Source organism: Psittacula echo (assembly GCF_963264785.1).
Source record: "Psittacula echo genome assembly, chromosome: 3".
NCBI classification, from domain to species: Eukaryota; Metazoa; Chordata; class Aves; order Psittaciformes; family Psittacidae; genus Psittacula; species Psittacula echo.
In genome coordinates, this window is record NC_137736.1 from 48,469,251 (window position 1) to 48,541,339 (window position 72,089).

The window sequence follows — 72,089 nt, forward strand, 5'->3', positions numbered from 1 at the left end:
CTTTTCTATCTCTTCTGAAGAGCTTGTAGCCATCCAATATGATGTTCCAGCTATTAGACTCGTCCCACCACGTTTCTGTGATGGCGACTACATCATAGCTATATTGTTGCATCACGGCTTCAAGCTCTTCTTGTTTATTCCTCATACTACATGCATTAGTATACATGCACCTCAGCTGGTCCACCGATTTCACCATCGATCCAGGCTGATTACCCTTGGACCTGCTTCCAGTCAGCCCAGCTGTATCCCCTTCCCCCTTCAAACCTAGTTTAAAGCCCTTTCAATGAGTTCTGCCAATTCATGAGCAAAAATTCTTCTACCCTTAACAGAGAGATGCAACTCATCTGTGTCCAGTAGGCCAGGTGCCGTAAAGGTTGTCCCATGGTCAAAGAACCCAATGTTCTGCCGACGACACCAACCCTTGAGCCACTTGTTAATAATATGGGCTCCCCTGTTCCTTTCATTAAATTTTTCTACCACCAAAGGGATCGAGGAAAAGATCACTTGGGCTCCTGCCCTATCAACCACTTGACTCAGTGCCCTAAAGTCCCTTTTAATTGCCTTAATACTCCTCCTTTCAATCTCGTCACTGCCAGCCTGGAGTATCAGCAGTGGATAATAATCAGAGGGCCTAATCAACCCAGAAAGTGTCTCGGTGATCTCCTGTATCCGGGCCCCAGGGAGGTAGCAGACCTCCCTATGGATAGGGTCCTGTTGGCATATGGGACTCTCTGTTCCCCTTAGAAGCGAGTCCCCCACTACGACTACCCTTCTTTTCTTTTTGATGTTAGAAGTGGTAATTCGTCCTACAGGTGACGCATAATTGAGAGGCTCACTGAGTAAATTATTGTTTTCTAAATTGCCTAGCTGGCTCTCTAGATCCTCCTGATCCAGGGTCTCATACCTGTTCTGAACTATTTTAAGGTTATTCTCCAGAATTTTAACAGTAAGGCTGACCAAGGCATGTCCCATTAATCCATGACAAAGGGGATTTATAAGATCAGCAGGCTGTTCAGAAAACCTAAAATTATTACAGATATTAATCGGAAATGCAAAAAGGGAACATCAGCTCTGGGAGTTGTTTTTGTTGATGTAGCTAAAGCCTTCAGCAGGGTGAGTCATTCTCACATCATCACGGCTCTTAAGCAAAAGGGTGTGGACAATCATATTGTTGCCCTGATTTTGAACTTATATGACAATGTTAACACCTACACTGCCCTGAAGAAGGAACAGTTGGGCTCTATGGTGATCTGGACTGATGTAAATGCAATGTCTCCAATATTGTTTAACTTACCTATGGACCCCTTACTTTGTTAAGTTAGAGGAGGAGGGAAGCAGGATCCAGCATTGCACGAAAATTGTAACAGCAGTGGCTTTTGTAGAATACTTGGTTCTGTTGAGTCGCTGCTGGGAAGAAATGCAGGAAAATATCGAAATTTTAGAGGTCTTCAGTCATCCACCAGCCTGGAGACAGAGTAGTAAATTCAGCCTAAGAGGAGGCTGAGAGTGAGATGATAAAGCAGAGTATCCAGCAGACAGTTTTCCTGCATTTTCAAAAACACCAAAGTGGTCTCCTTGAGGCAAAACAGTATCTGCTACCAGAACAAAGCCACAGGAGTCTCTTTCAGTGTCCTTCATCTTCTCTCTCCATTAACTAGATTTATTAGGGTGCTTTAGGGAGCACTGGAGGACTAGGCTTGGAGACTGTAATTACTCTGCTGTCACTGGTTTAACGTCTTTACTCTCTGCTTTACATATCCCAGAGTCCCCCTCTGACCTTGTATGTGCTTTAAATGAAGGAGTGAACGCACTGAGTTACATTTTAGAAAAGAAGAAAATTTTATTTCCTCTTCAGCTGTAGGTCCCTTCACAACAGCTTCACCCGAGATCAGGGCAGGACAGACTCAGGGTCAGCCCAGGATCAGTTACAGTTCTGTGGATAAGCAACACAACAACACAGCCAGCAGAAAGTGTACCATACCCCACCCTCATGAACCAGTCATGGACAGAAAATTTAGCAGTACCTTTGCCAGCTTCACAGTGGCAAAGATTCCTCTCCTTTCCATTAAGGTTTTGTTTTCCTAGGCTTCTTGGTAGACAAATTTTTCAAGGTCATTTGGACATGACAGCAGGAGGAGCTGCTGATATAGGGGGACTGATTTGGACCACTGACAGATATGACATTAAACACAACTAGACATGTTTAATGAAGAACACAGATGTCAGACAACCAGAGCTAACACATTGGGCCAGCGGCAGGAAGGCTTGGTGACCATGCTTTTCCTGTCCTCCTTCAGAAAGATGTTCAGAGCCCATGGCCAGCTGCTGGGAAAGCACTAAGCCCTCTCCAAAGCTCAGATAAATATATAGGGATAAAAACAAATCACAACTGCTGTGGCGTATAGAGAGATTTCTGAGATTAAATGGATCTGTCCTATGGAAGGTTTTGCAGGCTGCTGCCAGTATTCTGGATTTGCCCAGTGGTTGGTAAGCATTGGCTTATGAAACATGTCAAATACCACTTCTTTTGCCGAAGAGAGGGGCTGCTGGGTTGAATACCAGTTACAATTTCTCTTTGTATTTTTTAAGCTTGCATACCAAGAATTACAACTTCTCTAGACAGTACACAAATGGTCTAGCATATAAAAAAAAAAAAAAAAAAAAAAAATCTTCCAAATAGTATTACAAAGCATTTTGTTTCTGACAGGCTGCAGTTTATTCTGAGAATGAGGATCCCGATGGCCTCCTGGTTCCCCATCTCTTCTTTCACAGCAAGATACTTGCTACTCCAGGTGAGAAACCTCTCCATTTCTGACCTCATCAGCAGCTTCTTATCCTGAAATTCAGGTTCCTGCCATCCCAGAGGAGTGCCTGATGATGAAATCAGGTTTGCCAATACTGGTCTCGCCTTTCTGAACACGAGATAAATTCAGTCAACAAGCAAATGTTTTTGTTCTTCTGCACACTAATGTCTTTCATGTCTTTCAGTCCCCAGAATGAAGAGCCTGATTTCCATCTTGGTCTTTCTTGGGATTGGTGTCTCCAAACCACATCTTGTCCAAGCTTCAACCTAACCAGGAATCCAGCCAGCAGTCCAGCTTAGGTCAGCTTGTATTGCCATCCATGACACACATATTTGCACAGGAGGAGTGATGACAGAATCAAATCTAACAAAATTCATACCAGAAATCCTGGCAACGAGAAGTAGCTGCCAAACAGAATTTTGGGAACATGTAGAAAAGGGATGAACAACCCCAGCCCACTGAGGTAACATCCTTCTTGGCAGTCAGCTGCAGTCAGGCAAGTGTTGGAGCTGCCAACAGCTAATTGCAAAACTCTTTGAGAAGACCAGAAATACACACCCAAGTGATGCCCACCCAGGGTACCACAGCACAACTCACACAATCCAGCCGTGTTTCTCAAAGTTGACATGCCTGGCCTGTCTGTAAAAATGGCGGTATTTGTATTTTATTTTCATTTAGAGAGAGCAAGCTTCCAGCACCTGTGGCAAGAGACAACATCTCAGGAGTTCCCGTTGCGGCTAAGCCACACGCTCCACCAGAACAGCTTCTCCGCAGGGCAGGGCAAAGCCTTTGGAGTTTCAGAGAACACAGCTCACTTGATAAACCACTCCGGACTACGTTTTCTTGTACACAAGATTATTTAGGGGTATTCTATCTGACAGCAACCTACCGAGGCGGGCTTCCCACCACAGTAATGACAACGCTCTAGTAGAAGAAAGGACGCCCAGCCGCTCGGGGCCAGACCGGCGCACCTGACCGGGGGCACCGCTCGCCGCCCTCTTACCTCCCCAGCACCGGCGTGCGGGGGGCCCGCCCCATTTCCGTTACGTCCCTTCTCCCGCGACGGCTCCGATTGGCGATCTCGTTTTCCCGCGTGACTCAGCGCCTGGCGGCGATTGGCTGCGTATCTGAGCGGGGCTGGAGGCGGGAGCAGTCGGGTGCGGTTGCCGTGGTGACCGGGCGGCCGTTTCCGGAAATGGGAGGGCGCCGGGGAGTACCCAAGGAGCGCCAGCGGCAGGCAGGTACGTGCGCACAGGCGCCCCCTCACCCTTCCTCCCTCTCCAGTCATTCCGCCCCCCTTTCTCCCCACCTCGAGGCGGCCGCTGGTTGCTGGCGCGATCGCCGTCTTAAAGGGCCCGCGGCGGCCTGCCCTGAGGTGCGTGCTGCCGGCGCGGGAGGGATGGACGGGCCTGGCGGCGATGGTGGGGACGTCGGCAGCGAGGGGGCTGGTGGTCTTTTTGTGCGGCCGGCGGCGAGTGATGTCGACTTGTGGTTTCCCCCGGCAGGAGCGGGCCCGGGATGTCGGCTGGGGTCCCTGAGGGGTGTGCGCACAGTGTTTGTATGGTGTCGGACTTCTTCTACCCCAACATGGGGGGCGTGGAGAGCCATGTGTACCAGCTGTCGCAGTGCCTCATCGAGCGAGGCCACAAGGTCCTGGTGGTCACCCACGCCTATGGCCAGCGGAAGGGCGTCCGCTACCTCACCAACGGGCTGAAAGTCTATTACTTGCCCCTCAAGGTCATGTACAACCAGTCCACCGCAACGACGCTCTTCCATAGCCTACCCTTGCTCAGGTACATATTTGTGCGGGAGAGAGTCACCATTGTCCATGCCCACAGCTCCTTCTCCGCCATGGCCCATGATGCCCTCTTCCATGCCAAGACCATGGGGCTGCGAACGGTGTTCACAGACCATTCCCTCTTTGGGTTTGCGGACGTCAGCTCGGTGCTTACCAACAAACTTCTGACAGTGTCCCTGTGCGATACCAACCACATCATCTGTGTCTCCTACACGAGTAAGGAAAACACAGTGCTGCGAGCAGCTCTGGACCCTCGAATAGTCTCTGTCATCCCCAATGCTGTTGATCCCACCGACTTCACTCCAGAGCTGTCAAGGAGGGATGATGCTACAATAACAGTTGTGGTTGTCAGCAGACTTGTATACAGAAAAGGTAATGGGGAAAAAATGTAAGTTTATTTGGGTTGTATTTTTCTTTAAGGTATGTCAAGAAAGGTCTTGGTTAGGTACCACTTATGCTATGTCTGTGGTATGGATTGAATTTTAAATGGAAATTGAGAGATGGCAGTTGTGTGCTTTTGTGTCTTTCCATTCAAGAAAATGAATGTATGTTTCATTTTGCGCATGTTATGTATATTTCTTTTGTAATATTGGAGATATTCAAAACTGAAATGTGTAAAATTGAAAGTTTGGCTTACACTGGGGGAGTGTGATCTAAGCCCTGATCTATATATTCTGTTAGAAATGTTTTAACTGTTTTTTAATTAAGCAACAACAACTTCAAGTGATTTGTGTAAGAGGTCACAAGTTGTCTTCAGCATTTTGTGTTCAGCAGTGTATCTGTCTTCAAGAGACTTATCTTTTTTCTTCTTTTGCATATATTAGCAGCAGGTTACATCATGATAAGTTCTAAAACCAAATACATTAACAGATTGCCCTAAATTTTCTACTCTTAGGTATAGATTTGCTTAGTGGTATAATTCCTGAGCTCTGTCAGAAATATCCAGAGTTACATTTCTTAGTTGGAGGAGAAGGACCAAAGCGAATCATACTGGAAGAAGTCCGGGAAAGATACCAGCTTCATGACAGGTTTGTTCTGTGCATGTCTGTGACTCTTCAGTGTACTTTAGGGGTGGGGAAGGCAACAGCAACACCCTTTCTGCCTACCTCCTTCCCCTAAAAAAACCCCAAAACCTGAGGCTGAAGAAGATGAAAACTATTGAAGGCAAGGCAGCTAGACCAGATGATGACTGAAGGCTTAAAGTTGGACTGTGATCCTGCAAGTTAACTGATAAAAATAGGCCTTGTATGAACCTTCACTTGAGTCAGATAACAGCTGACTTAGACATAAATTTATCTTAATTTTCTCTGAAAAGGTGCCGTTTGGATCACAGATTACTATATGGCATAACGTGTTAGACAGCTAGTTTGTGTCACTGCTGCTTATGAGGGTGACTGTTAGTAATTTATTTTATTATTTCAATATGAAACTCTTCAGGTAGTGCTTATCTAGTATGTGTTCTTGGGGTACTGCAAACATGTTCCCTGGTGCCACTGTGTTATCAAAATGTTTCTGCAATGCATATGCGTTTGTATATTTCTTTGGGGTTTACTTACTGCTCAAAGACAGTGTTATGTGGCAAAGACAAGGTTCTTAATTTTCCATTTCCTTTTCTCTGTCTTTTGTTACTCTTTCTGTACTTCAGTTGGTGATTCCTCTGATAAAATTGTTTGTTAGTATCTTTCTTAATCCACCTTTTTCTGTTTCATAGTATCCAAAATAATAGGTCCTGATCATTGTATGCTAAATACTTCCCCCCCAAGTCTAAGATTAATCAAGCCTTGCATTGAAATTACAGATAATACATCTAAACAAAGAAAGGGTGACAAATATTAATTATTAACTGGATGAATCTGTGTTCTCTTACAGAACTAGAAAGCTTAGTAGCAATGTTTTGAAGGTGCTTACCAGTAAAACAAACAGAACAGCTTCTCCCTCCAGCTTTGTTTTCAGAAGTTTCTTTTAGTGAGAAAATAAGAAGTAGAATCTTTTATTTCCTCATTGGTGGAAAAATTTAGAGAAAACAGAATGAAGGTGTCTGTGTTCCTTCTTCCACTATGTAAGTGTAAACCATTGGAATATTTTTCAGTATATGTGTAACGCTCTACCCCTTTATATGCAGGGTGCGTCTCCTAGGAGCCTTGGAACACCAGGATGTTAGAAATGTCCTAGTCCAGGGACACATTTTTCTCAACACTTCCCTCACAGAGGCCTTTTGTATGGCAATTGTGGAAGCAGCAAGCTGTGGTTTACAGGTAAAAAAAAAAAAAAAAAAAGAAGAAAAATCTCAACTATCTAGAATGCATGTATCCATTTTAAACAAAGTTCATGATTAAATAATACGTGCCTGTTAACACTTGATTTCCTCTGAGGCTCTGTCTTTACAAAGGTGAGCAAATATAACCCCTGTTTACAGATCACCTGGAAGCTGAGACAGAAGGGTTAACTGAAACTGCTTAAGCTCCCGGAAGAAACGTGCAGAATTGGGAATAACATGTAGATCTGCTAACTCTCAGTTCTCTGAACTAACCAGACTGCCTCTCCAATATGCTATTTTATATGTACTCCTTTATAGAGTTTTGGGGTAGTTGATGTTCATGAAGGTTTACTTTGACCTTATTTTAAGAGAAGCTGTGGAAAAATGGCTTATAAGCATGAGTGACTGGTCAGTCAGGCATATTGAATTGCCACACTAAACCATTGTACTAGAACTATTTTCTTCCTGCACCAAGAACTGACAGTTTTTTTTCTTACATTAACTGAGGTTGTATCTGCCTTACCATGTAGGGTTTCAAGATAAGAGTTGGAGAGAAAGAAGACCGTAAATCCCTTCCTGGCCAATTGACAACTCAGATTGTCAACTCAAAAAACTTAAATTAACAGCCATAAAAAACTTAGATTCTCACATAAAATATGAAGAAACATTTTAAAAAAAAGTCAGGCTGAGAAGAATACCTAATATACACGAAGTATAGGAAATGTGAGGGACCTTTTTTTTACTTCAGTATCCTTTGGCAGTAGTTACTGCCTAGTTGTGGTAGTTATTTCCCTGTCATCTGTTTTACTCTCTAGAGCTGAGAAAGTTGTGCAATTTTCTTATTGTTGCCTGCTGTTTAGAGATGATTGCATAACATGAGTCTTAGTATTTCTTAGTATTAATCTTAGTATTAGAGATGTGATTTCCCTTTAAAAGCAGTATTTCAGGTTAAAATTACTGAACTTTAAAAGTAATTCTTGTAAATGTTGAGTAGCCTAGAAGGCATAAACCAAAGGCAGATGTGTTAAAACTGTCCTCTCCAAATAGAGGTAAGTTTTCACGAGGAGCTACGGAGAGTAAGTCTAAAATCTGGTTACATGGAATTAGTTGTATACTGTGACAAATACGTTTAGGGAAGATGTCTCATAAACCACTCATTAGAATAAGTCTTCTGTTTTATCATGCTATCAAAGAATCATTCTGAACATCGTTAAAGGTAATATACTATGTTGGGTCTTTTCTAAGGCCTAAACCTTATGTAGATTGCATACAGGTAAAATTCTAAAGAATGGTATTGGTCTTTGCCTTCATGGCAACCAATTATTTTTTTTCCCATTCTTAAGTGCTGCATCTAGTTTAATAGTGTCATCACTCAATTTTATTGTTGTTATGCTGCATATGTGCTATTTCTGTTGTTTCTTTCAAAGGTGGTGAGTACAAGAGTTGGCGGGATTCCTGAGGTGCTTCCAGAAGATCTCATTATTCTGTGTGAGCCCTCTGTGAAATCTCTGTGTGATGGATTAGAAAAAGCAATTGCCCAGCTTAGAGCAGGAACGCTACCATCTCCAGAAGCTGTTCATAATAAAGTAAAGACATTTTATACATGGAGGAATATAGCAGAGAGAACTGAGAAAGTATGTATAATCACTTCTATTAAATTCTCTTAAGTACAGTTTTGAAACAGCTGCTGCTTTGAAACATTAGTATGTACGTTCTCTATATAACCTTTCAGTGTAATTTTTCAGTGTTTTTTCTGTCAAACACACATGGTTTTAAAAAGGTTCAGAAAATACTTTTCCCCCCTAGACATATCCCTAGACATGTGCTTTTTTTTTTTTCTATTTGCATTTTTTTCTGTGTCATAACTGCTGATTAATATTCTGAGGAGCAGCCTAAATCTTTAGTTACATTTCTACTCATGCTTTGGTTTTGGTTGGGTTTTTTTTTCCCAGTCTTCACATTAAGAATCTTTTCTGGCATAACTGGAAAGCATGCTGTACAAGATGTATGAAAAGGAAAAGTTCATGGCAAAGTTTTGTCTGCCACGTGTTAACAAGTGGTGTAGAATTATGCAAAGTAGTTTAGTGCCAGTAGGCTGAACATAGCTGAATTTACATAAGATGTGGATGTAATGAAAATAAATTGTCACACTTCTGAAATCATATTTCAGAATTACACAAAATTACACACTTGAGTGTAGAAAGTCCACTATAAGTGAAGAATGTTGAGCGCAGTAATTTTATAGCTGCCTGTGGAGGTCTGTTGCTTTGACTTCAGCCCCTATGTTTTAGGCAAGACTGTAGCTGAATCACATGCCTCTTAATTACATTGTAGTGCTCTCAGATGTCTCTAAGTATCCTTGAAGTGTTGTGTGCAAAATGTTAGTGTAATTACGAAAAGTATGCATGGAACTTAAGTTGTACAAAAGAGAGTTGTTTGTTAGCTTATTGTTGAGTTACCCATAGGATGAAGTAGACAATGTTCTCAAGGAAGAAACTTCAAGTCTCTTTTGAGATGCGTGTAGTGGGTATTTATGAAACATGGGGCTGTATTTTTTAATTTTAGTGGTTGTAGTTAATATGCATATTAAGTCACTAGTAATATGTATTTGCTTTTCACATTCATTGAATTTTAAGCATTTTACTAAGACTTACTAGTGTTTCTTTAAATAAAAATCAGTATCCTGCTATGGTTTGCTTGATTGTTCGAATACAGACATCTGGAAGATCACCATCCATCTTTGAAAGTGTGGTGATTGCATGTTTAGACTCTTTTCCTGTGACTGGTGTGAATGTAAGATTAGAACCCACTCAATTAATTAAAAAAAACCCAACCCCCTCTATACCATATTACAAGAGACAAAGCTTTCCTATTTAATGAAATACTCTTGAGGTCTGTCAAAAAACATTTTCCTTTTTCTCATTAAAAAAGTAATGACATTTCTGAACAGTACTTCAGATCTGCAAAGGTTTTTGGGGTTAGTATTTGTCCCATCTAGTAGTAACGAATAGATAATTTATTTTGCGTGCTGACAACAAAGTACTGCCTGTTTTTCGTGGTAGAATTGACACTGATTTAAGTTCTTGCTTTCTGTCTTTTCTCCATTTAGGTGTATGACAGGGTTGCAGATGAAGTGGTTTTACCAATGGATGAGCGACTTAACAGACTTATGTCTCACTGTGGCCCAGTGACTGGGTATATTTTTGCTCTTTTTGCTGTTTTGAACTTCCTTTTCTTGGCATTTCTGAGGTGGATGACTCCAGATTCCATTATTGATGTTGCAATAGATGCCACAGGACCTAAAAGTGCATGGACTAAACAGTGTTTTTTGGGGAAAAAAAGGAAGCGTTAAAGAAGATCTTCCAAGCTCCTAAAGTGCTGAAATTGAGAGGAAAGAACGCGTCACTCACTAAAGGTTTTAATGCTTGCTGATAGAGACATTACTCTTAAAATTCTTCAGTTTCTTTCTGAAGTCCTTGGAAAGAAACTTGGTTAAATGTACTACCTCAATTTAGGATGATGTTTTAATTTAGTTTTGTATTCATGCAAATTTATGGACATCTCTTTTGCACTTGGAATTGGAAGAACGTGGGGTTTTATATGATTCAAAAGCCTTTGAGACAAAAGTACAAAATTTTTTCAACAACTTGAATATTACAGAAAGTGACTGTACACTTTACTGGTATTTGAGAAAGCAAAACACACAAATTATTAGCTTACAGTAGTTTCTGCTAATTCCTCGGATTAACTGTGATTTCTATTTTGAGACTTATTTAAAAATTTTTAATTAGAAACCCAACAAAACATACCTTTTCTCTCCTAAGATGAAAACGGTACTTGAAATTAGTCATTAAGGCCATTATCGTGGGAATGTTGGAGACTTATTTCTAGTTGTGTCCCAGTGACAGTGTTTTGCCTGCGTACCAATATTATTTTAAAGTTCTTCCCTAGTCAAATTGGATCATCCTGTTGCTAAATCAGAACTCCATAATGAATTTTTTTTATATTTTCAGAGGTGCTAAATTTGTCGTGTTCACTTACATGTGTGAAAATGATGTAAACCTGATGGTGTTTGTGTCTTGGTTTTTTGTTTGTTTGTTTGTTTTCTGTTTTTAGATTACATAGGTATAGGATTTCTATTCTTTAGAGGTAACGCAGCCTTCAGAAACAGCTCAGGCCTGAAAACTCCTCCAGCAGACTATGCCAAAGTGTGAAGTAATGTGTGTACGCACACACACGAGAGAGAAATCTGTGAAGGGCTTAACGAGCACCATCGTGCTTTCTTGCTCTCTCCTTCCCCCCCTCCCACACCTTCTTAGTTTTCTTTTCCTTTATTTTTTTCCTTTTTTTTTTTGGCTTTCTCCTTACATATGACCAAAATGGCATTTCAGTCCATCTCTGGGAGGGGCAGTGTTCAGTGTGTGTGATTTCTCCTAGACCGCATCAGAGACACTGGACAGGTCCTGCAAGTGAAATCTTGGAAAGGTATCTCTTAAATGGAAATAACCAATAGGTATGCTTTACAGGGGAGACGGAAAAAGGGAAAAAAAGAAAATCCAAAAGGTCTGGCTTCTCACATCTGTTAGCACTCTTATGTAGTGTATAGCTAGGACAATAAGGCAGCACAGCACATCAATGTGTGAGAGGAGGCATTTATCTCATTTATGTCAGTGACCTCTAAAACTTCCCTCTGATGCACCGGGTTAATTTCTTATTCAAGCATCACTGAAGACTAAAAATCTCATGATTTTTATGCCTCTGAGTATTATGTGTTGTTTGACACTGTATTAAAATTAAAACTGTGCAATATGAAAGTACTGTTTCCAAACCCTTGAAGGGCAGTATTTAAAACACATCTTCTGTCAATGTCATGGTGTTTGTGTAGATACATAGTTACACTAACATTTTATAATTCCATTGAACATATTTTCATGAAACACAGAAAAGTAATATGAAACTCCATACACAGTCTGTTTTCTTTTGCTAGATTTTTTTAGACTTTGATATGTCACATACAGAATGCATTGTTATTACAGTTTCAATTTTACATACTACCTTAAAGGTGGATGTCAGCTAAAATGGTGCCACACAGACTATGGATAAACGGGTGGAATTAAGGTAATTTACTTTTCAAAGTTACCCTCCCCCCCCCATTCAAATGTATAACAACTTTTTTAAAATACTGATTACCCTTCCAGAAAAATATTATATATATTTATAATAATATTCTGTTGATTGGGTTTTATTTCTTTTTGGTTTTCTGCAATATCTACAAACAAATTTTCAACAGAATTGTGAGACTATTTAAAATACTTCTTTATTCTGTTGTGGAACATTGTGTACTTACAAATAACATAAAACCTTGTATTTACAGTTTTATTTAAAAGTTTATTAACCTTTCCATAAAGAATTAATATTTTTCATTAATATTTGGAAACATACAATTAGAAAGTACAGAAATATACTCTATATTGCTGCTTCCCATCACTGGTGGTTGGACTTCTTGTGAGAAAGATGATTTTTTTTTTTTTTTTTTTTTTTTAATTAAAAAAACCCATTCTGTTCATTGTGACAAGTTGTCACAAAAATTTATAACAGTTTTAACTACGACTATGCTGTTTCTAAAGTAATGCAACTTGTATTACATGTAACTCTTTGCAGGACTGATTAACTGACTAGCCTTGTGCTGAGGAGTAAGGGATGATGTCATTTAGTTTTAAAAAGCATCAGTGGGTGAAATAAAATAATCACAGTAATAAAAGTCCTCAACAGAGATAATGTGTATTTAGAAATGGATAAAATAACCACTTAAAAAATCTAAAATGTTTCAGTTGTGCCTATAGGTAACATGTAATCATTGTGAAATACTAAGGAAATGTTACTAAAGAGAAAGTGATACTGAGTAATGTGTTGCATATAGCACAGACTGGTAAGAAGGAGGAGGGAACACCCAAAACCGGCTTATATGGAAGATCCACTTCTTATGGAGAAGGTTATGTTGGTCTACAATGAAATTTAATCCCGCAGGCACAAGGAGAAATAGTGTTTCCAGTACATTATGTGCAGACACTGTGAATTAAGGTATAGATGGCCTGCTGATAGTTGAAAATTGTAGGTTAAACCAGAACAGGCATCAAGTAAAGTATGACTGTAAGATTCATCTTTAAGATTGTGTTTTAGTGGATGTGGTAGATCTGTAAAGAAGGTAAATACACTGTAATGTACCTATTTTTGTGGTCAGGTTTTTCTGCATCTTTTTAAAATAAAAATGTTTTCCCCTGTTTTGGTATTTATTTCTCTTCACTAGTCTTCGGTTTGTTGTTTTGGGGTTTTTTTACATATATGCTTAGGCTTCTAAATAATTGTAAAAGTTTTGATGCTCCAGTAAAATACAGATATTATGTAAATAGATGCAAGAACAATCAATATCAAAACAAAATGATTTTGCAAACTTTTTAAAATTAAATAATATTTAGATACTTTTAATGTTTGATTTGCTATCATTAAACTAGTCTCATCACATCTTTTATGACAGTAAGTACTAGGTTGACTTCCACAATTTTTCCCAAATGCTAAAACATTGACCTTGTCAGATAAAAGGTGAGTTGTTTTTTTTTGTTAAAGGATCAAAACTGAAGGCAAGATGTGGTTCTGCATCTGTATTTACCATTGTACTACAATTATGCATTTTTCTTGTAAATGTAACAGGTCGGATTGTTCTCAGATTCTGACTTGCGTCAGCACTGGCATAACTCTGGAGACAATATTTGTGCAGGATTCGTTGAACCGTGCATTAGCTGGTTGTCTAGTTCTTAAGTTGGTTGTGGAAGTGGGAGGGACTGATGGCGTGTATCTGGAGGAGTCATCCCTGCTAGTACATGTGTTGAAGGCAGATGGGGAAATACCTGCTGGAATTTGCAGTCTTCCTGCCCAGGCAGCAGCAGGAGAACAGATAACCAAACCTTACACAGTGTGATGGGTGCTGGGTAGGGCAGATGAGTCCTATGTCTGCTTGTCTGGCAGCAACAGTGAGTCGCTATATACATATCTTTTTAAAACGAGTATTGTAAGTGCGCTGACCTAAGGATGCAAATGAGGCAAGGCTTGTATGAGAAGTAGTGTCATTTATTAGATCAAACTGATGAAAAAGAGATAGCTGGGCTCTCTGTATGTCTTTGTTCTGATCTCTTCCCTTTGAGATAAAGGGTTTCTGTGTCCTTTTTTTTCCTCAGTTGTCTTACTTTGAATATATTTGATACTCAAACTCTCAACTGCACACATTAGAAATACACTGCTGAAATTCAAGGATTGTGTAGCATAAGAATAGACCTCTTAATTTCTTTGAGAATAGGATCCTTCTGATCTTTATTTCATTGTCAGATGTGACCAGAAGTGCTTGGCGTTTCTTACTATTGACTAAAGTTAAAGTGAACTGCAGTGCAAACAAGTCATCTTCTAAGCTGCACTGCCTTTTTTTTCTGTGCTTATTCCTTGCATATTTGTAAACCGAGGATATACAGTCATCAGCTTTTCAGTTCTTTGGAGGGTCTAGCTAAACCATTCACCATCTCATGACAATTTTATTGAAGGATTAATGTGTTTTCTGGATATTTTGTTTTGAGAATTTAGTTATTACTCTAGAATGATTTGTTGAGTAGTTTGGACATCTTGCAGAAGTTCTGAGTAAGACATGTTTTTCCTATGGAGAGCTGACCTGTTCAGTCTATCGATGGAGTAGAATAATCCTTCTCATTCAACTGACTGTGACGCAGCCCAAAACAGCAAAGGAGAAAAAATGAGATTCCTGGTTTTGCACTGTCATTGTTCTCTTGTGTTATACTTGTTCTCCTATGTTATGCCTATGTGTTGTGGTTTAAGCCCAGCTGCCAACCTAGAACCATGCAGCTGCTCGCTCACTCCCCCGGCTTCCTCCCCCCTGCCCTGGATGGATAGGGAGGAGAATGGAAAGAATGTAACTCCCACGGGTTGAAATAAGAACAGTCCAGTAACTAAGGCATAACACAAACCACTACTGCTACCACCAATAGTAATAATGATAAGGGAAATAACAAGGGAAGAGGATACAACCGCTCACCACCCGCCGACAGATACCCAGCCCGACCGAGCAGTGATCTAACCTTTCTGGGTAACTGCCCCCAGTTTATATAGTGGGCATGACATGCTGTGATATGGAATACCTCTTTGGTTACTTTGGGTCAGGTGTCCTGTCTCTGCTTCCTCCCGTCTTCCCTTCCTCCCTGGCAGAGCATGAGGCTCACAAAGTGTTTGGTCAGAGAAAACATTACTGAGCAGCAACTAAAAACATCGGTGTTATCAGCACTGTTCCCAGGCTGAAAGTCAAAACCACAGCACTGTACCAGCTACTAAGAAGGAGAAAAATGACTGCTACTGCTGAACCCAGGACACTATGTTACGTTGCTCACTTTCTTTAGTTTCAGGAATACCAGATGTTTCTGACTAATCATTCCTGATCTTGCTACAGCTTACCTGACTACCACCTTCACCAGTATTAATGCTTCCCACCAAGCTGTTCAGCTGTCTTCCCACTGATGATTTTTTTTTTTTTTCAATCCACTGCTGTAATTTTCCTGGTGTTCTTGTACACTAACAGCAGATGAAGTGATTACATGAGCTTTTCTCAAATGATTACATCATTTAACTTAAACTGTTTAGTTATCTTGTTCTGAAGCCAGGAGGGTGATTTTGCTACCACGCAAATAGAGTTTGTCCTTCTGGAAAAGTCACATTCCTGTGACTGCTTCCAAGTGTCAAACTTCCTCATGGTATTTCAGAACACCTGAAGATCTCTTCAGTATTATTGTAATTTCAGCTTCATTTCAGGGTGAGAGAATTTTTGTGGAAATCACCTGGTCTCCTGTTTCTTGTATTTCCTGAGGGTTGTGGAGTTGTACAAATTTACCTAATATCTGGCAGGCTGATTGCAAAAGATCCGTGGATCTCTGTTGAAACCAAAGATCTGTTCACTGGTCTTTAAGAAGGTGCTGTTCCTTCTTGCTTAAGTGTTATTGAGTGTCAGTTTTGCAGATACTACATGAGAAAGATTTCTCCATCATTTAGGCTGGCCTTTTCTTTGTAATGATTTTTTTCCCTCCATTTGTTCTTTTTCTCTGCATGCTGAATTTTACACCTTTTGCTATTCCTCTGGCTTCCAGAGGAGTATTCTCATTATCTTCTTTTTTTCTATGGCTAATTGATCATCCCTTTTTTGGTTCACCTTTGTTTAGTAATGCCTTCTTTTTGTTTCTGATTTTAGCAAACTTAACTGTTTTTCTCTGATTCCTTAGCTGAACTTCTCTTGCCATGTAATCCATGTCTTCAGCTGTGTTGTCCAGTACTAAAGTGACTACAAATAGGTAGTTTCCCCTTTTGGATTCATAGGTATTATAGCTTCTACAGATATATTTTATTACTGTGGAAGGTAAGGTACATGTAATATTTATGGAAGGTATTAAGTTATTGTTAAAAATGTAATATACTGATTTAATTCAGAATTTTAGAAAATATGGTTCACTTGAAAAGTGAAAGAAAAGCCAGCTTGGGTGGGTTTTTTCAGTCAGTCTGCATGTATCTGAAATAGTGTTCTAATGTACCTTGGAGGGCAGCATACTGGAGGCAGCAAGATACTAAGCCAGCATTATTGCTACAAACCAAAACAAATTGCAGCAAAAATGCTCAGTTAAATAATTTGCTCTAAAATGTCCTTACACATATCCACCATTTCCTTGGGATCTCTGAGAGAGTCATCCTGCTCTTTCCCTTGACAGGTGTACAAATTGAAGGGTAAGAGAACCTGGGCAAGGAGGGGCTTCAAAGAAAGTAGATCTCCATCCTGCTGTGCAAATAGCAAAATAGGAATCAAGACAAGTTTAAATGAAAAGGAGATGAGGTGTTCTACATAGATTCAATTAATTACATGCCGAAAAAATACTTTGGTCTCTATGGAAGCCATGTGTCTTCAGAAAGAAAGAAGGGAAGTTAAAGAAAGGCTCCTTACACCTTTGCATCAATGATGGATGGTGTAAAAATATTTCTATTATTTTAAAACAGTAAGATGTTGAGTGCAAGAGACATTAATAGACACCATTCTTTATCCCTGAGTGGTGAAAAACACCAGTATGTTAGCATGTGTTTCTGATTACAGAATTTCAATTTTCTTGCCTCCTAGAATATCTTTGACTTCTTCACCCTGGCTTTGGAAATATGTGGTTCTATTTCAGATTCTTTCATGGCAATGCTTTTCTTTGATATGCTTGCCTTTGTTCTGTATTTGAATACCAGTGAGGCCTGTTGCCAAGATGGGAAAGGCAGAAAAGTAGTCTTTTTGCTGTATCTCAGAACAATTTCTGCAACTTTACCTAGGCAGCCTTTGTAAATGGAGCTGCTGCATCAAGGAATAAATGTAATGTGGAAGTATAGGTTTCCAGATGGTATGAAAAGCATCTATCTAAAAATTTATTCTGATTTATGTAGGTTTGGAGAGGATTTTCTGTTTGTTTACTGTATGGCATGGGATGTTCAAACTATCTTATCCTTGGTATTGTTATTTAGTATCAAATAGCCAATACCAAATAAAACCAGAATGTATTTTTGGTAACTGAGGAACAGCAGGTTCTGGAGGGTTTAAAATAGATGACATATGATACCAAGAATAGCCTGGTGCAGCTTAGCAGACCTGAGAAACTATTCAAAGAGCAAACCAAAATGGAGGCCACTTCTATACTCCATAGTTTCACTAATATTTATTTTGCCATTTTTGCTTTGTTTTGCTTCAAGCTTTTAATTAAGATTTCCTTGGCTTTGCTAACCCATTTCTACATTGTTAAAGGCAACAGAAAAGAGGCTGCCAGGATAGCAGAAGAGATCTATGGAATAGTTCCAGGTAAGGTAAAAATATGGACACTCTAATATTTAAATGTATATTTGCTATAGTTTTTCTAAGTTGAGGATTTAAATTATGGAGCTGCCATGAAATGAGGAATCTATTGCTAAAACCATGGGTGGATGTTTTAACTTGAAGTTCCTTCCATTTCTGGGGTCTTTGTGGTGTCAGTATGTGTTGGCACGATTTAGGTGTGCAAAATATGAGACATCAAGAATTACTCAGCTAGAATGAGGACAACACTCGCTTAAGGCACTATGGTAAGCAAGAAGATTGTTCTCGGAAGTAAGGCATTCTTTAGTGGGTGTTACATATGGTTTTACTAAATACCCAGCTTTAGTGCCAAAAAATATTTAGGAGAAAGTTTTAGCATGTTGATTTTCTGAAAGGAGATACTAGGAGGATATAACTAATGACTTTATGAGCCCAAGACAAGAACCCCTGTTTTGCTAAATCAGATGTTAAAAATGAATACAGCTAAAATTATTCTGAAAATATATGGCATGGGGATATATTGTATTTAGTAAGCTATTGAGTAGGTAATTTATTTTTTTGTTTTCCACGTGATTTTACTCTTTCACATTGCTGTCATGTTAGTGAGTAGACACATATTTGCTTGCCCAGTAATTCCACTAAGTAAAATTACACGGTATTTTAATTTTACTTCCCATGAGGATTCTTACCAGTATTGTGACATCATAGATCTTTATGTGACCTACTTGTTGGGCACTTGCTTTATGATGAATAGTGACACCATGAACAGGCACATGAACGTGAGCAAAACATGGGTGGTGTGAGGTAGCCATCCAAAGCAGAGAGATTAAAATCTGGCCAAGAGAAATACTGCAGCAAAGCATTTTTTACAAAGCCTTTATACACAGACATGCCTGGGTTATTAATATATTTGCTGTTCTCTGGAATATAATTCCAATCATTTATTACTGTCATTTTTTTCCAACTGCCTTCTTGCAATTGCAGTCAGACATGTGGCAAACAGCATTTTTTACCTTCATGCTGGTTCTTATCTGATTGGAGTTTAGCCGACCACAACATGTTTTTATCTGCAAATTGCCATTTGCAAAAAGCCATTAAGGATAATCTTACAAAACATAGATCATGTGATGCGGTTGCTGGACATTACATTGGATTACAGGCAGACCTTCAGAGCCTTTTCTCTTTACAGTGAAGTAGTGCAGCAGCAGCAGAGCTGCTTAATTTATCTGTAGACATTTAGAACGACTCAGTGTTTCCAGCCATGTCACTCACACCTGGGAAGGGAAGATGTGCCGTGTATGGGAACTATATTTGCCACATGTTTCAGGGAGGTAGGTTGCTGTGGCAAGCATGGAAGTATACAGCAGCATGTGTTTTCATGGTGACACATGTGTGTGCATACACATGTGTTGTAAAGGCATGTGATGTGCGCTTGCACATGCTACACGCATAAAAGGTTAAATAAGGCACTGTAGCTCTATTGCCAGACTTACATCTGGATCATCCTGCTATATCAGAGCCCTGGTTTTTGTCACTTGCAGTGTTTTCTGACTTTCTGAACTAAGCTTGCCTATTTCAGACACCAGCATGATGAGGGATGAGGAGGTTTTGGGATGTTTTCAGGAAAGTTTCTCAGTTCCTACCTGTTTCCTATTTCCATCATTTCACTTGGTGTCTCCTACTTGGTCCTTAGGAGCCTGGTCATACCTTTCCATGCCAGCTTCCTGCTTTAGGATCCCAGGAACAGCTTCTTAAATAAATGGAAACAAAAGTAATAACTATAGTTAAAACCGTAACCCCATGAGCTGAAGTGCATCCCAGTTCTCAGGTAACAAAAGGAAATTACCTTGGCCAAGGCTGAGACCTCTGCTGTGTCCTTGGTCTCAAGTCCTCAGGGACATGTCAGTGCCTCTCATTGATTTCTTCCTGCCTCACCTAACACCTGAAATGGAGATAAATCACCCTTTCCATTCTCTCTGGTGTGCAGCATAGCTGAAAATATTAAACAAGACAGGGGTTTCAGATACAGTGCTCATGGGGCTGCTGTACAGCAGAGCATGAACGCAAACACTGGTATTGCTTCTGTCCTGTGGCACTGTAAATACAGGTGGCCTTTGTAGAAGTACTTTCTACATAGTGTACCCTCATATGGTTATAAATTTTAATATAGGACAAGCAAATTTGTTTTCTACTTTTTTTTGCAGGGGTTTAACCTGGGATGACTTACCTTGCCTGCAGGGAGCTAGGCTAGGGAATTTTTTTTCTTGGCAAATGAGTAGATTAAGATAAGAGAAAGGGCAAGCTAGCCTACAAAAAGGAGTCTGAACAGTTCAACAACTCAAAATAATTAAGGAAGAAAAGTAAAGCCTCAGGCAGGATTTATTTTTCCATGTCTTTTCTGAAACCTTCCAGTGAGAGAGAGAATGAAACCTGTTACCTGGTAGGATGGAGGATATTATTTATAAATTGACAGTTCAGGAAATAAAACTACCAGGGACATGCCAGAATTCATTTGATAGACAAGTCACCCCTGTGTCTCCCTGCTATGAGTCTCTTAACAGAGTGCAAGAGATTCTGGAATATGATTTGTGACAAAAGCTTCCTTCAAAAGGTGGAGGCTGATACGGTTTTGAATAGAATGTCACGGCTCTGAAGTCCCTGAGTAAGTCCCAGCAGCACTAAACTCATTGTCTTCTCTGAAGCATGTTTTTAGCTGGTTTTGAAAGTTCTGCCAAGAAGCTTTTTAGGTCCCTTCGTGAGCTCCAGCCCCAGCTTTCTCAGGAGTGCCGTGCCCTCAGCTGCTCTGCTGAAACCAATTCATCAAACAGTTTCACCACTGATGCCATATTAATTTCTGTCCTGATCTGCATTTGCACGTAGCTGTTTTTTTCCCTGTCTTCCTGGGATCTGCTTTTGCTGCTTACCTGAATTAACGTTTATGTATTTGCTTTCAGGCAGCTGGGCCGACCGATCCCCTCTTCACGAGGCTGCTTTCCAAGGACGCCTCCTGTCTTTGAAAACCTTGATTGCACAGGTAAAGAAAAGGTTGGGAAGCAGCATAGTTTCTTTTGAATTGCATCTGTGTGTTGGTGACCTGGTAATAGACTGCAGCAGGGCATAAGAAATACAGTTGTATATATAATATTATCCACATGCATGCCTTTGAGCATGTATTGGTTTACTTAGTTAAGCCCAGCACAAAGACTGTTACAGCTTGTAGCTTGCTGTATCATAAACAGTGATCATTGGTCTCTTTCTCAATGACAAATCACACAAACTGGGCTTGAGAACAGGGACTATATATATCAGCTACTGAAAAAGAAAAAAAATCAATAGAAAGCTATAAAAGTACATCTTGCTTTATCACACAGCAAGCATGGTCTTACTCGAGAGAGACCTGTCAGACTGAAACCTTCTGCAACAAATGAAACCAAGAGTTGATGCAAAAGAGGAGTGGAGGAAAGAATATACTAGAGAGGACAAGAAGCTGGATGTGAAAGCAGCTGCAAAGGGACAGGTTATGGTACTTCCTGCTTTGCCAACCATATTCCTTGCCACCTTTGCTTAAACTCAGTGCCCTCAACTGGCACGAATGAGCAACTGCTCCCCCACCAGTCAGGACGACTGCGGGGAAATTAATTCCCTGAATGTGAGCTTTGTGACTTGGCCACCAGGCTTTTTATATCCAAGGTAAATAATTTTTACCAGTGAAGCCACAGCTCGAATGGACAACGTCCTCAAGGAGTGGAGCCGCTGGTGTGAAAGCCTCCAGTCTAGACATCTATCGAGGCATAGCTGCAGCTAGGAGGTTGCTGTTTACAGCCAATTTTCCCCTCCCATTTCCTGATCACTCTTTCCTTCACCTACTGATATCTGAAGTTTTCATGGAAAAGGAAGTGATGGAACTTGGGGCTAATAAAGAAGAAGGCTTATTCATTCACGGCTTTGCTGGTTTTCTGACCTCTTGTATCTGCATTTATGCTGACCTTACACAACCTTATTAGTGGGGTATCTTTTTATACACTGGATGTCCTAATTATACACTGGAGAAGCACCCAGTGTTGTGGTTATACATCATTTTGTTAATCCACCCTTTTCTGAAGACATTTAATTTTGGAGAGGGGGATTAAGGTCCTTGCTGATTAAAAGAGATTAAGGCAGCAATGTTTGTAGAGACTGAATTCACCACAGAGAGCTGATGCACCACAGCTTGATGTAGGGGCAAAGCTGTTCACAGAGCAGCATAATCATTGCTCATTGCTTCTAATATAGTTACACTACTAACCTAAAATTAAATGCAGAGCTATACTTTAGAGAGTATGTGGGTCACATAGAAGTCTCTGCCATAAGGCTGTAGCTTTCAAGAAAGCCAGTGAGGCTTCTGCTCCCCAGGGGATGCCTGGACATAAGGGGACAATGGAGCACTGGGGTTTTAAAAGAGCTCAAGAACTCACCAATGCCTGTTCCAGCACCAAAAGAAGTTTCATTTTTCACATATATTGAAAACAAGGTTTAACATGACCAATGTTTGGCAAACAGCTATAGCAATATCTATAACTCATTCTCCATTTCATAATGGAAGGGTTTGCTGTTTTGCCCAAGATATCAGTACTTCCTCTTTTGCTTGCAATGACCATGTTTCAATAATTAAATATATATATACATATGAATAATGATTGAGAATAGGTCTCCTTATCAAGTGTCTCTAGGAGATATTCCTTTTGAAAGGATATGCTGATCATGAAGTTTGAGACATCTACGCAATTAGAGAACGGAATGATCTCAACATTTTTTCAAGGTTTTATCTATTCCCCTGGCGCTGATGGCATGGGAAATTTTTAGCAACAGCTTTTACATTAGTAGTGCTTGCATATGACTGAAACCCGATTGTTTTTCTATCCTAGAATATCTATCTTAAAGTGATTACAGTGGTTTCATTTAACGCTCATTGCATCGAGACTCGAACTTTTTTTACAGCATTACGTTGCTCACAAATACTTTTGCCCATTGCGTTTGCTACTGCTCTCCAAACAGTGCGTTGCTGCCATCTTGTGAGCTGTTTCGTTTGTAGCACATCAGGTAGAGACCAATTATGTTACAAAATACAAGACGTCACGCAAAAAAACCAGAGCTGCTTCCAGGCCTGTTCTTACACATGGTTATAAAATCATAATTACTAGGAGATTTAGCTGCATTCTGGAGAAAACGCACGTGACAATTGTGTTCTCCTTTGTGAATATGTTTGGGTTTTGTTTGTGCAAAATAGACCCAAGAACTGTCATCTAGCGAAATACCTGTAAGAAAGCATTTGTAAATCACAGTTTTTCTTCCAACGTAAAATGTTTCCTGGGTGGTCAAATGAGAGGAACTGATTCGTGGGTGGGATTTGTCTCATCTATCTTACAGATTTACCAGGTACTTACTACCTCTGAGTGAAACACACTGGGCACACCATATAGTCAGTGGAAGTATTTTTAGGACAGAATCTGACCTACTAGAAACAGCTGGTTTAGCATGGAATGAATCATATCATAGGGGGGCTTGTTTATCTCCACTGAAGGAGACGACGGCTCCAGCAGAGCTGCTGATACCTGTGCCAGAGCCATACCTATTCAGGGAGGTGAATTCCACCAGCTCTAGCTCCTGGTGCTGGACTTAATAGCAAAGGTAATGCCACCCTTATAAGTTAAAGAAAAGCAATGCCTTTTCTGTGGTTGACTGTGCATTGTCATAGAAGAAGAAAGCATAGAAATAGAAGGCATTTCTATGCCTTCTATTTCTATAGAAATAGAAAGCGTAGCTTGTTCTTGCTTACTTTAACCCAATCACTAGCAGCTGTCTTTGGGCATGAGCACTGAAGCACTGAACAGCATTAATCCAACCCATGCACCGCCCCTGGATATGCACCCAGCAATGTGGCTCTCCCGTGCCATGGTCTGACCTCCCTTTGCAACCAACATGGCCTGAGGGGAGACATGTGGTTTGGGCAGTGCTTTCCCCTCATACCTCTTACACTGCATTGCAGGGTTTCAACGTGAACCTGCTGACAACAGACCGTGTGTCAGCTCTCCATGAGGCCTGCCTTGGCGGCCACGTTGCCTGTGCAAAGGTGCTGTTGGAGAACGGCGCTCAGGTGAGTCCTGGGGATGCTGGCAGGGATGCAGGCACCTGGAGCAAGGATACTCCTTCGATCAGTAGGGATATTGGATGGACTGCCTGGGTAGCAAGGCCAGAATGCAGATGGACAGAAGTATCTTGGGCAGAAACAGCGAAGCATAAAACAGTTCTGTTTCTATGGGTGTTGGATTTGCCTTTCCCCAGTGTCTGCTTGAGTCACCCTATTACTCTGTTTTGTTTTCCCTCTGTACCCAAAGTGTAGTCATAACTGATGGAAAAGGAGCAAGGTGAAAATAATGATCATAATGATCCTCATAATGACCTCACCCATAATGATCACCGGAAATTGCCTCCGTTTTTCTGTGGGACGGTTTAGAAATCTCGCATAAGTAAAAATAGATGTGCTTGAAGCAAAGAAACATTTTATCTGCTAATAAAATAAGATTTCCCCCAGTTTGACCTAAGATAGAATACATGTTAACAGTGGAGACAGAGGAATGGATGAAATACGTAAGAATATATTTCATTCAGCTTGGTTTTCAAGTACAATTTATATGGCAAGAAACTGAGCAACAGAGAAGCAGTCAATCAGGCTATTTGCAGAAGAAAACGTATTAACTTCCTAAGCTGTATACCAAATTTAAATTCTTTAGAAAGATGAAATGAAAATCCCTTTCTGTTCAGTTTTACTTATTTTTGGTATATTAATAATATTGTCTTTTTATAACTCAGAGAATCATCTCTGGACTACCTGTTGGTTTCCTAAGAAATCAGCCTATTCCTGGTATAATATATAGCTGTGACATTTTTGGTTTTTGCTTTCCCTCTGCTCTCTGTTCATAAATAAAGTCAACAGGCTGTTGTCTAACTTCTGGGAAAACATGTGCCATTCTGCTTCTCTCCTTTCTTTCTGTGTTCTTCTTTATTTCCACTTTTTTACCAAACAACTTACTCCATAACAATTATTTTTCCTATTTTACCAGTTAAACCAGTATCCAGTGGAGAGGGAAACCACAGAAGTCAATTTTCTTCATCACTTATTACCTTTCTTACCTGTGGTTATCAGCTTGCCTGAATCACTGGCCTGGTTGTGAAATGGTGCTGATTGATAGACTCTCAAAGTGCCTCCAGCAGCTCCAGTCATATCTGCCCAATAAGACTGGGGAGACATGGGAGGTAGCATGTAATCAGTCTGAAATACAGATACTCCCAAGGCATTAACTATTTCTTTCTTTTTGCTGTTTTGGAAGCTGTGCAGAATAAGGGATAGTTTAGATCGGCAATTAATAGGAGGGGAGGAAGATCACAGTATCACAGTATGCTAGAGATTGGAAGGGACCTCAAAAGATCATCTAGTCCAATCCCCCTGCCAGAGCAGGAACACCTAGATGAGGGTACACAGGAATGTGTCCAGGCGGGTTTTGAATGTCTCCAGAGAAGGAGACTCCACAACCCCCCTGGGCAGCCTGTTCCAGTGTTCTGTCACCCTCACTGAGAAGAAGTTTCTTCTCAAGTTTAAGTGGAACCTCTTGTGTTCCAGTTTGTACCCATTACCCCTTGTCCTATCATTGTTTGCCACTGAGAAGAGCCTGGCTCCATCCTCGTGACACTCCCCCTTTATATATTTATATACACTAATAAGGTCACCCCTCAGTCTCCTCTTCTCCAAACTATAGAGACCCAGCTCCCTCAGCCTTTCCTCATAAGGGAGATGCTCCACTCCCTTAATCATCTTTGTCGCCCTGCGCTGGACTCTCTCCAGCAGGTCCCTGTCCTTCTTGAACTGAGGGGCCCAGAACTGGACACAATATTCCAGATGCGGTCTCACCAGGGCAGAGTAGAGGGGAAGGAGGACCTCTCTCGACCTACTGACCACCCCCCTTCTAATACACCCTAGGATGCCATTGGCCTTCTTGGCCACAAGGGCATAGTGTTGGCTCATGGTCATCCTGCCATCCACTAGGACCCCCAGGTCCCTCTCCCCTACACTACTCTCTAATAGGTCGTTCCCCAACCTATACTGGAACCTGGGGTTGTTCCTGCCCAGATGCAGGACTCTACACTTTCCCTTGTTATATTTCATCAAGTTATTCCCTGCCCAACTCTCCAGCCTGTCCAGGTCCCGCTGGATGGCAGCACAGCCTTCTGGCGTGTCAGCCACTCCTCCCAGCTTAGTGTCATCAGCAAACTTGCTGACAGTACACTCAATTCCCTCATCTAAATCATTGATGAATATATTAAATAATACTGGTCCCAGTACTGACCCTTGAGGCACTCCACTAGATATAGGCCTCCAACTAGACTCTGCCCCATTGACCACAGCTCTCTGGCTTCTCTCCTTCAGCCAGTTCGCAGTCCACCTCACCACCTGATCATCCAGACCACACTTCCTCAGTTTAGCTATGAGGATGCTGTGGGAGACCGTGTCAAATGCTTTGCTGAAGTCAAGGTAGACCACATCCACCGCTCTGCCATCATCCATCCACCGTGTTATTTCCTCATAAAAGGCTAGGAGGTTGGTCAAGCATGACTTCCCCTTGGTAAAGCCATGTTGACTGCCCCTCATCACCCTCTTATCCTTGATATGCCTTAAGATGGCACCAAGGATAAGGTGCTCCATCACTTTCCCAGGGATGGAAGTGAGGCTGACCAGTCTATAGTTACCCGGAAGATCAACAAAGAGTCTGGGATCTGTAGTGATGATGCTGTTGCAGTCACAATTGGAGCCATGCAATTTCAGGAAGAGCAAACCGCATTTTGGGCTCCGAAATCTGAGCAAACAGATGTCCCCTATGCTGTGGTACCTAGTGTCACCCCGTACTGTGCTGGCTTGGCTACCTCTTGGCCCTGTCATAGAATCATAGAATGGTTTGGGTTGGAAAGGACCTTAAGATCATCTAGTTTCAACCCCTCTGCCATGGGCAGGGACACCTTCCACTACACCAGGTTTCTCAAAGCCCCGTCCAACCTGGCCTTGAACACTGCCAGGGATGAGGTAGCCACAACTTCCCTGGGCAACCCGTGCCAGAGCTTCACCACCCTTACAGTAAAGAACTTCTTCCTTATATCCAACCTAAATCTTCCCTGTTTAACTTTGAACCCGTTACCCCTTGTCCTGTCACCACAGTCTAGCCAGGTCTGTTCTCCCCCCCACTGTCTTTCCATGAAGGTGAACAAGCAGAGAACGCACCAAAGAGCAGGGGCTGCCTCCTCTGGTGTACCTGCCTAATCTGCAAGTACAGCTTCCTGCGGGAGAATGCGGCCTTGCGTTGACAAAGACTGAATCACTGGAAGTGGCAAGAGCTGGCTTGTAATTGTGGGAAAAGCACCTTATGAGAAAAGGAGTTAACTCACACAGCATTGCAATCAAGTCAGTAGTTCAAATGAACAAAACCAAAATGTTATCTGGGAAGGTATCAACTGCAGGCGGTCCGCTGCTAAATTACCCGTGAAAAACCAATATGTTTGCAAACAACACTACCTTTCTCTGCTTTAAAGGCAAAATACCTTGGCTGTTAACTTCTGTGAGCCAAGGTATTTCTACTCTGTATTTCCAGTCCCTTTCTGATGCAGCTGTGTGCTTGCACCGGCAGCAAAGTTCTCCAACTTCCCTGGCGGCCCTGGAGCTCTCCAGCCTTTCCTCTCCCATCTCTTTCCTCTTCTCCCTGTTTTGGAAGTCATACAAATTGCTGCATGCAATAATCCATTGCCCTTTTCCAGCGTGCCACAGAATTAAACATATGCAGATTTGCTGCATAAATTGCCTCTGGGGGCTTGCTACATAGTTAAACATAGCAGCCGCACTGCAGTGCACAATGCAAGCCAGGAACTGTGTGGTCCCAGACAATGACAGATGGTGGCTCTTGCCAGGTCTTTACATCAGAGGTAGAGGAAGGAAATTCATTCCCTCTTACATGCACCCATACACACCCATGCATACGAACACAAATGCTTTCAAGCTGCTTTTCTGTTTGGGATTAAGACTATGTCTCCATGAAAATTTCTTCTGCTGGAACAGTGTTTTCAAGTGAAAGTATTAAATGTACAGTAAATGTTTTTGTTTAAAAACAAGGCCATTTTCATCAGAGCATACTCTGGCTTTGGGTTGGTGCAAACAGGACAGACATGAAGCTACTCCAGTTCTCCACCTTAAAAAAAAAATAAAATATTAAAATCTGATTTTTCTGAAGAAATCTGGGAGGAGCATTGACAGCAGACAGTGTTGCTGCCTTATGGCATCAGCTGCCTGGGAAAGAGGGCAGCCCTTGCAGGAGAAAGTTATATATGTTGTGCATCAGCATAAAACTCTGACAGTTGTTAACAAAATCAGTCCTGAAATTAAACAAGACAAGCATCTTTTCCTAGTGTATTTCTGGTGTGCACGAGAAGCATGCTGCAAGGGCGTTCCCCTTAGATTGGATTATCCTGAGCATGTATTGCTGTTCCAGGTCAATGCAGTCACCATTGATGGGATCACTCCTCTATTTAATGCTTGCTGCAGCGGCAGTGCGGCCTGTGTCAACATGCTGCTTGAATTTGGAGCCAAGCCACAGCTCAGGAAACACCTTCCTTCACCCATTCATGAAGCGGTCAAGAGAGGTAATGTTCAGGCTTTGAGTGAAGCTAACCATAACTGAGGAATACATCTTTTGTTGATGTTAAAGAATTTTTAAAACCCCCAACTTGTCCATACTGGTGTGGATGAATAGGCTTGGCTTACTCCCAGCTCTTCTGCCTCAGTGGTTGTATTGGGGTGTATTCTGCTCTGCAGCACTTCAGTCACAGCTTCTCTCTGCAGGTCACAGGGAGTGCATGGAGATCCTTCTGGCCCATGAAGTTGACATTGACCAAGAAGACTTGCAGCATGGGACCCCGCTCTATGTGGCTTGCACATACCAGAGGACAGATTGTGTCAAAAAGCTTTTGGAGCTAGGTATACCTAGAAAAGGGGCCAAGGGACAGCTGTGATGGCGTGAGCCAGCGCTGCTGGTCTCTCCAGGCTGCCTCTCCACTGCAAACAGTGTGGGTTATTCCTGCAAGAGGCGCTTGGGAGCCTCATTTCAGGCTCCCAAATGAGGCTGGGAGTCTCATTTCAGGCTATTGAAAAATTTCACCTGCATTCAAGAAGATTTTATCACTTCCTCAGGAAAGAAAGTCAGAGACCTCCCTGAGACTGTCTGAATGTGAAAATAAAGTAAATACTTCTAGTTTTCTAGAATGATAACATGAAGCACAGGCAATGCTGGCTAAAACTAGTGACCGGAATCAACCCGTGATTATGATAAACTGCCATGCTAAGCACTTCTCAGTGGATGATGAAGACAGCAGTAAAGCTGTTTGAGAGAATAATCATTGCAGGTCCAGGCAAAGTCTACGAGCTAGCATAAATTTTTGCTGTCAGTGTGCATTAGCTGACCTGCTCAAAATGGGGCCCCTCCTAATGCCTGCAGAGACTAGGCAAGCGTGTCACTTGCTGTGCTCACAGAGTTATTAAAATTAGATACCTAAAGGGTTCCTCTCTCCTCAGTAATTGAATTAACGTAATCTATGTTAGATTTTCTGTTATTAACAAATTTACAGAGCATATGGTAGGCTTTGAACATCCATTGGGTTGAGGGTTGAACTACTCAGTACTGTCTATCGCAGACAGAGTTTGGTGGCTCAGGGGACTTTTACACAGCAGGTATTTGACCTGCTAAGTTTTGCACTGCTGCTATTGAAGAAAACGAGGGAGGTCTGTGTTCCATCCATTCCCCTTCAGTTATTGAGGCTACAGGTGGAAACCAGCCCGTTATGTATGTTGAGACAGTCCCTGCTGCATCCCAGATCTAACCACACACTCCTGTTCCCTCAAGGAGCCAATGTTAACATGGGGAAGCGATTAGACACGCCCCTCCATGCAGCAGCAAGGAAATCCAACGTGGAGGTAGTCGTCTTGCTGACAGACTATGGTGCTAACCCAAAATGCAGAAATGCCGAACTCAAATGTGCCCTGGATCTTGCTGTACCCAACAGCAAAGTGGAGCAGGCACTTTTGCTTCAGGAAGGTAACAGTTTCCTTTCTTCTTTTTTTTTTTATTTTTCTTTTTAAGTAGAACAACCTTTGTTTCTTTTACCTAAGTACCTTGTCTTAACTGCTTTTATAAGTGATGCTCTTTATAAGTTCTCTTGTTTTCTCTACCAATTTCAATTCTGCAGCGCGTGACACACAAATGAGTGAGAGATCTCCGTTTTGCTGCTAAATCTGCCACCAAGTGTTAGGGTTTCAGTGGGTAAATGGGTCAGTTTTTCTGTGCTTCTCTTTTTCTGTCTTCTGAAACAAAATTATATGGATTTACCTATGGGAGTCTAAGGATTAAAAGCTACTGTAAGATTTTATTCATAGATAATGTGTCCCTTGGCAAGGGGGTTGGAACTAGATGATCTTAAGGTCCTTTCCAACCCTAACTATTCTATGACTCTGTAATTCTATGATAATATTTTAGAACCACTATCTTGTGTTCAGCCTAACACCATGGCTCAGTGTCCTGCTTCCTGCAGAAAAAGAAACATGAATGTGGGTGCCCTCGGTTGCCAGGAGAAAGCAGAGCTATTTGCCCGGTGGCTATTGAGCTTCATGGCACGGAGCTCTTCCATGAGGTTCAATGGGCTGCAACCCCAGCACAAACCAGCAGTGCTTCTTGCAGCTTATTTTCAGTCTCCCTAAAATTATTTTTCCAGTCCACTGGAAGAAACTTCTGAGCAGAAGTGAATCTAGATCTTCTTGTGCCATTTTCACCTGCACCACATACAGCCAGAACTAGCAATATCCCTGGGATATGGGCCTGCTGAATTATGTCCCCCCTCTCCTCTAGCCTCTGTGTTTCCCAGCTCACTAGTACTCTGTTAGTTGATCTATCTCTCCCTGAGGCTTTATCAACATGGCAGGTGAATGGTGCTCCCCTACGCAGGCAGCTTGCCACCTTCCTGAGCCTGCTCACTCCACACCAAAGAGCAAAGCATGATGTGCATAGAAAGCCTGCTTCCAGCTGCAAAATAGCTCTTGGATGGTAAATTAATACTGTCAATGTTGCACATAGCCTTTGTGTTGGCTGTCTGCACACAGGTGGGTTTTATGGAGGAAATGAAACATTGGCTTAATATCCTCTGTCCTACTCATTTTCCCTGTGGCTTTTCATGCAGAGCTTTAATTTGTCATGTCTAAAGCCTTCTGGGAGGACTTTTGCTTGAATGCTTCTCACCTCTTGTGACTTCCGCCTTGCGTCTGAGGTGTTCAGGGCTCAGCAGCAGCAGGCTCTGTGAGCAAAGGCAGTGCTTGCAATTGTCCTGCTCCAGTTGCCCTGCATAAAGGAGAGTTAGTGTAGGTAAAGAAATATCCCAATATTAGTTATTTTATCTTCATGAACTTTCTTTTTGATTTACCCTTTCAGCTTGTCACTCTCTCCTCCCTTACAGCCAGAAGAACTATATGGGCACGTCAGCTCGCTCTCAGAAATTCAGTGTCCTCATTTTCCTCACCTATCCCTTCAGTTCTCTGTCAGGTAGTTTGCAGCTCTAACATCTGCAACTGCCCGTTTCCCATATTTCTGTGTTTTCTGAGGTCCTTCTGTTTGAAATAAGCATTCTCAGGTGGAAAAGTTTTCCTTCTACTCCCTGACTTCTCTGCTGCAGTTAGTCTCCCTTTAATTGCTTCTCTTCCTAGCTAGTAAGTGATGTGAAATATAAAATATTTCTGTTTTCCTAACTGCTTTGGGAGATGGAAGCTTCTTTCTTCACTTCCAGTGACAGTGGTACAAGCGCTCTTTTCTAGATATCTCATATTTTTCTATCAATTTCTGCTCAGAGGGGACATTATCAGCCTGTTTAAGCTTCTAAATTTTCCTGTAGTAAAAGCATAGGTTACTTGGAAGATATATGTACGGGGTTTTAAGCACGCATCTCTACCCATTGCTTGTCAAATACTGCTGTGATCACTACTGTTTGGCCAGAAACTGGAGGGGCAAGGCAGAGAGGGCTCAAAAAACAGAGCATGTCTGAGTAGAAGCAAAGGTTCAACCTGGAGCAGCTCCAGCAAGAGGAAAGCAAAGTGGAGGCAGGGACACATTCACTAGCAAGTTGCATTTGCACATGCAAGCATGCAGTTGCAGAAGCAATGGAGCCTTATTTCCAGTGGGTTTGTGCCTGCTGTGTCCCTCACCTGACCCATGGTGGGCTGGGGCATCTTCCTGGTCATCCCATGGGGAGGCCACCAGGGCAGCATCGCTGCCCAAGCTGGCCTCACCATGATCCCAGGAAGTCCTCTGACAGCTTTCCTACCAGTGGACTCTCCGGTGTTTAACAAGAGTTTTTCGCATGCAACAACCTTTCCCCCAAGGCAAGGGAAGGGCAAAATGACCTCTCATCTTTTATTTACTTATTAATGAGTTAATCCTTTTTTTTTTTTTTTTCCCACTCTTTGTGCCTTTTTGCACAAAACTTTAAGAGACTTTCTGTCTTTGAAAGATAGAAGATCAGACTTAATTAGAATTGGATGACATAATAAGAAATTATTTTGAGGAGCACTGATAGACTGACAGACATATTCTGAGACAGTGTGGTCACATAAAAAAGCTGCAGGTACCTGCTGAGACACAAGCAGTTGGTGTCTCTGTATATATGAACAACTAACTGTATTTGCCATGTCCACCCAATTATGGCTGGTCTACACCAAGCACCTCTGCAGCTCCCTCTAATCACTCTTGTCTTTTTCCTCACAAAATCACTGGGAGTTTTCTTATATCTTGAGCAAGGGCTATGCACCCTAGTGCTCTCTCTCGAGTGCAGACACTTTAATGGTATTTTAAGCTTTAGCTCAAGAAAAGATGCAGAAGAGCCTAGCCATGCATGCAGAAAGAGGGTTTTAGTGCTTATGGTTTTCAAGTCACTAAACCCAACTTTGACAACAATATTAAATATGAACAATAATATATTTAGCTCTCCCTGACTTCAGCAAGTCACTGGGTAGTGCTTGATACGATTTGCAAATCTTGCTGGTGTTTGTTGCTTTCTGACTTATACTGGTGATGGGGTTGGGGTTTCCTTTTCTTTCCTTTTTTCTCCCCAGGTCCTGCAAGCCTTGCCCAGCTGTGCCGATTGTGTGTCAGAAAACATCTGGGTCGGTCATGTCTATATGCAGTCCGCAAGCTGCACCTGCCTGAGCCACTTGAGAACTTTCTCCTTTATCGATAAGTCTGTGACTATCTTTACACTGGAAAAGAAAGAGGAACAAATGTTTGTTTACCCCAAAATCATTGTATCAAAGCAAAAAACAAACAAAGACATCATTTATTGTCTGCTGTGGGTACCAAACATCAGCTGCTGCATGACAATGCAAACTGAAAACACCTTTTCACAGATGGAATGATATCGACATAGTTCCCTCACGGTCTATTGCCACATCCACTTATGCCAGCCCAAGAAGCTGTAGTACATGAACAGCTAGCTCACTTGACGTGTTTGTAGATGCACATGCACACATCAACCCACAGACAGAAGTTTCCCCTGTATTTAGTGTTATATTTATTTATGTAGTATCTGTGCAGCTTCATCCTCTTGTCTATCCAATCTCACTGTGAAAATCGAGTTAGTGGCTGTTATTATTCTGCTAGTGAGAGAAGGAAAGCCCACAGTGCCCAACATTTACCACATATAATATATTGCACATCTTTTCTCAGCTTTGACTTCACATCCTTACATCTTTTCCCTATAATCTAGTGGAGTTGTAGCAACTTCCAGCAGGCTGTGGCTATGCAACCACTGTACATCTGCTTGTCTGGAGCCCAGCTGCCCTGAGCACTAGCACATCTTGTCCTCTGAAGTTCAAGTGATGTTACCAAAGCAGGTGTGGGTGTTTGAAATAAGACCACAAAAATGTGTGAAAGTCTAAAAAAACCCTCCATCTCTTCTAAAAATGTCCCTCTAATACTCTAGAGATCTGCCTGTGTTTATTCATTACATGAATATTTTTTCCTGCTTAATTCAAGGACAGAACTGCAAATGTTTTCATAGACAGTGTAGGTCAGCTTTCAATGTCTGTCCTTGGCAAGACTTACAGAAAACCAAATGAATGAGTTGCTGCTCTTTTAGGCTGTCTATGCTTTGACATTTCTCAAGTCCTCAGAGTGTAGAGCAGGACAGAAGCAGGGCCTCTAGGGATGACTGTATCACTCATGCTCTTTTTGATGAATATTGCTCACCAAGCTTGCCTGCTTTTTCATCGCCTAGAATCATTGTTTCTATGATTCTACCCTAGAGTGTTTCATTGCCTTCCTAGGAGAAGGAATTTTTAGAGTGTTCTGACTTTGCCTGTTGTGGTATTAGTTTAAATATCATCAAGGTTAGCAGCCTGGACACAGCAGAGCTAAAAATGTATACTTCTTTAAGGTGAAAAATGTGGGATCAAGTGACTGGTGCAATGCCCGTGTGGCTCTGTAAAGGTCTGTTCATTTGTCCTTTGGTGTTCTGAGGGGAGAAATGTTTCTTCAGACCTGAGTTTTCATAAAATTCTTCTGTGAGAAAGGTCACAGTGTTTCACTAGTTGTAGTAAAAGGAAAGTAGGGTTAAAAGGAGAATCTGTCTCCACTTAGCTCAACTTCACAGGTCCAAGAGGCTGATGATGTGTTTTCAGGCTCTGAGATGTAATGTGTTTTCATTAAGGACTAGTACGCATGCTGGTACCAATTTTCACTGACTGTACATCTTAAGTCAGGGAAAATCGGGCTGCTGGAGCCTGAATATGGGCCTGGATTCCAGCAGCCTTTTAGTTCCTGTCCTTGCTTCATCAGCAGCCACCTCTCTCGTTCGATGAAGAGATTAATCTCTTAATTTCCCCATGAAAGCTTCCCTCTCTGAGAGGTAGGTCTAACATTTCCTGTACTTCCTTATTATTAATTCAGCAGAAGTAAGATAAACTGTGCTCCTAGAAGTTCAGGAGACTGGACCTACAATGCTGCAGCCAAAAATGAATGTAGTTTTCAGCCTGTGTTTGCACATATTGAATGCTATCCGATGGCAAGAGATATTGTCCATAAAGTTGTCAGTGACATGAATGACCTTATATAGCACAGTACATCATGAATCTCAGGGATTTGAACTCTAAATTCTCAAGAGTCTCTGAAAATCAAATACTATCAAGAAAGAAATGTCTATATTAACCTGGTGTCAGCAGATCTCTCTCAGTCTTATCTTCACTGCCAGCTCACCTGCTCTGCTTATAAGGTGGCAGTCAGGACACCATGTCTAAATAGAGAGACAGAGGCTCAGCTGTATGGTTTGTCAGACTTGCATTGCAATCAAAGCAGCTAAGGCACTTTATGTGATCTATTTCAGAATTTGCAATACTGAATTGATTTCCTACTGCAATATCAGTGAAAGCAGTTTTTCACTTGCAGAGGAATTTAAATTGAAAAAATGTATCTCTATTAAGGAAATGCTAAGTCTATTCAGCCTCTGAGAAAGTTTTATGGTAAGAAGCAGCAGAAGCTGCTCTACATTTATTGCTGATATTAGCTTCCCATCAAAAAATCACCTCACCTTTGCTCCTTCCTGGAGACATCATTCTTCCTGACATTCTGCGTATCAGACCATCTGGGGGGAACAGAGACATAATAAATTGGAAGAGAAGCTCATAAGTTCTGATGTCAAGAAATTTCATCAGAAACTTTACCTAGACTTTCTCTATTTTAAAAGATTGAGTTACCCATTTCATTCTCATTGACTGTGCTTTGTCTTGTAACAGTGCAAGGAAATACTGGTGAGGAAATAACTGGAGGAGGTATTTAATTTTTTTGAAGCTATGCCATATTATGTAAGGATAGGGAAAGACTGGGACAGTTTTCTAGGAGACTTCTCAATCTCGTTGGTGATTTTTAAGAATGAGTTTGAAAACCATCTCCCAGGTGTGGATGCAGCTGCTTTTCCCCAGGAGGGAGAAGGGCCAAATAATTCCACAAGGTCTCTTTCCTACAAAACAGGTGGTGTCTTCTCAGTCATTCTAAGATCATTGACAGAAACCAATTGTTTGGCTATAATATGTGGGGTTTTTTTTCTGGAAACACAGACATTTTTCTGTGCTGTAATATCCACTGCTATACCACATCCCTGGCAGTTTATCCCCAACAACTGCCACTACTATCTGCTTCAGTGAAAAGTGCTGCACATCTCAACAGGAATGATTACACAATATGCTGGCTATTGGAAAAGTTTTTCTGAACTATGAACACTTACTCATTCTGAGTACAAACACTGACTTGCAGTATAAAGCACAAGCTTGGGCTATGGATGCTCTCTAGCCATAAAGTCCCTGTTCCTGAATGTATTTTGCAGGAGTGGCTTAAACAGGTTACTGATATGCAATATACACTCAAAAGACTTCCTTTTATTGATCTCAATCTGTTGGGCCACTTTTCAGTTTTCTTATCCGTTTATTATAAGAGAGCCAGTGTGGGCTCAGAAATGCCAGTGATGAGGACCTCACAAATGTGAACCTCATCAGATGCTGACTTCAAGCTGTCATTCATTACTCAGTGTATGTCTATCATTGCTCATGATCCAGAGCAAAACAAAATTAAAAGGTCTGTGTATCAGCACTGTCTTTATCTTTAAAATAAGCAGTCTTTATCTTTAAAATAAGCAGTCTTCACTGTTTCTTTCTACCAATAGATGCATTCTCATGTCTCCAAACATCTTTGAAATCCTTTGTTTTTCTTCCTGCCGTATCTTTTCTGACACGACTAAGCTCTTGTTCATAGGCATGTCTTTCCTGGTCAGCTTTCTCCTGAATTCACATACTTCTTCTCTGTCACTAAGAAAATGTTTTTTAGTTTCCTCCTTGAGAAGTTTAATTCTTCAACAGCAGGCATCTTAGTGAGGCTCAGCCTATCTCCCTGTTGGATGCATTATTTCCCTTGCTTACCACGCTGCTGTGTTGGGTCATCCTCCCCTCTCCCCACCCCACCTTCCAAACCTACACATCTCAGCCCTCCCTGCCTTCTGGCTAATGGGCCACCTTCTCAGGGACATACAACAGTTAAAATAAGCACACCAACACGTTTTGAAAGGGTTTAATGGACAATGTTTCTCACAGTAGGTAGGAAAAGTAATATTTTAAGTTGGACCCTAAAAGATGTCTGTTTTGATCTCCTGACCAACTTGCTGGGTTCAAGATGACTTCTGTCTCTCACAGCGCAACTCTGCTATTAACATTTAACAGCTCCATCCTCTCTAGGACTCAGCTTTTCACAGCAGATGTCCTCGTCCCTTATTTTCTGTCTGGTTGAATTTCCCATTCACAGACTGAAATTAGTAAAATGTGGAATATACTGAGCTGCTGAAACTCGTGGTCATACTATAGGAGCTGAAATTCCTCACATCGGCCTTGGGATGCCAGCATCTCACCTTCCTGGGCAGATGCAGGCTCTGGGGGAGGCTGTTTATCCATCCATCTTTGTGCTCCCTCTTCTTGTGACAGGGCATGCCTGTGCCACTTCAGGCAGAGGGACCAGAAACTCATGCTCTCCAGGCTGTGTTTTCCCCTCAGGGAGCTCAAGCTTGGTCAATATCCACTTCTTGGCATTTAGAATTCTTCTCGCCACCAGTGTTAGAAATTGGTATTGTGCTGTGCCTGTGCAAATCCTTGCAATGGGGTGAGTGTCCCCTCCATGCCACTCTCTGCCCTCCACTTGTGGTCTGCTCTGTGGGGCAGCAGGCACAGGTTCTGCCCGACACCTTTCTGCTCCAAACCTGACTGCTGTCTCCTGCAGCACAACTCTGCTGCTGGCATTTAACAGCCCTCCAGTCCTTATTGGGTTGAAAATACTGGTGGTGTGTCCCAGCAGGGCATTAGGGCAAGTTTTGAAATAATGAAATAATAATAGTAATAAAAATCAAACACATTCATTGACTCTTAGTTGAAAAATCTGGCTGACTTGTACGCTGGGCTGACAGTTCATGATGTCTTTGTGATTTTTTTTCAGAAATTAAGTTTTTTCCACGCGCCAATTGCTCCTCTTTGTGATTTTTCTTTTTGTTTAAATGTTCTGTGAGAGATGTAAAATATGTTAATGTAAAATACAGATTATTCCACACAGATCTTCTAATTGTTTTCTGTTTTGTAATAGTTCCTTTATCCTTAAATTTTATACCATTTGTAGAAACTCGTGTTGTACATTGCAAGCAAATGGAAAACTGTGTCAAGTTTTGAATTGAAAAATCTTCAGTAAAAGGTACAGGGAATTGTGGAAGAAAGCATACTTTGCATATCCAGTTGAGAATAACATCCCTAAGGGGGGAGAGAGATGAATCAGCAGAGCATGTTATTCTAGCAGTTTGTTTAACAAGTCAGTTAAAGCAACGCATTAGTCAGCAAAACACTGCAACTAATATATGTACTTACTAGCACTGGGTAAAATTGCACATGTTTGAAGGATTTTGAACATATTTTTCAGTGCCCAGAAGCACACGCTTCGCTTATTTGTATCTCATTATCCTGCAAAGAGATGCTTGCTTCTAACAGTTTCAGAAGGTGAGTGCCTGCTGCCTCTAGCCTGAGGTGTGTATGAAGATACTTCGGCTTTGTGGCCAGGGAGTTTTGTGCCTGTCACCACTGAGTACCTGTCAAAGAAAGACAACTCACTCCCAAATATCCCAGAACTGCTGCTAATTAATGTGTGAGACCATTTTGGTTTGCTACGTGTGCTTTCAGGGTCGCTACAGATTTACAGCAAGGCATATATGTGAAATATATATATTTTTATATATATACACACAGCAAGGCATATATGTGAAATATATATATATTTCACATATATGTGAAATATATATATTTTTTTATATATATATATATATACACAGCAAGGCATATATGTGAAATATATCCTGAATAACTGCAGCGACTGAGGAACAGATATTTTGGGTTGGGGTTTTCCAAGACTGAAATGAAAACTTTCCTCTAAAACAATGCCAACAAGTAACGCCAGCTTGTTTCCACAAGCAGGTTCCTACTGGCTGTTGGTGTAGGGTGGGCAGGAAATTTCACCCTGAGCCTGACACTGCTGGTTGGTTGCTTGACGTGCTTTCCAGTTCTGTCCCTAAAGCATTCCCCTCCCATCCCCTGCAAGCAGCCACAGTAACAAGGTATCACAGCTGCTCTGCTGGATGGATGGCAGCTTGTTGACATTTATTAAAGACTTTGAGCTGAAATGATTCACTTTGTGCAGAAAATGTCCCTGTCTGCTACTCACCTATTGCAAATGGATGAGAAGTACCTAGGCTTTTCACGCTTGCAGCAGCTTGAGGAAGAAATATGGATTTGTCACTGACCATGAAATCACTTGTTACGGATTTCTTTTTTCGGATGTGTCTCAGGCTTGGCACCTAAGCTCATCCTTGTGGCAGACTTTGCCCTCATTAAAAAATTATGAGCTGATCACAATGGTTGCTTCAGGTCTTCAGGTGCCTGCCCCAGGGCTGTCATGAGGAGAGATGGTGAGAAAATGACATCTGGGTGCAACCCCCTCACCTTTCTAAGATGGAGAATGATTGAGAGAACTCTTGTTTTGTGGTCTGCAGCTGCAGGCTGCTTCCAGGTCTCTGTAGAGAGCAAGTACCTGAAGAACCGGCCCCTCCAAGCAGTCTGAGGGGGTTGCCAGGTGGGGAGGATGCAGGTAGGTCTGGCCCTGCTGCCTCCCTGCACCCTTGCCAGGGTGAGAGATGAGTGCAAACCTTTTCCTCAACACCACCAGCCAAAGGGCAGTCAGGGTCCCAGGGAGGCTCTGTCATTCCTCATCTGGAACACAGGGGATCATCCCAGGACTTGATGTGGGGTGGCCCACATGCCTTGGGAGAGGTCAGCTGGAGCCTGTGTACAAGGAATGTCTGCACAGCTGGGTGAAGAGGAGGGCTAGGCAGTCCTGCCACACAATTTGGTCTTTATGCTTCAGTTTCAGGTAAGCTTTGCAATCTGTACATCAGTTTCCAGAGGTGGTTTCCCTTTTCCCCTTCTTTCACAACATCAGATATTCAGCTTAGTGGCCAGGTTGAATGGGTGGTAACCAGGACAAGCTTGTACACTTGTCACTGTGCTCAGATCATAATCCTTTAGGAAAGGAAACTTATTTCTACAATATCAGCATTGTGAATCAGTATCTGTTAGCTGTTTCAGAGGATTTCCAGCCTCATGCAAAACAGAAGCCAAGTTGTGCTTGGGACAGCAAAGGGTGTTTCTACCAAGGCACACTATTGCTGTAGATGGCTGCTTATTGCAGCCCCAACTTTACATACAGAAAGTATGGATAGCTCCTGATCTGAGTAATTAATCTGTCCAGTACCAGGAGTGTGGATTTCTTATGACTGAAGATCATGTTAGGAACGGTTCAGATCCTATGGGCTTGACATAGGCTATTCCACAAGCCCTTTTCTCCAGAGCACTGCATGCCATCTTCCAGGGCAGGGTAAGTAGGTTGCTCAGGACAGCCTTGGAATTTCACACATTTTAGAAGTTTGCTAATAATCTTTTCCAAAAGAAAATAAGAACACCTGCTATGGCAGGGAACAGAAACAGATGTGAGGTTTGGGGATATTTTCCTCTGTCTGCCTTATTTCCCAAGCAGTTGCGCTGGCAGTGTAGCTTTCTGCAGACCATTTTTCGAAGCCAACAGAAGCCCCTGTTCAGGACAAGTGTTTAAGGGAGCACGGGATAATTTTTGTGCAAGTCCACAGATTGCATTTTATAGTAGTGGCATGGTGTTGGTAACTTTTCCCATGGGGAAGTCCTGGGAGGTCACGGCTGTGAGAAGAGCTGGAGCATGCTGTTCCCATCACAGGCAGAAGTGTGAAAAGATACGTCACATGAGGGACATTTCCAGAGGTAAGCTCCATCAGGGTCTGGAAAGCAGCCCATGAGTATGGGTGAAAGAGCTTGTTGCAATGCAATGTTCCAGAAGAACAGAGAACATCTAATGCCATTGAAAATAGGGAAGAGAAGCACCAGAGCAGAGGAGCCCCTTAATTAAATACCTCCGTCCCATGAGCTTTTCCTCACCCTCCTGTTTGCCTTTCCTATACTCCTCAGCTGTTACTGCTGTTGCCTCCTGTACTGATAGGCAGTGGGAAGAGAGAGCAACTAAGGGGACACATGGGAATTTGCTTGGTTTGGTAAAAACCACCACAGGCCTTTGGGCTTGGGAAGATGATGCATTTGCTAGAGGCCTCCATAATGGAGAATATGCTCTTAATGGGACCAGCCACTATGGGTGCTGCTTAGCAGGGCCAACTCAGCTGACTTAGTGATGCTGATCTTGCTTATGATACATTTGGTTTTTTCCATGCTGGTCTAATCACTGGGATTGATAGAAAACTATTATTAATTTTTGTTTGTTTTTTTTGTTAATGGAAATTGTTTTTCTGACAAAATTAATATCTTTGTGGAAATTATTTTGCTTTCTTCAGAAATAGCTATTTTATACTGGAAAGGTTGGGAACCAAAAAGATTTGCCAGCAAACCAAAGAATTCCCACTGTTTTTCAAAACTAATAATGAGAAGTTAGAAAGGAGGAGGAAAGAGATATTGAAATCTTCTTGATGCCTGGATTTGGGTTTCACTTATATTTGGTGTTTGAGAAAACTATCTTACAGTTAGCCAAAATCTAGGAGACTGTGGTAAAAACCACCGTAGCTCTCAATAACGAGGTTTAGGGTTTTGCTGTAGTTACACCTATTATCTATGTACTGGTGTGTATTTGTCACATAAGAACATTTCACCACACTAGTAACCTGGCAGTGTTGACAAACCATGATCACAATCCATGAGACAGGACAAAAAAAAAACCAACCCAAACCCAAGAAAGGCTTGAAATTGCAATGATTTGAGAAAAAAAAAAGTAAAAAACCACAACAAAAACCTTTTGGGGTCTGTATTCTTTTTGCATGGACTGTAGTGTGTAAGTCTTAAAGCCAGTTTAGAAAGCAATGTCAAGATTTATTTTGTAGCGTATGAAGATGCTTGTGCAGGTGTTCCCTGAGACACATCTGGCACCAGATAGTGAAAAACATAGTGTTACTGCTCTCCTCTCTGTGAGGAGGATGCCCCTAATCCCTTATCTGCCACAACGCAAATACAAGAAACTTGTGTGCAAGCCCTCATGCCAAGTTTGTCCTGCTCCCTGGGAAATCTTGATGCTTCTGTGTATCTGCAATGAGTTAAAACACAGATCCAGGTGCTACTGACACCAAGAAATGTTTGCTACCTCCTTCAGGGTTTGTTTGCTTTGATTTAGAGACTCCCTTGTTAAGTAAAACTGCCAACCTGCATAAGGAAACAACAGTTACTTGCAGAAGTCTGTCTGGTCCCCAATCAGGCTAATGGGATGTTTGCAAAGTGAAGTTTCTGTGAGGGTGAGAGAAAAGGAAAATGAAAACATTGCATACTCAGAACACTTAGAAGAAAAGCCTCTGGAGGAGAGACTTGATTTGAAGAAAGGACATTAGGGTTACAAGAACTGGACAATACTACAAATTTCTCCAAGGGAGAACTTCTTTACTTTGTGTCTGCTCAAAGATTTCACAGCAGCTTTCCAAAGAAAATCCAGGTACCTCTGGAAAAAACCCCATCGATTTAGTATTCCTGCAGACAAGCTGTGGCAGATTTAACTGCTGTGATTTAAAACATGGCTGTCCCAGATATTTGCCTTGTTTATTGGCTGGAAATTACTGCCTTAGAGGAGAATGTGACATGTGATAGTGTGTCAGGGCTCAAGTTTACAGGCTGGAGAAGAAAACTGCTTTTATGGCTTTTTGAATGAGCACAGTGGACTATGTATGAAGACAGTTGAAGCATCAATTTGCGGCCAGTGCTGCCATCCCTTGTAAGGGTGTGGGTAATCTTTTCTGAAAGAGAGGAATGATGACAGAGGCCAACAGCTTAGACCACTGCAGCTAAATCTGCTGGAACTGTCTGTCAAAATCCACCCCCTGTAAGGTATAGGTGCTCCAAAGTCAAGGTTTTGTGGTTCAGGAATTGGACAATGCTGGACTTCTGCTGGAGTGAAGATGTTTCACCTTGTGCTGTTGCATCCAGAAGCTGTGAGGCACAAAGTTCAGAACACTGCTGACAGTTGGATATGGTCCTGTCATTTGGCTGTGAATTTAGCTATACTGTTAAGGTGGGTTTCACTGATTGAACATATGCACCTACATCTCTGTCCATCATTTAGGGCTCCCTTTTAGAGTCAGTGAAGGCTGACTCTAAAGGCCCAATTTGTGCCCTCTCAGAGCAGGCATCTAAAATAGGTGACATGAATCATAGTCTTAAAATGCCCATTCCTCTTCATTAACTCTAAAGGAAAGTTAAGATTTCTGGCTCTGGCTCTGAAGGTAAATTAAACAAACCCCACATTTTGTGTCCAATTTCCAAATATTTTCTGCAGTTCTGTGGTTTGCACCCTCAGAAACCAACGCTGAATTTGCATGCGACGACAGATTTATCAGCGGTATGTTTTTGCTGTTTGTAGCAATATTTGTGCAAATAAGAATAATAAAAAAGTGTTATACATTTTTAAAGTATTTTCTATGATGAATAATTGGTATGCAAAATTTAAAAACTGATTAGCAAGTGGGAGAAAAAACCAAGAGAGTAGAACATTTATTTGAATTACTTACATGAAGTTAAATTTTTGAAGGAGAAAAGAATGTTATTTAATTTAGAAGATATGCTACAAACAGAAAAAGTAATATTGAGCACTGTGGATTCAACTTTACTGTGCACTTTTTTTGACTGTGAATGTTCACATTTCAATCACGATGAAGTGATTTCTGTAGCTAACTCCACTTATGTAGAACTTAGGAACATAGGTGCTATTTACATGCAAAATAGTATTGTAATGGCTAAAAGCTCTTGTGTGTCTCTATGTTGTGTAAGCTGTTTCTGATCTGCATTTGAAGTTGTGTGGTGTTTATCTCGAGATCCAGGTTGATGTTCAAACATGTTCCCTTGTAACTGGAGAATTTTCTGCTTGCTTCTAAAAATGATTTGCAAATTACTCTCTGATGTAGTCTCACTGCATATATGCAGTATATAGACTACATTTTCAGCTCTAAGCATATTCCACACTTGCATGTGAGCTTGGGCTCACATTGCTGTGTCATTTACTCCCTGAGATACAAATACACGTGAACCAGGACACCAACAGCCCAGCATAAGCATGCTCGTGGACTAGCACCCTGCTAAGCGGATCTTGGAGACACCCTTTCAAAAGGGGTGATGAAGGGCAGGGATGTCTGCCACTATGGAGGGGGCTGCAGGCTCATCAGCACCGTTAGGTGCTCTGTACACGCTTACCAGCCTCCAGGAAGACGTGGCTACAGTTCATCTGTCAAGGCAAAGGTTGATGTAACACAACACGACCAAAATATGTGCAACTAATAACAGACTATTCAATTACGCTATGAGTCAGTAGGCCTCTTAGTCAAACAATAAGGAATTTCTGTCTTATTCCTCCATCTTATTGTACTTGAATTCAAAGCTCTTAGCTAATACTTCTTCACTTATAAACCTTATTATTACATATTTAGATGCATATGCTGATTTCTTTTAGTGGTGGAATTGCTGCATGTTTGTAAATACTGCTAAAGATACGATCATACATAAGATATGGCAACCTAACCATCAAACTCAAGCAACAGTAAAGGGGAATTTTTTTTTCCAATCCTCATTTCCCATGTTAGCCATCAAAACCAATATTTATACCACTTTTTTCACTTACACATTTTACCGACAACTCCTTTAATGCAGAAGTTTCAATGACTAAGGCACAGATGTAATTTCCAGTCAGAGCAAAGTGTCACCTTGCATCCAGCATGCAGAGCTAAACCCAGGAGGCAGGAGGAATTTAGAAGGGGACATCTGAGATCTCTTGCATGTGATATAGATGGGAATAAAAACTAAACCAAGTTGCTTAGGCTCAGTTGAGATAGGATCAGGATTAGCCCAGGATTAGCAACTTTATACCTGCAGATACACAAATGCAAATTCTCCTCTAGTAGGCAGAAAAAAAATCCCTACAGCAACTTAATTTTTATTAACATGGTTTAGACTTTTGCATAGAAATTCTGCACTTGTATGAAAATGGGCAAATATTCAAGGACAGAAAAAGGGTTTTGTGCCTGTGAATTATACTAATGTGGGAAAGAAAAAGGTGCAAATGGAGATGATCTGTGAGAACAGAATTTTTGTGAACAGACCCAGAGAAATGAGGCAGAAGCCCTCCTGACAAAACGTTGCAATTTGTCTGCTGGTAGGTCCATGATACTTATTTTAGACAGACAAATTGCTGGAAAATAAGAGGACACTGCTTAGATATGAAACTCTGATGTGACTGCGACTCAGTGAAATCGATTGAACTAGGAGGGAAGAAAATAAACCTGTGCAGTGCTGTGATTTCCACACCATGCAGACAGCACAGGGCCTCCAGTGGGAAATGCAGTTCCCCAGACATGTGGTTTTAATATCTGTGGGGTATGCAGTGATCACTGCTGTGCAGCAGGCATTCGTCTCTCCTTTTCTTGCGTACAACCAGGGCTTGACAGATAAGAGGGGTGGTTTTGCACAGTGTACAGTGTCCAGGGAGGCGTGCAGCAAAGTTGCCTGCAAACATCTTGCTTGGAAGTGGTGCAGATCAGCGCGCGCTCGTATCTCTGTGGGTTTTATTTGCAGATCCCCTGCAGGCAGAGTTTGCTTAACTAGTTGAACTGGCTCTTTCTGTCTTGTTTTTTTGGCAAACTAAGAATTTCCTTCCTGATAAAAACGGACGGCGGGCGCCCCGATTGGGTGCTGTGTTGGGGAGGATGTGACATCAGGCACATCTCTCGCTTCGCTGGATCGCTGGCTGCCTACCAGGGCAGCCAGGGAGCTGCTTCATTAAATCCCAACCCAGGTACTCGAGTTTCTGCACAAAGTGCTGCCGGCACCACATACTGGTCTGTTGCAAGATCTGTTTGACTCCTGCATGCAGAGTCTGCTTAATAGATCACTCCCACCACTGGCAGCTTGCCGGGGACGATGGAATTTGAACTCTTGAGACCGACCACGAAGTGAAAAACCAGAAATTGGACACACGGGGCTGAGATGGATGATGAGGTAACAAATCAAAAAGGCAGCAAACTGCAAGGAGCCAGAGGCCAGGCATCTGCAATGTCTCTATCAAACCCACTGATGAGGGGTAAGTAATGCTCCCGCCTTGCCACCAGACTTCACCTCTGCCAGTGGCAGCAAAGGGTTGGGTCAGGCTATAGTGGTGTGCTGCTCCTGATGTTCTGCTTCCAGGGCAGGTCCAAAGTCAGTCCTACTATATGTTCCCATGCCTCCTTACTTCAGATGGGATTTTAATAAGCTATTCCTATTTGATACTGTATTTTTGGTGGGTTTTAGTGTATCACAGAAAAAAAGTGTCTGATTCTGTACCACAGTTTGTACAAGTGGAAACAAATGCAACCCTCAAACCACAGCACACTGAAAAAGAAGTTGCAATGTGGCAGCTCAGCATTGGCTCAGTTCCCCTTGGTTTTTTTTCTTTCTCTCTTTTCACTCCCTTCCTCCTTCCTTTCCTTTCTCCTTTCTCTTTTTATCTTTTTCTTTTTTTTTAATATTATCCTTTTTTTTCCTTTTCCTTTTTTCTTTGACTTTATTTTTGTCTTTTTGTTGTTGTTCAGTTTGTGGGGTTATATATGTTTTTTTCTATTTTTCTACTGTCTTTTTCTTCTCCTTTCCCTTTATCCTTTATCATTTGTCCTTTTCCTTTTATTTTTTTCTTTCAGATGAGCAGAGTAAAGTATTGTTCCCCAGGCTGAACCACTGGCCCTAGCAGGTTCTTCTGCAATGTCCAGGGTGCCGTGGTCAGTTGTGACCAATGCGGTTGTGGTCACCAGTAGTTATTTAAATGAATGGCTTCGCTTTGATCATTGCTCTGTTGTCTGGCCCAGAGCCACTGAAAATATGACATGGTGACAAAAGACAAGTAATTTAAATTCACGTAACAGTTTAGCTGGATGTGTTCTCTGTAGTTCTGTTATCTGAGAAGCTGCTCCTTCAGCTCATGGTGAGTGCGGAGGGAATGAGGTAATTAAGGTAATGTGACTTTACACTCACACCTTTCCTGGGCTGTTCAGGATGCTTCCATTCACACCTCATAGAAAATTAACACCCTAAAACCACAATGCAAAGATGATCAGTATATCTGCTGTGTAGTCTGCCTTTCCTCATGCGTGTCATGTATGTACATCCTGAGGCTGGGATGGGAGTGAGGTTATTAACAATGTGAATCGAACCACATCCACACTGGAGATGAGGTCCAGCAAAATGGAGACTGGAAGGAAGGGAGCCCACACGCCTCACTGTTTCACATAGATCATTTGGTCCTTTGAAAATCAGAGTTCATTCCGTTCCTCTTGTGCCTGCCTGCTCCTTACCAGAGTCAACAAGCTCTGCTAGCAACTCACAGCAGGAATGTATTTATTTGGCTCAGGCTACATGTATCATAAACTTTAGAGAAAGCCTTAGAATATGAAGAATACCATTTGTAATACTGTTATATATAATGACATAGGCATGTGTATATGCAAATATGTATGCAAGAGCATACCTCTGCCAAAATGATTTCAAAGCCCCTTGCAAGCTCCACTGTGCATGATCACTATGGAAGGAAACTAGCCTGAGGACAGGCATGGAGTGTCAACACCCTCCAGCTGATCAGAGGCTGGAAAAAGATACTTTCGACCATCGCCACAAAAATGAGTGCTCTGTTGTCCACACAGAGTGGTCAGGGTTCGCATGTTTGTGTGGCTATTACTACAAGGCTCCCTCTGTGTACAGAGCCCTGCCAGCGTTCACGTGTCCAAGTGATGGCAGTGCAATTAAACAAGAGGTTTAATGGGCTTGCTGGGATTTTCAGTAGCAAAAGGGGAGCTAAGGTGACCCAATGCCACTGAAACTGTGGGGTTTGCATGTCTAGATGCTGAAGCTATTGAGGCCTGACTCAACTTGCCTGTGGACTAAGGTGTGGGTAAATTTAAAATTGGGATAAATGGTCTCATTCCTCTGTGAAAGAACAGCCGTACATGTTTTTGGCAATGAGAAATCCTTGCTCCTGTGGTGATACACAGCTGTGCCACCCACATACACTGGCCTTTCTACTCCTTAGGCAGCTCTGGTGGGCAAAGTATTTTGAGGACTCTCTGAAAAGTCACTATTTCAGGATGTTAAAAGTCCATGGCATTTTCTTAGGCTTTAGTCAAAAGCCTGTGTATGGTATAAATATGGATCATTTGTATTACTGACAGCTTGCCTCCTGTGCTATGCAGAAGAAGGGAGTGAGACCCCACCATCTTCTTCAGCCTTCCTCCTCCTCCAGCCAAGGAACATCAGTTCCAGCCTAGAGCAGGCAGAAAATAGAAACTTTGTGGTTTGCCAGAGGGTGATGCCTTGGGTGCAGGAACTGAGGAAGTTTTCCTTCCCCTCCAGGGAGGTTGTCTCCCCAGTGTTGCTTCAGGGTGGAGTGCTTGCTGCAAATGGAGTTAGGGCAGGAGAGATGGCATCTTGGGGCCATGCTGTTCATGGCAGCAGATTCGGAAGTATGCCATGGCAATTAGGCATCAGAGAGGCCTTTCAACCCCCTCTTCCCAATGTATCCAAGGCTGATGTGAAGCTACCATAGCCCTCCACTTCCATTTAGGATGAAAGTCCCTTTCAGTCCAGAATTCCCAGCTGGATTACTGCATGTTGGTACATGTTTCTTTTTATTTTCCACTGACATTTATTTTTGATGCATATGTGGTCAGTCTTTAATATTGTTAAGACTTGGCAAAATCGCAAGCTTGTGGCCAGTCCATAGATGACTCTGGTCTGGCTCTTTTTAGAGTTTCAGTAGAAACCTGTCTTCTCTCAAGAAAGCATTGAATGGAAAAATTCTGTACGTGGATGTGATGGCATGACTGCGCACCTCCCTTTTTGTCACAAGACTGCTGACACAATGGTATAACAACTTAGTAGATTGCATAAAACCCCACCTGTATTTGTGTGGCCAAAAAAAGATCAAGCTGCAGCTCAGAAAACTTGTTCTTCAGTCTAGATTTTTAGAATTACTGTAAACATGCTTCCCTTACAACTCATGCAGATTGGGCAATGGCATTAGTCTCTAAATGGGAAAATCAAAAACCTAGTTTAATCCATCAATGAGCCAGTGTTCATAGATGGTAAGATGCAATACGTACATGTTTGCAAAAGTGTGCTACATCAAGTAACTCAAAAATGGTTATTGTAGTAGCAGAAATAATCCTTTTACCTATATGAACAACTCTTGACAAGTATATTGCACAGTCATAAAAGAGTCTTGCAAGAATAACTATAAATCTATAGCAGACCTTTTGCGGCCACTAGGCTGGCAGAAAAATATCCCTCTACCTAACATAGTTATGTAGGCAAAGATATTCTGTGTGTGATTAAAAACACATTTCAGACACCACCATCCTCAGGTTACAATTTACATAGTGCAGAATTTTCCAACCACGAAACCATTGTAAGTCTCACTATACTAGATCTTATCTTGTTTAAAGTTCATGTCCTTTACTGAGTATGCTTGAAGATGGGAGAGCAGTAACGCAACAGGCTGGGACATGGCTGACACAGTTGGTTATCATCCTGTTCCAGCACACTGTATCTCTCTGGCTTACCGTGTCTCACCACCCTTACAGTGAGAATTTTCTTAATGTACCCTCTTTCAGTTTAAAGCCACCCCCCTTTGTCCTGTCACTACATGCCCTTGTGAAAAGTCCCTTTCCAGATTCCACTGAAGTTCTCCTTCTATTAATATTTCTATGGTTTATACATGTTATACCTCACTTCGTGGTTTCAACAATGCAGAGAGTACAGCTATTACTTAAAATACACCACTTCAGAGGCTAGCACCAAACACTGAAAGCTGCAAGGCAAAATCTACAGCTTGTATTTTGGTACCTTCCTTGTTAGATACTGTTGACTCCAGCCCAGCTCTGAGCAGAGGTAAATGACTGAGCAGCCATAACATCTTCAACATGTGGTCCTTTTGCGCTAATTGGTAAAGGGTAATGAGCTTGTGAATACAAAGGCACTGGGAATAGTTCAAAGTGAAGGACAAGCTCGGTCAGAGCAACGCAATTTTCTGCAAATCCCTCTCTTCTCTTCTGAAGGGGAGTGCAGCTGCTCAACACCAGCAAAAGATGAGTTAAAAACACACCCAGAGAGAAGCTATCCTCTTGTCTCACTGTCTCCCGATAGCTGCTCCAAAGAAAACTTGGCAGCTCAAGTAATAAAATAGAAGAAGAGAGGTTTGCTGGTGTCATGCAGTTGAAGTAAAGTATGCTGATGTGACAGTCCATGGAGTTGTTAGCCTTTCTCCTGTCTTTTTTTTTATGCAGACTTTGTTTCAGACTGGTCTCCTTTACACGATGCTTCTATCCATGGACGCCTGTTTACTCTGACGAAACTCATCAAACAGGTACCCTTTCACAGGGTTGATTTTTCTACAAGCAGTTCTTTGCTTAGGACAAGCTCTGTATGCTAAGCTGATGGTGTATTGATATACCCTGGGTCATAATTTAATTCTGGGGCAGGTGATGCGACCCTGATTGCTGGGGTCTCTGGGCAGCTGGAGAATTCCTCCTGCAACTCCTCCACCTTCAAGCAGTGTTTGGTGCCCTGGCTGAGGGGCAGCTCCAGACCTGGGCAAGGCTCTGGCAGAGACTTCAGTTCAACCTCACACACATCTGTTTCTGAATTGCTTGAGGGTACCAGAGCCCCTGCTCCTGCTACAGAAGGGCAGAGCTAGTGAGAACCAATTCCTGAACCTCCCTGCTCCATTTCTTTGAAATTGTTGGGTTTAGCCTGTGGAGGAGTTGATGGGAAGGGAAGGATATTGGAGATTCTTCCAGCCTAACCTTCTGGACCATCAAGCATGCTAGAAATGAAAATTCCTGTAGAATCAAACCAATGTTTTCTAATGCAGGGGCTGGCTTTCCTTCAGTGTGCCTTGCTACAAGGAGCAGAAAACACCTCAAAAGCATTTCAGTGTTTGATCTAGTCAAACAACCACAACCTCAGCAGGCAGAAAGTCAGAAGGCTTGAGCAGTGATTTAAAAATGTGTCAGTCATGACCTTGCCAAGAACTCTAGGATCAATTTTTCATCTTGTTTTGTTATTTCATGTTTTGTTATCCATGGTGTGGTAGAAATAAAATCATTCTGAGCTCCTAAAAGGATGTCTGTGTTGTCCTATTGGACAGTCCACTGCCTACAGCTTTTTGCGCTGATTGGCAGCGTGTGGAAGGCTCATAGCCTCTTTCTCTACTTATTGAGATGAGTGACTCCAGGCAGTTGGGAAAGGTCTGATTACATAAAGCTTTAAGGCTAAAAAGTTGGGTTTTTTTGTTTTCTGTAGGGGGGGTTTTGGTAGTTGGTTGCAATGATATTTTCCATTATTTCATCAGGGAAGTGATGTGAATCTTGTTACAGCAGCTCAGGTGTCTCCACTGCATGAAGCCTGCCTAGGAGGTCATGCTGCTTGTGCCAGTGTCCTATTAAAACATGGTGCTCAGGTGAGTACATGATAGACAGACCATTATCTCTAGTGTTAATATATTTTATGATCATATTTTAATGCTAGGTGACGTACTATTTCATGTCAGCATATCACTGTGATTTACACTTTGTACTTAGCTCTGCTTAAGGTGCATGTTATAAAATGCCATTTTTAATAAAGTAATCCAGAAAGCACAGATATAAATAAGTTACTGCTGTTCTTTAGATGAAGTTGCAGGGTTCTCATCATTTACTGAAAGCATAAGGGGAAGTTTTTCTTGCAAAGGTTTTATAATCCTGCAACAGTTAAGGATACACAAACTAATCTCATTGGTGTTGATATGCAGAGCCTCAAATAGAGGTGTAGGACTGTTAGGATCAACATGATAAAATGGGAAGAAAATTGGAAAAACTTGCAAGTAAAATAGTGAAATAGGTGTGTCTTATGGCCTCTACTTTTCAAGCTAATGTTGGAATTATAGGGAATAAGAAAACTCATTGTATATTTATTACCTTTCAGTTTAAAATTAAAAAAATAAATAAAATGAGGGTTGCACATTTTCAACTAAAAATACACTGATTCAGGAGAGGGCTACAGGCAGGTGGGTTTCAGCTGAGATCACTGAAATGGGCATGCATTTAACTTTGTGACTTGGTAACTCCTGAGAGAGCCCAGAGTGGCACTGGTACAACATTCTTTTTCAGGAGGAGAGACCTGGGGCATGTTTTAAAAGGATTTTTTTAATCATCTTTTTAATAAAAGGTTGTAATCTTCCTAACCGGCAGGCACTTTTTTTTTTTTTTTTCAAGAAATTAAATAAAAAATGAAACCCCTGTTTTCTGCTGAGAAACTGGGTAATTTTCATCAGTTTTGAAACACTGAGAATATGAAAAAAAACCCAAAAAAAGCCTGATTGTGCTATTTTCCCTCAGGTGAATGGAGTTACTGTGGACTGGCACACTCCATTGTTCAGCGCTTGTGTCAGCGGCAGTGTGGCTTGCTTGAATTTATTGCTGCAGCACGGAGCCAGCCTACACCCACTCTGTGACTTGGCATCACCCATCCATGAAGCTGCCAAGAGAGGTAATCTCAAAGGCATCACCACTCCTTTCCATGGTGCTAGAAATGTGTTGAAATGGAAGAGAGAGATAATTTGCTTGACTTTGGTCATGTGAAACACCTTCCTAGTTGGTCTCCTCACAAGTGATGCAGTTCCTCCCACTCCTGGTACTTACTGAGGGCAGCTCAGTTCAGCTCCTGGGGCCTCCGAATTCACAGGGTGACAGCTGGAAGGTGATCACAAAATGGTTTGGGTTGGAAGGGACCTTAAAGCTCATCCAGTTCCAACCCCCTGCCACGGGCAGGGACACCTCCCACTAGACCAGGTTGCTCCAAGCCTCATCCAACTTGGCCTTGAACACTGCCAGGGATGGGGCAGCCACAGTGCCTCACCACCCTCATAGTAAAGAATTTCCTCCTTACATCTAACGCATTGTCCAAGTCAGTCATCTATGATGTGGACATCTGAAGGAGTTGTCTGGCTATCTTCAAAAGCACAGTGTGATTCATCTCATCTTTGGTAGACAACTGATATGAGTCTGATAAAATGTGAGGGATTTAGCCAGTTTTTGCTAACAGTGGTTTTACAGCTCCTGTTTTGCAGGTTGGAAACACTGGAGTGGAAGAAAGTATTAAACTACCATCTCTTGACAAAACAAAACATTGAATCATTGCCAAATTACACCACTGCAATAGGGAATTTGACTTTTCCTTTATCCCTTTTAAGGTCATGTGCAATGTGTTGAACTCCTCGCATCCCATGGGGTAAATATAGACCACAACATCAAACACCTGGGTACTCCACTTTACGTAGCTTGTGAGAACCAGCAAGTGAACTGTGCCAAGAAGCTGCTTGAGTCAGGTAAAGAGAAAAATAGAGGATCGTGTACTTTTGTTTCCGGCAACAACTATCTTTGGGTGTTCTGTGCGTCGAAGATTTAGAGAAGTTTCTGCTCTGAGACCTGAAGATGTTTAGCTCTTAATAGCAGCCTTGAGTTAAATGGGGTAGCAGGGTAATCAGAGTCTTCTTGACACCAGAACTCAGATTTACAGTTCCCAACAAATGATGGGTGATCCTGGATTTCACATGGCCACTGGTGGCTGGAACAAACACCATCCTTTCGTGTCTGTGTGTGTGATGCCACGGTTATTTGACGTGGACAGGAAAAAGTTCTCTTTTTTAATTTTCCTCCCTCTTTACCCAACACAACTAACTGAATCATTTTTACATAGGATTTTTTGAAAACATTTTGCCTACATTTTAGGTAGGTAGGTCATTATTTAGCACAGTGATCTTTTTTTGTTTGGAAGAAGTAAAATTCAAATTAATCTAAATGTTAAATGTTTGGCTATTATTTTCTGGTTTGTGCAATTTTGGGGTTGTTTTTTTATGTTTTGGGTTTTGGTTGGGATTTTTTTCAGTCTTCTGTATAAGGATGTGTACTATAAAAACATTGTGAATAGTTCAGAATTACTTCTGCAGCTCACCCTTCTCAGGGTGTTTTAGGAGCCTTTAGCCAAGGGTAACAGATGGGGGAACATTCATCAGAGGTGCTTGTTTATCTCCTCCTCTACCTGCCTGCTGTGTCTCTAGAACTTTTCCATCCTCACATTTTTTTCCTCAACAGATACTTTAGCATTTGGAAATCCCACCAGCTTAAGCCTCCGGTACAGAGCAGGTTGAAACCCTGCATGTATTTTAACAGAATGGGGCACTGGGATGGGGAACAAAGGTGGGCCGTAGGTGGAACTGTATCTTTGTCCCACTTCAAGGTATTCATGGGCTGAACTGTGAATGAGGGACTTCATGCACAGTTCCTCTGGGATCATATTCTTAGTCACAACCCCACTCTTCCTCAACCAGTGTGAGTTGTTCATGTACAAACTGTATTACCAAGCCCCAGTATAAGGAAATCCACTTCTGAATGGATGCTGGAGCATTCATAGATTATTCAGAGAAATAGCAGCTAGTGTGGGAAATGGAAAATGGCTACTGTATAGCCATTATTCTTTGCCATTATTCTTTGTCGTGTCTTGGTGTTCAGGAGCAAATGTGAACAGTGGCAAGGGCCTGGACTCCCCTCTGCATGCGGCTGCCAGGAATTGCAGTGTGGAGCTGGTGACACTGCTGATTGACTTTGGAGCAGACATTTGGGTGAAGAATGATGAAAGCAAGAGGCCGATGGAGCTGGTACCACCCGGCAGTCCTGTGGGGCAACTGTTCCTGCAGAAAGAAGGTGCACCTTAGCACTTGTTTTATTCTTTCAGTCACGATTTGTTAGGGAAAAAACAAACTGCTGCAAAAGGCTACACTATTCCATGCTACTCGCACTATAAAACTGAGAATAGCTAAGCTTATCTCCATTCAGTAACATATGGACGCTGTGTTTTCTAGTGTCAGAGTATAGTGGAGCACTAACGGTGATAACAACAATAACCCATCTTTTGACCTCTGATTTGTGAATCTGCTGCATTGGAGAGCAGTCATATGGAGCTTGTAATATAATGCAAAACAGAGTTTAGGGTGAAAAAACAAACAAAATACTCCTTAGATATTAATAGTAGCTTTTTCTGACTACCTAAAGCACCAACGTCAGCTGGAATCTCTCAGTTCCCTTGTGTCTGAGACAGGAGTAGACCCAGGAGTGTTATCTGGAGTGTGCTGACAAACAGGCAGCAAATCTTCTCTGATGGGAGTTGAGACTAGCTAGTGAGTGCTAGGACTCGGATCTTTGGTTATACAGTATGCTGACAATCAGGTGTGTACTAGATACTTGTCTCAGAATAAATGCAAAATTGCAAACAGGAAATATTCAATGCATAGAATCATAGAATCACAGAATGGTTTGAGTTGGAAGGGACCTTAAAGATCGTTTAGTTCCAACCCCCCTGCCGTGGGCAGGGGCGCCTTGCAGTAGACCAGGTTGCTTAAAGCCCCGTCCAGCCTGGTCTGAAACACTGCCAGGGATGGAGCAGCCACAACTGTGATATTCATACTGAGATATCAGCATGTAATATTGAGGAAAGAAAAAAGTACATTGAAAGACTGATCTTCTAGTTCTTTGCCCTTTACTTTTATTGTTTGGTCATGTTCATATGTAGGTGCGAAAGTATCTTTAAAATGAAAAACTGTGGTTTTTTGTAAGGATTAAGGAAAATTGCACAGAAATTATATAAAGAATATATATTTATATATGCATATGCATTTATACACTAGTCTGTTTTTAAAGGCCAACATTATGTGCTGAATAATTCAACAGTATCAAACTGTAAGCTTAATGTTTAGGAAGTGCTTATTTTGTACCTGTACAAGAAATAGTTCCAGGTAATTTTATGTTATAGATTATGAATATTTTAATGAATTATGGAGAGAAATTTTACTTACTATTCTTGAGGAAAAGTAGAATAAGGTCTCTAGTGTCTACTTATTGTTGTACTTGTGTTCTCAGTCAGTCAGTAAGCTATATGCATTACTAAATAATCTGTATTTTCATTATTTTAAACAAGCTGCTGATGGTGTGGTCCATGACTCTGTTATGCCAGTTAGATGTTGATGTGATTTGTTGTCATAAAAAGTTTCCACCAAGGTAAAACTGGAATAGCAAAGTGATGAGTCAGGCCCTGTTTGAAATAATGACAGGAACATAAGAGCATAAAAACAACTGTGCTGTGCATGTTATGTGTGAGCAACTGGCATTTGGTTTCACAGTCTAATCTATGGTGCACAGTGTTCTTTTCAGCTCAAATCCCTGCTGCGATAGACTCCCAGCTCCTGTGGCACCACGTGTGTCCTGTTTATTTGAGATAGAATAATATTTCAGGCACACCCTATGGAGCTGGCCTGAGAACCACTGCTCAGGCTGAGCTGATGGCTAGTGCAGTAAGGAACTTTTCTAAGTGAAATTCAGCAATCGACATCAGAAATTATAAATGTCTGAAAGGCATTTTGCTGCTGAGTAGTGTTTTTCTGGTGTTCTCCAACGCGCCCTTCTCTGAGTAGGGCCATGCTTGATGGACAGCTTATGTCCAACTTCTTTTGCTGGCTGAACTGTCAGTTGCAACCCATGACAGTGCTGCAACATTACTCCTCTGGTTTCACACAGAGGTTTGGAGATCTGCTGTGGGGATCAGAGTCACCCTGCCAGCCCCACAGCCCCTCAGCACTGGCATGAATGAGCTGCTGCTCTCCTGCCCCTGTCCCGCATATGGCTCTTCTCCCCCCATGCCACAGTTTCTGGGGGCAGCATCTGCGGCATGTTTTCCCCCCAGAGTTGTAGTTGGTGAGTGTGCTCACTAGTCACCCTAGGACTAGCCCAGAACAGGTGTAGTACATGTGGTGGTCTCCCTTCCCATTACTTCATCATCCTGTCAGACAACCACATACCCTGAATGCATTGCAGAGAAAGTCCTACCTGTGGGCTGGAGAACTAGCTGATGATCCAAAAATGCTGTATTTTTAAGGAGTATGCTTGTGCTTGCTAAATATTTTCCAGTGTTTTGGTAAGTCTTTAGGTTTGAAGTAATTTTTATTTTTTTAATTGAAGCTTTTTAAAATGAGATATTTACAGGCTGGGCATTTATCTGTGGGATCAGAATGGCCACAGCGTGACACGACAATAGCCAGTTTAACTTGTCCCATACTGGCTTGCCTTGTTTTGTACCCAGCCTTTGGGTAACTAACTCAACTCATTTGCTGACTTCTAGCAGAAGGGTGCAGCCCTTTGCACAGCCCTTCCAGTACAGCAGTTTTCAGCCTTGTAGATCTGCTGGAAATGTGGTAACCTGCATGAGGGAAGTCTCAAAAGGTGAATAAAGCTGTCACCTCACTACATTTTTTCTGCAGCCCCTGTTCTTTCCCAGTGCATTGTACTCCACAAGCACTAACACTTCAGCTCCCTGGTCACTGCTATCTTAGCTGCCCAGCAGGCAGGCACGTCATGTGGTACCTAAATTGTCCTCTCCCAGCTCACCTACCTCCCTTTTGCTTCCTTCAGAGCCTTTTCTTATCTCCTCCCCACTCCCAGCACCCCACCCTTTGTACACGGTTGCTGCTGCTGCCTCCTTCCACCCTTCTTATCCACCCTCCTATAGCCCCTCTGTGACTGTCAGTCTCAAGCAAGAAGTGGGCTGCAAACTTGGATCTCACTGGGGAAGTGAGAGGGAAAGGACTTTGAAGGAAACATCGATCATGTCTTCTTAGATAACACAAACTGTTCCCCACTCATGCAGCTTAAAAGGGAAAGACTGACACCTGTAATGCTAATTGCAACTGTGTAATGACAGAGAGTAACTAGGCTTGAAGTGCACTGCAGGTGGGCTGATGTCCTTTAGTGGGTGCAGTCTTTCACTGCTGAGCATTCTGGGGCCCATGCACCTCTGGCACAAGGTAGGTCGCAGGAGGTGGGGGGAGCAGTGATGCACAGCTGATGTTTCAGGTTAACAATTTTGGAGTGATAAAGCCACATGTGTGACTTTTTTCCTGTCTCTTTCTCCAGGGCCACTGTCCTTGATGCAGTTGTGCCGCCTGTGCATCAGGAGGTGCTTTGGACACAAGCAGCATCAAAAAATAACTGGACTTCTCCTCCCAGAAGAGCTGAAACATTTCCTTCTCCACGTATAAGCCTTACATGTTTGAATTGGTGCCTTTAATAACACAGCAAGGTTTGTTGAGGAAAGATTCTTTTCTGATCAGTAGTATTGACAATGCCTGCGGTGTTAATTTATGACAATTGTTGGTCTATAGTAAAGCCATGAAAGGCCCAAGAAGCATGGGACTGAGCAACTTGCTCAGAACATGCTACCACCACCCCTAGCAAATCTGTCTTTTTGGGAAGGAAGAATTCTCCATGATTGCATGGTGAAGCTTGGAAATGTGACTTGAAAGCCCCCTAGAAAGCGTAGAAAATGAGCATAGCATTTTAAAATAGATCTCTTGATTCTCTGGCACAGGTTCAGAGGGCTCGTGGTTGGCAGCCCTTTACGAAGAAAACACATAGCCCAGTGCAGCATTAACATATCTATTGAAGATGCTGAGGATAGCACTCGTGTGCCTGCCATCCATGAGGGCAGGCACACATACCCACACCACCGTATGGGTAAGGAAAGGGAACGCAACTGAATCTACTTGCAAAGTAGATTGCGGATGCCCTCTGCAAAGTAGATGCGGAGCCCTCTGGCAGATGTTATTTATTTTCTAGGTATATTGCACTGCAGAAGGAGGAGCACCAACCAACAATCAGCTGCATTTAGGCCAGCATCTGAAACACACGTTTCTGCCATGACAGCGAGTAGGTCACTGCTGATGGCACCTCCCTACAGTGAAATCATAGTGGGGGGAAAGTTTTTAATAATCCATTAAAACCACTTATTTCTGATGCTTTGAGACATGAGGGAGACACACTTCAGAACTACATGTTTTCTCCTTGTAGCATATTATTTTTCAAGGGCACAAGCTATCAGTTGCAGGCATTAAGTGCTCCCCCTTTCTGCCCTGAAAATTAGTGATATTTCCTAAGCATTTCTCAGCATGTGTCAGAAAAACAACATCCTTTTATCCACCCAAGAAAATACATAATTTTTCTCTTGGAGAGATGTTACTTCATTCATAGCAATTTTCATGGCAGTGGTAATAATGACACCTCTAATGTGTGGTCATAAAACAATTAAAATACTGCATTAAAGTCCATTAAAAAGAGAATGGATAATTTCTGCCCCCCAAGTGGTTGCTGAGCTGCTGGCTCAGTGTGTGTCTCTCAAACAAACATGACATGTGGTTCTTATTCCACTGAGGTCACAAGAACAAATGTTCCCTCCAGCTGAACTTTCACAATAGTGTTTTTCTTTCCCTCCTAGAACCGTGTCCTGCTGCCACAGACCAAAGTGCAGTTACAACCACTCTGTGCTCTCCTGGGTGCTCCTCCGGGAGATATCATCTGCCTGATACACAACAGAAGTGAGAATGCTGAAGCTTTGACTCTCCCTGTCCCCTCTCCACCTCTGAACTATGGTGCATCTGTATCACCTGGGGACAGCAGCACACCCACCACTTCCCCTGAGGGGGTACTGCCATGTCTGTCCTGTGTTAGAGGGGCAGAACATGCACTTTGATGATTTTGGAGATCCTTTTCTTTTTCACTTTGCATTGAAGACTGCTGCAAGAGTGGGCTTGGTGTGTGAAAACTGTGATGATGTTGTTAATGCCAGCAATGAGATTATACGGATTCCTCATTTCCTAAGTGAAGAGAACAGCAGCCTTCAAACACACAAAGTTATTTTGATGTTTACTCGTGTGCTGTTGTGTGCTGTGCAAACCTTCCTTTTGCGTACGAGAAGTTAAAGAGGATGAATCAAAAGCTACCTGGATGTTCATATTTGATATAATTTGCAATACAAATCCTCAACTGGACATGTCTGCTGGCTATAGGCATCCAGTATGATGGTTTGACTTTTCTTTTGTGCTGACCAAACACATCAAGAGTAGTTCTGTTGGTATTGGGCGACAGTAAATTGTACTCTAACAGGACAAAATTACAAACACTGTTAGGTTCATAACTCCCCTTGTGACAGAGAAACCTAGAAATCCTCACTTACCTGACCCATTCATCACACATAATTTGAGCCATGTAAAAATTCACTGGATGGTTTAAAATGGCCTTCTACATTCCTTCCTTCCTCCTGGGGAAGAAAAATAGACATCTGTCTTCATGAGTTGAATGAAAGCAGGCATTTTGGGTGGGAAAGGTGGATCCTTCTAAAATTGGTATCTTGGATAAGCTGAATCTGCATTGAAAAGGCAGAGAACAGATAACGAACCTAGTGCTTAACTTTTGAAGATTTAAGCGTAAGGAATCCCTGCTTTGATGACATATCTGAAAGCTGAAGGTCCAGCTTATTATATTTTTGATGATGAAGAACCATTTTTTTAATGTATTAGTTTTATAATTTAGTTTTAAACATCTTATTTTATAAATTTAGCCAATGGGTTTATAGGAGTAATGCTAGTATCAGGAGAAAATTGCTCTGAGAAGGTGGTGAGAGCATTGCTTCTAGATTGCTTTTCTTTTGGAAATTCCATAGTGTGATTGCTTTTCTTTTGGAAATTTCGTAGTATGACTCTGTTTACTTGAATCCCTCTGATCAAGTGTAATTAGGATGAATTCTGTATGCTCAGCTTGTATCATCTCAGTATGTTTGCTTATTTATTTTAATATGAATTGTGATCAACTCTGGCAAATTACAGATTTATGCATCAACACTTCTCCAGTTATAAACTGAAAAAGTTGTACAAGATGCAAACTGAATAAGCTCCTTATAGGTGAGGTTTGGATTTTTGCTATATTTGAAATCATTCCAAATGTAATGCAGGACTTGAAAGATTTTCAAGAATCTATTTTACCAGATTCTTTCCTATTATTTTGTTAGCAGTTTAATGGTAGTGAAGCCACAGTTGTATAGGATATTTGCTCAAAAATAAATGGTTTATATTCTTTATTTTTTGCTTTCATTTTTTTAAATTGTAGCACTAATTTTGTGTCTTGTCTGGTACTATGGAATTTTGGCCTGAATTCTCATTGTTTGCAATTCTGCCTACAGGTGGTGAGTGCACAGAATAATTCCTTCAAACAGACCTATAGCAATGATAAGACTAATATGCAAATACTGTGCAAATCTTGCCTTTTGCTGATACTTTAAGGTAGAGTTGGACTCTTTCAACTCTTTTTCTACTCACTTGAGGTTAGTGAAAAGGAGCTGGAGATTTCACAAAAAAAGGAAAGGAAACGAAAAGATATAAATTAAGGTGTTCACCATCTTTAATTTGTTTGGGGATTTTTTACTGATTTGCATTAATTTATTTCCCCCGTCTCCTCAGCAAGTGATCTGGATGCCCCTGTGTGTGCCTTCACTGGAACTGAGTGTGTGAAAACCTTTAGGATTAGAAGTTCAAAGGTTGTATGCCAGTATCCACCTGAAGCTGGAGAAACATGAGAGAGCAGTAATTCTCTCTCCATTAGATGCATCTCTGGGAGTCTCTGAACACAGAGACCAGCTGAAAGAGAGGGCAATAACCAGCAAGTGGCTTTATAGGATGTTTCTGTTGGATACAGAGCTGCTTATGAAAAAAGTAGAACTGAACAACCAACACCTCAACAAAAGAAGACAACTGATTTAAACAAGAAAATTATCTTTTGATTTATTGAAAGATGTCTGGCGCTACAAATTATTGCAAAATTATTTTGGCTCTACAGCAGTTGCTAGGTGAGATCAGCCATGTCCCAGGACTCAGTTCTTCATTCTGCAGTTATGTGCAAAGGTCCACAGCTGCCCTGCCCATTTCTCAACATTTCGTTTCTTTCTCTTAACTGGAAACCACAGACATCCTAATTCAGTAAACGTAATACACAGCTTTAGAGCATATGCAGAGAATGTTCTCTTGCCTCTCCACTGACATGAATTCATTTCAAAGTGACTAAAAAGGAAGTAAATTTTACTTTACTAGCTTAGCAAAATGGGACAGACCAGACGCAAAATACCTGATTAGTGGTGCTAGAAGAGTGAAAAGAGTGTGCTTGTATCCCTAGATTAGGATATACTCATTTCTCCTCAAGCTCATGCTCTTGAGAGCCACAGTTCCGGGACTTGATGCCCCTGAAGCCACTTTTTCTTGCTTAACATATGCACAGTATGTGTTAAAATGGAGACTGCTTTGCCCTGCAGTCCCAGCCTAAACCCTGCTGACTTTGGATTAAAATTCCTGGGAGTTATTTCTCTGCATATTGAGCAATTGACATTCCTTGATAAATTTCTCAGCTCACTGCTCCAAGGGATGCTCACTTTCATGCACACAGGCAACATTTGATGCCTCAGGGAGTCCGCTTTTCTTTAAAATGGCAGCAGTGAGCTATTGCTGGGAAGACGAATGTTTCAAATTATTATATCTTCAACAAGGTAACCCTTATTCCAACCCTACCTGAGTACCTGGGCAGCAAGGATACCTGGACAATAACTGGGTTATGTTGCTGTACAACAAGGTCTTGTTTCTTTTCTATGCCAGGTGAAGCCTTTCCATTCTGAACTACTGCCTTTTGCATTTTTAAAGGTTTTGAAACTCATTAATCACTACTGATTCAAGAGACACAGGACTAGATTCATGGCTTTAGTGCCTGTGAAGTAAAATTGAGTTTGCATTCTGCCAGCTGACTCACTTCACAAATTATACTGTAGAGTCTCTACTGAGTCTGGGGCTTTTGAAATCTCTAGAGCTTTTCTTTATGGTGACTTTTTCTTTCTGAAAAATACAGTGGTAGCTCTTACAGCAGCTCTTTGTATTTGTGACAGCACTCTGACTCTGAATCCTGAAGTTTCGTACAGACCTGAAAAAGATGTTACAATACCACAAGTATGGGGTTGCCTCCTTGTTATTGAAACTGCACTTTTTATTTAATTATATATTTTGGGGAACATAAATTGTGCTGATTTTGTCTTTGATTAAATAGTTGACCTGACACAAGAACTGTTGGTATTGCAGTCTTCTGTGTGGTGCAAAGTTCCCAGCAGCTGCTTTGCTTTTCCTTGTTCTCCCTGAAGCTGTGTCACCCCTGTACCCAACTTCTCTTTTGCACCCTCCTGACAAAAGCATGAGGGCTGAGGCTGACAAACTCTTTGTCCCTTCCAATTGTTTATATTTAATTCTTCCTATAAGCTGGTAGGTGGCACCTCTGTCTTTCCAAGTGTCTTTAACAAAAACTATAGACACCCCTTTCTGAAATATGTCTATTCATATTCATGGGTTCAGAATAAGCAACACATGTATTGTGCTCCTCAGCTAATCAGACCTCAGTGTGCACACGGTGTGAGCATATGCTCACATATACGCTCCAGCCCTGTCAGTGTTTGAGGCCAGGCTGGACAGTGCTTTGGGCAACATGGTCTAGTGTTAGGTGTCCCTCCCCATGGCAGGAGGGTTGGAAACTGATGATCTTAAGGTTCTTTCCAGCCCAAACCATTCTATGATTCTATGATTCTGTATCTTGACTTCCTTTGAGTTAAGTCTATGAATTTGTCACATAGAATAGATGAAGCTCTCCTCATGTGCTGGGAGTACTAACTCTCTTTGTTCACTGACTGCTGGAGGGGTATGGCTTTGCTCACAGCTTGCAGCCATTTTTTTAGTCAGTCAGACACCCTACCCAAAACCTTTTCTTAATGGAGTAAAGGTTAAAAAGTAGCTTTTTCTCTCTTTCAAATTATAATTAATTTTATTATTTCTAAGGTTAGAAAATAAACAAAATCAACCCCAAACAGTTCAATCAAAATCAAGCAAATTGTTAATTTTTCTTGCAGGAGAACAACACACAGGAAAAATATTATCCAAAGGTTGGGCTACTGGGACATATTATTTATAGGTGATAGAAGCCAATTCAACTACCTTTCTAGAATAAAATAGATTCAATCATCTCTCTTTTCTATCCCTGGAGAGAGATCCTCCTAATTTTTGGTGAAAATAAGCCTCTCTCTAAACTGGTTTGCCCAGCACAGCTGTCTGACTTGAATTCACTAATAGCTTCTCACTGGCAGTGTCAGTACATAAGAGTGTAAGACAAGATGTTTGCATTAGGGCATCCCTGGGGCCGGGACTGGCAGCCCCAGAGGGGATGAAATGGGGTTCTGGGCCACAGGCAGGGTGGGGGGGTACCCCAGGGTTTTCCATGGGGCAGTAAGTATTGGTGGAGCCCTCAAGGCCTGCATGTCTGGGTAGCCATGCAAATTCACAGCATCCCATGGCATCCTATAAAGAGGAGACTATAGCTCCACCGCGCATTTTGTGTATGGCTAATTCTGTCCACTTGTTCTGTGAGGGTTTCTGGTTGATTTTATCTGGGAAAATTAACAATTGTTTTTTACTCTTTTCTTGGTACTCCCTTGATAAGTCGTCTGTTTTATCCCTCCCTCTCATAGCTTTCTTTTTTATCCAAGCCAAAGACTCCCAGCCTCCACTACCTGGGCAGAAGCTGGGTGCCTGAAATATGGTGATTCTATCTGTAAATAAAGTATTCCCCCCCAAAAAAAAATAAAAAAAAATAAAAAAGGGGATCCTTCTAAAGCTTCCCAGCTGCATTCTTTGTGTGCCCTGTAGTGCGTCTCAGACACTTCTCTGTTCTTGGATCATACAATCAGACAGCTTAATCCAAAAGAAATACCTATTGAAATACCCTCAGTTCATTTCGTGAAGGGGTTTTGAACATGCTCTCTCCTTTCAGTTATCTCATTCTGTAAAAATGATCTCAATTGTTTTGCATGCTTATCCTGTATGAAAGGGGAGCTGCTATGTGCACAGATCTGGCAAGGGGCTTAGCACAGAGTTCTTTTCCTGAGGTATGGCAAAGAGATCGTGCCTGATCTCTGCACATAGTCTGAAGTCTGTCTGCTCTTCCATGTGCCTGTGAGCTGAGGTGGTCAGGCATTTCTTCCCTGTTAAGCATGATGGTTAAAAGTCCCCAGACTGTATGAACTGAATGCTGGAACTTTGAGGGACATGCAGGAAAGGAGCAACTGAATACATTTCTGGCTGGGGAGTTTGAGATAGTGATTTGCTGCCTTTCCCCAGCGCTGGCTGCCTGCTGCCCCAAGCACAGGAGCACCCCTGGGGCCAGAGGGCAGAAAAGCAGCCACCATGAGAACTTGCATCCTAGCTGCCTTTACCCACTCCTCTGGACAGCACTAGGTTTAGCCAGCAGATGGTATTCCCGGCACACAGAAAAGTTTTGCAAGAGGAATAATCAGTGGAAAAACTGAGCTAGTAGAGTAGTGGTTCCGGGAGTTAATGCAGCCTCAGGCTCACATGGACCAGGGAATCACCTGTCATTGTTATTTCCATCCAAAACCCATGCAACTTTTTTACTGTCTTACTATTGCCCAACCTTTCTGCATCAATTGTTCAAAAATGGTATTCAGCAGGATGCAGGGTTTCTCTTAACTGATGGATTAACCGTGCTTTATATTTACCTTCCTTTTATGGTGAAACCCAATATTTTTATCATTCATAGATGCTGTGAGGAAGGCACTGGAGAACTCTGGAAAAAAATGAACACAAATGTTCTCAGTACTTGGTCACCGTTTGTCAACAACCTGGTAATTAGAGGTATCCTGCAGCACTCTCAGTCTTAGAAAGGTTGCTCATTGACTTCATTTTTTTTCCATAGGAGTTTGCTTAAGATATTTTTCCTTCAACATCCATTAACACCTGACAGAAAGAAGAGCATTTCCAGAAAATGGAACATCCGTAGCTACTGAAATTATATATAATTAACCAATTAGACACTGAAATGTGCCTTGGTGTTCTGAATGAGTATAATACCCTTCAAAACTCTTTCTTTCTTCTAAGGAAATAATTGCTACTGCCAGCTTCCTAAATTCACAGGCTGACTGTTACGACTTTCTAGATAGCAGCTCTAGGCAAAAGTGCTTCTCTTATTTCAGGCAAGAATGCTCCTTGGAGATCTTTGGAGCCTTCTCCTAAAAAGCATGCAGCACAGAACTTTACAAAGCCATTTGGTGTCACAGCCAGGACTTGTCACATCTGTGCTCCATGCTGTGCAGTGACTCTGATTTCAGGGAAATGTCTTATTTCCACATCTTCTTTACCATGTTTTGTTTATACAGCTTTTCATGTTCTACAGCCCAAGGGATGTATGCATTGTTTATGATGATCTAATTCAGCTTCACGTCTTAGAACTAAATGCCTTCACCTGACTACATGTAGGTTAGGCCTTTTCAATGTAATATGTGCCATGAATAATTATGGCAAATCTTCATGCATGCTTCTAGATAAGGTAATTTAATAAGACATAGAAGTGCCTGCCTGGGGATGTGCATTTGCCATTTGCCTAGTGTAAATGAAGGCAGTTATTTTGATGGTGCTCTCATTTCTCTGAACCTTTACAGGAGCTGCCTAGAATATTACAAATATTAGTGAGAAAAAAAGGTAGGGTGCAGAAAAGGCATCACTAACTTGGAGTGTTTGTGCTACTTCTGTGCAGGAAATTGTGGTTGGCTGGCATATATAAGGTGGACAGCTCCTTCCTTTATGGCTCCATAAAAGACATAAAGGAAAGGAGATAGGAGCTCTGCTTTGCTCTCCATCACCTGAATGCCTCTGGGCTTGATCTATTAGAATTCACCTCTGCAGCCTGAGCCCGAGAGGGGGAGTGCTGTAACCAGCTGGGTGGGAAGCATGCACCACAGATATCCAAGGGCTGTAGAGTTTTGGTTCAATTAGTATGGCCCTGATCTTAAGTGATGCATATTTTAGCACTAAGCTCCAGTTATGGTCATCATGAGGCTGCTGTTCCCTCAGCAGTGCTGAGGCTGGTAATATGGTGTACGTGGGCTGGAAGGAACAACCTTATTTTATATCACATATCAGCCTTTGAAGCTACTTCAGCTGGCAGTAAAAGCATAGTGGTTTAACTACCATTTTGGCCATGTCAGACTTCTAGTAAAGTCCAGATATTTTAATATAACCAGGGAAAAAAAAAAATTTCTTGGTAGAGTGTTGTGCAAATTACTTCTGTCCTCTTTTCTGATCACTTCAAACGATTTTCACATTCTTCCTTTCACTAATGCACTTATTGACTCATATCTATTGAAGCACCTTGCCTCTTGGCTCATTTTGCTGGATCATTACATGCATTTATTGCTGCATTTCTCTGAAGCCATTTCATTAAGTTCTGCTTTATGGTTATCACAGAAATCTTCTGTTAGTGTACAGTGCACTTTCATGCTCATAGCAAGCGCAAGTTCATTTTGTCTCTTAAATTTTATTAATCTCAATCATTTAAAAATGAAAAAAACCAGTTCAATTACTGCAGGATTTTCCCTCTTTCCACTAAGAGCAAAATAAACCTAATTTCCTCCAGCTTTCTACTTTATAGCTCAAAGCTGTGGTGTGAATTACTTTTTTGAGAGCTATTATGATTACCCACAGGCAGAAAAAGTTCAGTAAAGTATCAGCTGCTGAATCTCCAAAGAAACATCTATTGGGGGAAAGCCTGCAGTTCTTTTCAGCCTTTTGTAGCTACTGAAGAGGCATTTCAGTTCCCTCAGCCTCATGAAAGGTGACTGCTAACATTAGTATTTTTAAAGTGCTGCAAGTATGAGGCATGAATGTGAACATTGTTGAGGGATTTGGAAGGCACTTTTGGAAGAGTGCAAAAGGCAGATAAAAAGTATTGCTGAGAATTACACATTGGCTCAAAAGCACTTCTGCATCTAAATACAGGCCAGAAAAGCCTCCAAAATAGACACCTGTAATTTCTGGTAAGTGTTGTTCATGTTCCAAATGACACAGTCCCTAAACTTCCCTTGACATCCAGATCCTCAAAGCTATTTGAATGTCATAGTACACAAATTTTGCTTGGACCAGACTGTGAATAGAGGTCCTATGGACTCATGAGTGGCCATCCGTAGTCCAGTGGCATGTTTGCTACCTTACACAATCCTGATGCATTTTCAAACACATCTCAGGAATTAGTTGCAATTAAACCCTCTAATTTCTGTTACTCCACAGTGCGAGGTGTGCAAGCATACCATCCATCTCCACAATAGTTTCTGGGTGCCTTACAATCAGCTTCCATGGCTCCTGGCACCTCCTTTGATATGTGGATGACCTCAGGATTTAGGTTCACAATCTGCGTTTACTTGGCAGCATTTCGTCCATATTCAAATGCAGCACATGATGAAACTGCAATTAGGGATTCCCCTCTGGTTTTTCGTAATTGCTAATGTCCTGGGTTCAGCAGTAGCAGTCATTTTTCTCCTTCTTAGTAGCTGGTGCAGTGCTGTGTTTTTGACTTTCAGCCTGGAAACAGCGCTGATAATGCTGATGTTTTTAGTTGCTGCTTAGTAATGTTTAGTTTGACCAAGGACTTTCTGAGTCTCATGCTCTGCCAGGGAGGAGGGGAAGCCGGGAGGAAACAGCGACAGGACACCTGACCCAAACTAGCCAAAGAGGTATTCCATACCACAGCACATCATGCCCAGTATATAAAATGGGGGGAGTTACCCGGAAGGGCTAGATCACTGCTCAGTCGGGCTGGGTATCAGTCGGAGAGTAGTGAGCAGTTGCATTCTCTTCCCTTGTTATTTCTCTTATCATTATTATTATTGGTGGTAGCAGCAGTGGTTTGTGTTATACCTGAGTTACTGGACTGCTCTTATCTCACCCCGTGGGAGTTACATTCCTTTGATTTTCCTCCCCATCCCTCCGGGAGTGGGGGGGAGGAAGTGGGGGAGTGAGAGAGTGACTGCTTGGTTCTGATTTACTGACTGGACTTAAACCACGACAACTAAAAAGAAGGATCTGTTGATTTGGCTTCACTGAGAATGAACAGCATCTGGGTGCCACAGCATAACCTGATTTCAGCTTCAGCCATTGCCAACATCAAGGACCAGACTGCAGAACGCTTTGGTTTCCTTCAGACCACTGTGACTGGGTTTCTTTCTCATGAGAAGGAAGGAAGGTGCAAAGCAGAGATAATATTTGTCTGAATCTCACTCACCAAGGAGGCAAAATATTTTGTGCACATCTGAAAGAGCAGTATGGTCAGATGGTCAGACTATAGATGTTATTCTCAGTACAGCTGAGAATTATATGGTGTTCTTCACAGCTCTTACCCATCTAAAGAGTCCAAAGTAAGCAAAGAAAGAGTGTCAAGTTGTTAAAGGAATAAGAACAATTTGGCTGGTTTGTTTCAGGAAGTACTGGGTGTCATATTTCTCCCACAGAAAAGAAGTGAAAATATGACAAAAAAAAATTGGTGGAGAAATTAAAAAAGAAAAAAAACCCAAACTATTTGTCCCACAGCTTTGTTGAAGAAGAATGTCAATGAGGTAATAAGCACAGTGTAATGCATCCTCGTACCCTTCCCTTCTTCTCCCCAGTGTTTATAAAGAGAAACCCTGGAGGCTTTGCTGATGATTTTTGCCTTAGCTATTTCTCAAAAACACATATTTTTACCCAAGATATTCTGACTTCAAAGCTGCGGTTTGAATTAATGCGCTGGGTAATACAGTCGGCTGTGTTTGGAGAGTCCTAAAGCTGTAGCTGCTGCAAAATCAAGTTGCCCAATTGTTCAGCAAAATATGGACACTGAGGGAACATAGCAGCCCTTCTTTTGAGACAGAGGTGGCTTCACCTGATCTCCAGCTGCAGTTCAGGACACTGACTTTGGTGTTTAAAACCTTAGGTTCTAAGGCCCAAGGTGCAAAGTTGACTTGGCATGACTGTTTCCAGTAGCACCACTTCTTGGCCAGCAAGGATGCTGTGAAGAATGTTCCTGCAGAGCTGAAATTATGGTGCTTTTTCACACAAGCACATTATTGGGAGTAAACTACAATAACAGAATAAAAAGTGTAATTTAAGGCTGTTTTTCTGCATGGATGGTGAACTAATGCATTAATGGGGAATATTATACAAACTGAAAGAATACACTTTCTAGCACACAGATCCTTGACTCAAGGATCTCATAGGACAGAGACCTCAGCTGGAGTTTCTTGTTTCTCCCCATTAGCTTTCTTTTTTCTGGCATTAAAACTAGAATAGAACAGAACAACATTTTGCAGGACAAAGAATGCAGTGAGCAAGGCAACAGATTTTGAGGAAAGTTTTCTATCTACCTAAGAAAGATTTCCAGTGACAAGCAGATCCCACATAGCAACAGCAGAGGCAAACTGTTCATCATTTTGTTTTGCTGTCATTTGAAAAGTATGCTTATATGGATTTTATTATTTTGCAAGCATGTAATGTGGTATTGCCACTGCTGGTAATAGGCCATGAGCTTTTTATTCAATTTGTAAGATCTCAGCACTGAGGCTTGTCAGGCTTGCTCTGTATGAGTATTTCTTGACCTTGCCTGTAGCTTTTTGCTTGGATCCTGGGGTGAGGAAGAAGAAAACATCAATGGGAACATCATGTTCTTCCAGCAAAAGCCTTCAAATGCTGATGACTTGGTGTAAGCACTCCCCATTATCACTAGCATGAAACCACCATGGGGCCCAGAGGAGCAGCAAGAGTCAGCGTAAGTCTTCAAAAGGAGTGAAGATTAGGGAGAGTTTGTTAAAAAAAAAAAAAAAAAGTATAACAGTTCCTAGTTTTTAAAATCCAGATTGCAGCGTGTCACTTACTAATCACCAGCAAATTCACAGACAGTAGGTGACCTTAGAACCCTCACTATTTCCATGACTGCAATCAACTATAAACGTGGTAGTTCCGTAAAGTTCTCCGTTAATGCAGTTTCCATAGCTCTACCACATGTTGTAAGACCATAACTATGAGACATAATTATTGATTTAAACTGAGTCCAGTTTAGCTCTCAGGTGGTGTTTCATCTAACAGTCAACATATAAGTCATTCACAATAATATTTGATGACTGTTGCAAAGATTAACTTGTTCTCTAAATCTTCAAAAGCAGTACTTGGGTTTCTGTACTGTTCTGTTACTTTGCTGAGCTGTCAGGAAGGAGCAAGAGATGATTTGTAAACCAAATAAGACTGTTGTACATTAAGACTTCCCAAGCAGGTAGGCTTTGACAAAGTTTAATGCAGAAGCCTGCAAACTTTTTCATAGTTCTTTTATTTTTCTCATTGGATGACAAGGAAAAAAGCTGGGGCTGAGGTGGAATAGCTACTAGAACAAAAGGGCAGATCACCTTTACCTTAATAGACTGAAAGACTCACCATATGAAATTTCAAGACTTCTTTCAAGGACTTTATCAAGTTCAAGTCATTTAACTGGAGAATTTCTGACACTGTATCTATCTTCAAAGAGCAAAAAAGTATGATCTGGATAACAAAAGAATTGATATGTCCTTCCTCCCTGAAATCACTGTCCTTCATGTTACCTGAAATTGCATGGGAGATTCTCCAGTGGTTGAGGAGGTGGAACATAAAAAAGTATTGATTGTCTTCTTAGCCCTGTGTCCGCGTTTTTCTGCTACCATTTCTTCTCATCCCTGACAATAGGGTGACATTGTTACTGTTGGGAAGTTTGGGCTCTGTAAGCAGTTTGAGATCTGATTCATTCTGTGGGATGAAGGTCTTGCTGAGTAATACTTTCTCTGAAGGGCATCCTTTGTAGGAAAAGGACTGTGATTGTGTAAGATGTCCATTCATGCCAGATATTCTTGAAGAAAGCATCCCCAAAGACAGGTTGTGAGCCAAATTGTTCCTTTGCTAATATAAGACGCTTTAAAGATATGATCTGTTGTTTACACAAGTGTGATGCATGGGGGTTGAATGACTTCCTTTCTCTTCTTGTAGGACACACGTTAAATAATACCCACTAAGGGAAAGGCAGAAAGGAATTTCTCTCCAAAATTTGTACTCATTAATTGCAGTCCTCAGAGGATCCCTTTGAAATTTATCAGGAACACTCTAAATACTTGTGATGTAAGACACTAGACTGCCTGCACGCACTACTCTTTCTGGAGTCCCTACTTTTGGGAGA

General features: G+C 41.7%; 3 protein-coding genes across 3 annotated transcripts; all 3 read left to right on the top strand.

Moving 5' to 3' along the window:
* Positions 1–3,975: 3,975 nt before the first annotated feature.
* Positions 3,976–13,146, top strand: PIGA (phosphatidylinositol glycan anchor biosynthesis class A). Its single transcript, XM_080612287.1, is given in 7 exon segments — positions 3,976–4,045; positions 4,310–4,974; positions 5,498–5,630; positions 6,725–6,857; positions 8,287–8,493; positions 9,969–10,181; positions 10,183–13,146. Coding segments are annotated over 6 exon segments (1,389 nt in total). The 5' UTR covers positions 3,976–4,045; positions 4,310–4,322; the 3' UTR covers positions 10,234–13,146.
* A 4,456-nt stretch (positions 13,147–17,602) lies between these two features.
* On the top strand, positions 17,603–33,119 carry ASB11 (ankyrin repeat and SOCS box containing 11; the record flags this gene model as incomplete). The annotated part of the gene is made up of 7 exons (XM_080613846.1): positions 17,603–17,780; positions 20,729–20,808; positions 23,800–23,907; positions 28,340–28,490; positions 28,690–28,824; positions 29,747–29,938; positions 32,995–33,119. The coding sequence occupies 7 exons, from the start codon at positions 17,603–17,605 to the stop codon at positions 33,117–33,119; spliced, it is 969 nt and encodes a 322-aa protein (XP_080469972.1).
* A 12,510-nt stretch (positions 33,120–45,629) lies between these two features.
* ASB9 (ankyrin repeat and SOCS box containing 9) lies at positions 45,630–58,207 on the top strand (the record flags this gene model as incomplete). Its single annotated transcript, XM_080614490.1, has 7 exons — positions 45,630–46,141; positions 50,370–50,449; positions 51,437–51,544; positions 52,461–52,611; positions 53,315–53,449; positions 54,633–54,824; positions 58,083–58,207. The coding sequence occupies exons 1-7, from the start codon at positions 46,048–46,050 to the stop codon at positions 58,205–58,207; spliced, it is 885 nt and encodes a 294-aa protein (XP_080470616.1). The 5' UTR covers positions 45,630–46,047.
* Between the last annotated feature and the right edge of the window lie 13,882 nt (positions 58,208–72,089).